The sequence below is a fragment of the Ornithorhynchus anatinus genome, chromosome X1 (genome assembly GCF_004115215.2).
Source record: "Ornithorhynchus anatinus isolate Pmale09 chromosome X1, mOrnAna1.pri.v4, whole genome shotgun sequence".
In the NCBI taxonomy this organism is placed as follows: Eukaryota; Metazoa; Chordata; class Mammalia; order Monotremata; family Ornithorhynchidae; genus Ornithorhynchus; species Ornithorhynchus anatinus.
In genome coordinates, this window is record NC_041749.1 from 105,669,283 (window position 1) to 105,738,675 (window position 69,393).

The following is a 69,393-nucleotide window of genomic DNA, read 5'->3' on the forward strand; positions in this document are numbered from 1 at the left end:
AAGTAACCACTAGAGGTTTTTAAGAAGGGGAGTGACATGCCCAGAGAGTTTCTGCAGGAAGATAAGCCTTTTGGTTTTTTTCTCTCGCTCCCTCTCTTCCACCTGACCCCTCGACGCCGTGTCGGCGAGGGGAGACGTCGCACTCATTTGTCCCCCCTCTTCCACCACCCCCTCCCGCCCTCCCCGGACCCTGACGCGTAACAATAACAATAATGATGATGATGGTATTTCTTAAGCGCTTACTATGTGCCAAGTCCTGCTCTAAGCACTGGGGTGATAATTATAATAATGATGGTATCTGTTAATAATGATAATGTTGGTATTTGTTAAGCGCTTACTATGTGCAGAGCACTGTTCTAAGCGCTGGGGGAGATATAGGGTCATCCCGTTGTCCCACGTGGCGCTCCCAGTCTTCATCCCCATTTTACAGATGAGGGAACTGAGGCACAGAGAAGTGAATGACTTGCCCACAATCACACAGCTGACACGCGATTCGAACCCATGACCTCTGACTCCCAAGCCCGGGCTCTTTCCACTGAGCCACGCTGCTTCTCTGCTGCTCTCAGCGCCGAGGTGATGATAATAATGATGATGATAGTATTGTTAAGCGCTTACTATGTGCCAAGTACTGCTCTAAGCGCTGGGATGATAATAATAATGATGGTATCTGTTAAGCGCTTACTATGTGCCAGTACTGCTCTAAGCGCTGGGGTGATAATAATAATGATGATGATGGTATTGTTAAGCGCTTACTATGTGCCAAGTACTGCTCTAAGCGCTGGGGTGCTGATAACAATAATAATAATAATAATTGTGGTATTTGTTAAGCGCTTACTATGTGCAAAGCACTCTTCTAAGCGCTGGGGGATACAAGGTGATCAGGTTGTCCCAAATGGGGCTCACAGTTTTAATCCCCATTTTACAGATGAGGGAACTGAGGCACAGAGAAGTTAAGTGACTTGCCCAAGGTCACACAGCTGACTAGCGGCGGAGCCGGGATGATGGTACTTGTTAAGCGCTTACTATGTGCCACGTACTGCTCTAAGTGCTGGGGTGATAATGATGATGATGGTATTGTTAAGCGCTTACTATGTGCCACGAACTGCTCTAAGCGTTAGGGTGATAATAATAATGATGATGATGGTATTTATTAAGCGCTTACTATGTGCCGAACACTGTTCTAAGCGCTGGGGTAGATACAGGGTTCTCAGGTTGTCCCACGTGGGGGCTCACTAGCTTCATCCCCATTTTGCAGATGAGGGACTGAGGCCCAGAGAAGACAAGTGACTTGCCCAAAGTCGAACAGCTGACAAGCAGTGGAGCCGGGAGTAGAACCGGCGACTTCTGACTCCCTTTTTCCTCGAAGCCACGCTGCTTCCCCACCGTGTTAACACCGTGTTCGCGAGGCGGGAGGGCCAGCAATCAATCAGTGGTATTTATTGAGCTCTTACTGTGTGCAGGGCACTGTACTAAGCGCTTGAGAGAACCCAGTACAACAATATCACAGACACATTCCTTACCCATATACAATAACATCTGGATGGCAACTTTTTTCATAATATAGCTTTTCTTCACCCATCGCGAAGTAAGTGTGGCTCACTGGAAAGAGCCCGGCTTGGGCGTCAGAGGTCTTGGGTTCTCTGCCACTTGTCAGCTGTGTGACTGTGGGCAAGTCACTTAACTTCTCTGTGCCTCAGTTCCCTCATCTGTAAAATGGGGATTAAAACTGTGAGCCCCACGTGGGACAACCTTTCATTCAATAGTATTTATTGAGCGCTTACTATGTGCAGAGCACTGTACTAAGCGCTTGGGATGAACAAGTCGGCAACAGATAGAGACAGTCCCTGCCGTTTGACGGGCTTACAGTCTAATCGGGGGAGATGGACAGACAAGAACAATGGCACTAAACAGCGTCAAGGGGAAGAACATCTCGTAAAAACAATGGCAACTAAATAGAATCAAGGCGATGTACAATTCATTAACAAAATAAATAGGGTAACGAAAATATATACAGTTGAGCGGACGGGTACAGTGCTGTGGGGATGGGAAGGGAGAGGTGGAGGAGCAGAGGGAAAAGGGGAAAATGAGGCTTTAGCTGCGGAGAGGTAAAGGGGGGATGGCAGAGGGAGTAGAGGGGGAAGAGGAGCTCAGTCTGGGAACGCCTCTTGGAGGAGGTGATTTTTAAGTAAGGTTTTGAAGAGGGAAAGAGAATCAGTTTGGCGGAGGTGAGGAGGGAGGGCGTTCCAGGACCGCGGGAGGACGTGACCCAGGGGTCGACGGCGGGATAGGCGAGACCGAGGGACGGCGAGGAGGTGGGCGGCAGAGGAGCGGAGCGTGCGGGGTGGGCGGTAGAAAGAGAGAAGGGAGGAGAGGTAGGAAGGGGCAAGGTGATGGAGAGCCTTGAAGCCTAGAGTGAGGAGTTTTTGTTTGGAGCGGAGGTCGATAGGCAACCACTGGAGTTGTTTAAGAAGGGGAGTGACAGGCCCAGATCGTTTCTGCAGGAAGATGAGCCGGGCAGCGGAGTGAAGAATAGACCGGAGCGGGGCGAGAGAGGAGGAAGGGAGGTCAGAGAGAAGGCTGACACAGTAGTCTAGCCGGGAAATAACGAGAGCCCGTAATAGTAAGGTAGCCGTTTGGGTGGAGAGGAAAGGGCGGATCTTGGCGATATCGTAGAGGTGAAACCGGCAGGTCTTGGTAACGGATAGGATGTGTGGGGTGAACGAGAGGGACGAGTCAAGGATGACACCGAGATTGCGGGCCTGCGGGACGGGAAGGATGGTCGTGCCATCCACGGTGATGGAGAAGTCTGGGAGCGGACCGGGCTTGGGAGGGAAGATGAGGAGCTCAGTCTTGCTCATGTTGAGTTTTAGGTGGCGGGCAGACATCCAGGTGGAGACGTCCCGGAGGCAGGAGGAGATGCGAGCCTGAAGGGAGGGGGAGAGGACAGGGGCGGAGATGTAGATCTGCGTGTCATCTGCGTAGAGATGGTAGTCAAAGCCGTGAGAGCAAATGAGTTCACCGAGGGAGTGAGTGTAAATGGAGAACAGAAGAGGGCCAAGAACTGACCCTTGAGGAACTCCAACAGTTAAAGGATGGGAGGGGGAGGAGGCTCCAGCGTAGGAGACCGAGAATGATCGGCCAGAGAGGTAAGAGGAGAACCAGGAGAGGACAGAGTCCGTGAAGCCAAGGTGAGATAAGGTACGGAGGAGGAGGGGATGGTCGACAGTGTCAAAGGCAGCAGAGAGGTCAAGGAGGATCAGAATGGAGTAGGAGCCATTGGATTTGGCAAGAAGGAGGTCATGGGTGACCTTAGAGAGAGCAGTCTCGGTAGAGTGGAGGGGACGGAAGCCAGATTGGAGGGGGTCTAGGAGAGAATGGGAGTTAAGGAATTCTAGGCATCGATTGTAGACGACTCGTTCTAAGATTTTGGAAAGGAAGGGTAGTAGGGAGATAGGACGATAACTGGAGGGGGAAGTGGGGTCAAACCTGATTCCCCTATGTCTACCCCAGCGCTTAGAACAGTGCTTGGCACATAGTAAGCGCTTAACAAATACCAACATTAAATTAAATTAAATCCCGGCTCCACCGCTTGCCAGGTGTGTGACTTTGGGCAAGTCATTTAACTTCTCTGGGCCTCAGTTACCTTATCTGTAAAATGGGGATTAAAACTGTGATTCCCACGTGGGACAACCTGATCACCTTGTATCCCCCCCAGTGCTTAGAACAGTGCCTTGCACATAGTAAGCGCTTAACAAATACCACCTTTATTATTATTAAGTGCCTGCGGGGCGACACCTTGCAGTTGTTTTCTCTCTTTTCCTCATTCATTCATTCAATTGTATTTATTAAGCACTTACTGTGTGCAGAGCCCTGTACTAAGCGCTTGGGAAACTAGATTACAACAATAAACAGTGACATTCCCTGCCCACAACCAGCTCACAGTCTAAAGGGGGGGGGAGGCAGACATCAATACAAATAAATAAAATGACAAATATATACAGAAGTGCTGTGGGGCCAGGGGTGGAGGGGGAGAGCAAGTCAGGGCAGTGCAGGAGGGAGAAAAGTGGGGCTTGCTTAGACCAGTGCTTGGCACATAGTAAGCGCTTAACAAATACCATAATTATTATCAACAGTGGTGCACTTTTCCTGGTCCTTTACCGCTTTCCTTCCCAAGACCCTGCTCCTTCAACGCCCTGCCCTCAGAGACTGGGCCTGCATGGCCAGAAGCTGCAGTTTTTCTTTCATTCAATCGTATTTATTGAGCGCTTCCCGTGTGCAGAGCACTGTACTAAGCGCTTGGAATGGACAATTCGGCAACAGAGACAATCCCTGCCCAACAACGGGCTCACTGTCTAAACGGGGGAGACAGACAACAAAACCCTCAGTGTCACGTCTCGGAGGCCACCGGTTGTGGACAGGGAATCTATCTCCCAAGTGCTCAGTACAGTGCTCTGCACCGAGTAATCGCTCAATAAAAATGATTCATTGATCACTGACTATTGATCAGTACTAATGCCTGTCCCCCTCTAGACTGTAAATTCGTGGTGGGCAGGGCAGGTGGGCAGTTTCATTGTACCCTCCCCAAGCGCTTAGTACGGTACTCTGCACTGAGTAAGCGCTCAATAAAAATGACTTATTGATTCGCTGTCCCCCTCTAGACTGTAAACTCGTTAATAGCTATAATAATGATGGTATTTGTTAAGTGCTTACTATGTGCCAACCACTCTTCCAAGCGCTGGAGTAGATACAGGGTCATCGGGTTGCCCCACGAGGTGCTTGCAGTCTCAATCCCCATTTTATAGGTGAGATGACTGAGGCACAGAGAAGTTAAGCGGCTTGCACAAGGTCACAGAGCAGACAAGTGGCACGATTAGAACCCACGCCCTCGGACTCCCAAGCCCGTGTTCCTGCCACTAAGCCACACTGCTTCTCGTGGCAGGCAGGGAACGTGTCTACCAACTCTATTTCATTCATTTGTGGGGCAGCGTGGCTTAGTGGAAAGAGCACAGGCTTGGGAGTCAGAGGTCATGGGTTCTAATCCCGGCTCCGCCGCTCTTCTGCTATGTGACCTTGGGTAAGTCACTTCACTTCACTGTGCCTCCGTTACCTCATCTGTAAAAATGGGGATTAAAAAATGTGAGCCTCACGTGGGACAATCTGATTACCCTCTATCTACCCCAGCGCTTAGAACAGTGCTCTGCAAATAGTAAGCGCTTAACAAATACCATAATTGTTATTATTATACCCTCTCCAGCGCTTAGTACAGTGCTCCCACGGCAAGCGTTCAATAAATACGATTGATTTATTGATCCGTTGTATTTTTTTTCTCTCCCTCCCATCCCCGGACCCTGCCCCCCTCACCTAAATTTGCGCAACCACTCAGTTTGATGTCTGTTTCCCGGCCTCTAGACCATCAGCTGGTTGTGGGCAGGGAAGGTCACTCTTTATTGTTGCATTGTACCTTCCCAAGTGCTTAGTACAATGCTCAGCACACAGCAAGCGCTTAGTAAATACGATTGAACCCCAACCAATACATGTACCCCCAACCGACATCGTGTGAGCGAGGCGGGAGACCCATGGCGAAGGTGGTGTTTTGCTCTGTCCTCTCTTCCCTGGCCTCCTGCCCCGGCGCCTTGTCCGCAAGATAATAATAATGATGATATTTGTTCAGCGCTATGTGCCAAGCACCGTTCTAAGCGCTGGGGTAGATACAGGGGCATCAGGTTGTCCCACGTGAGGCTCACAGTTAATCCCCGTTTTACAGATGAGGGAACTGAGGCCCAGAGAAGTGAAGTGACTTGCCCACAGTCACACAGCTGACAAGTGGCAGAGGCGGGATTCAAACCCATGACCTGTGACTCCCAAGCCCGGGCTCTTTCCACTGAGCCATGCTGCATCTCCTCCGGTCAACTGTAAACTCTTCAAGGGCCCAGATGGTGTCTACATTCCCAAACACAGAGCACGGAGCCCTGCGAAGTAATCACCCCTTAAGTGACCTTGGACAAGAATAAATGATGGTATTTGTTAAGCATTTACTATGTGCCGGGCACTGTACTAAGCGCCGGGGTGGATACAAACAATTCATTCATTAATTCAATCGTATTTATTGAGTGCTTACTGTGTGCGGAGCACTGTCCTAAGCACTTGGAAAGAACAATTCAGCAATAGAGACGATCCCTGCCCACAACAGGCTTACAGTCTTAGAAGACTTCAAGTTAGACACAGACTCTGTCCCATGTGGGGTTCACAGTCTCAATCCCCATTTTACAGGTGAGGTAACTGAGGCTCAGAAAAGTGAAATGACTTACCCAAGGTCACATAGCAGACAAGTGGCAGAGTCAGGATTAGAACTCATATCCTTCTGACTCCCCGGGCCACTATGCCATGCTGTTTCTCGAGACACTTCACTTCTCTGTGCCTCAGTTTCTGTAAAATGGGGACTAAATCCTGCTCCCTCTAACTTAGACTGTGAGCCCCATCCAGGACAGGGACTGTGTTCAACCTAATTACCTACCCCAGCGTTTAGCATAGTGCTTGGAACATAGTAAGCACTCAGTACAAGAATAATAATAATGGCACTTGTTAAACACTTATTATGTACCAAGCACTGGGATGGATACAAGTAAATTCATTCATTCATTTATTCGATCGTATTTATTGGGCACTTACTGTGTGCAGAGCACTGTACTGAACTCTTGGAATGTACAGTTCGGCAACAGATAGAGATAATCCCTGCCCAACAACGGGCCCACAGTCTAAACGGGGGAGACAGCTCATGTCCCACGTGGGGCTCAATAGTCTTATCCCCATTTTACAACTGAGGTAACAGAGGCACAGAGAAGTTTAGTGACCTCCCCGGGGTCACACAACAGGCAAGTGGCACGGGCAGGATTCCAACCCTGCCCTATTCTATTCTATTTATCTTGATTCCATTTATCTTATCCATTTATCTTTATTTATTGCTATTGTTTTTGTCTATCTCCCCCGATTAGGCTGTGAGCCCGTCAATGGGCAGGGATTGTCTCTATCTGTTGCCGAATTGTACATTCCAAGCGCTTAGTACAGTGCTCTGCACATAGTAAGCGCTCAATAAATAATATTGAATTAATGAACCCAGGTCCTCTGACTCCCAGGTCCGTGCTCTTTCCACTAGGCTTCGGTGTGGGTGGGGAATATTCCTATCAACTTTGTGATACTGCACTCTCTCCTAAGCGTTTAGGTCGGTGCTTTGCACAGAGTAAGGGCTCGATAAATTCATTCAGTTGTATTTATTGAGTGCTTACTGTGCACGGGGCACGGTAGTAAGCGCTTGGAAAGTACAATAATGATAATGCTGGTATTTGTTAAGCGCTTTGTTAAGCGCTTACTATGTGCCAAGTAGAACACTAAGAGCTGGGGGGGATACAAGGTGATCAGGTTGTCCCACATAGAGCTCACAGGCTTAATCCCCATTTTTCAGATGAGGTAACTGAGGCACCGAGAAGTGAAGTGACTTGCCCAAAGTGACTCTCTTTATTGCCATTGTTCTCGTCTGTCCATCTCCCCCGATTAGACTGTAAGCCCGTCAAACGGCAGGGACTGTCTCTATCTGTTGCCAACTTGTTCATCCCAAGGGCTTAGTACAGTGCTCTGCACATAGTAAGCGCTCAATAAATACTATTGAATGAATGAATGAGAAGCGGCGGGGCAGGATTAGAACCCATGACCCTCTGCCTCCCAAACCCGGGCTCTTGCCACTGAGCCACGCTGCTTCTCCAATACGACCGATGATGATGAAAGCCATGCTTTTTTTCTCTCTCCTGTCCCTGGCCCCTAAACCCTCAATAGCGTGGCTCAGTGGAAAGAGCCCGGGCTTGGGAATCAGAGGTCATGGGTTCGAGTCCCGCCTCTGCCGCTTGTCAGCTGGGTGACTGTGGGCAAGCCACTTCACTTCTCGGTGCCTCGGTTACCTCATCTGGAAAATGGGGATTAATAATGTAGGTATTTGTTAAGCGCTTACTATGTGCTGGGGGAGATACAGGGTCATCGGGCTGTCCCACGTGAAGCGCAGAGTTAATCCCATTTTACAGAAGGGGGAACTGGATGAAAACTGTGAGCCTCACGTGGGACAACCCGATGACCCTGTGTCTCCCCCAGTGCTTAGATCAGTGCTCTGCACATAGTAAGCCCTTAACAAATACCAACATGAATTACGAAGTGATGTGGCCCCGTTATGCCGTCCTCCCCTCATGCCTCGGCGGGCCCGACCACTCTGAGGCGTCGCGCTCGCGCGGGGCGGCAGCTGGGGGCGTGCCCTCTGACTGGCCGGAAGTGACGTTGGGCGGCATGCGCGCGCGCGCCGGGAGAATGGCAGGAGTATGGCGGTGGGTGGCAGCTACTTACGGTTGTGGGGGGTGGTGCGGCGCCAGCTGGTGCTGGGGCCTCTTCGGCCGAAAGCGCCCGCGGGGCCTCGATGGCTAAGCCCGCGGGCCGCTGCCGCTTCGCCCTGGACGCCGCGGGGCCGAGCCCCGCCTTGGGGGCCGGCTTTGGGCGGACCCGGGCCGTGTCGGGGGCTGTGGGAGGCGAGGGGTCGGGGTGGCGCGGCCCCACCGGGCGGAGAAGATGAGGCCGACGCGGGCGGCGAGGACTATGGCGGCGGCGGGGGTGGGGGCGGCGGTGGGGGAGAAGGGCCGACCATGACGGCGCTGACCCCCATGACGATCCCGGACGTCTTCCCGCACGTCCCGCTCATCGCCGTCGCTCGCAACCCCGTCTTCCCTCGCTTCATCAAGATCATCGAGGTAAATGGGGGGAGGGCAACAACGGGGAAAGGAACCCGCTTGCGGCCCAACCTGGCCCCTAGATCCTTGCCTCCCGCCGCCTCTCATGGCTGGCTCATCCACCCCCTCGCCCCCGATCTTTTTCTCCGGGCTCATCGCCACGTGGGGACCCTCTGACAACTTTATCGTCCGGGGCCCCTCTCCCCCCACCCGGTTTTTCTTCCTCGAATCCCCCTGTCCTCTCTCCTCCAAATCACGAGGATCGCCCCGGCCGACCCGAGCCAGGTAGGAGGGCCAAACACGGTCGGCTCGGATGCTGGCAGAGGGTTTTTAAGTTTCGGTCGAAAGCAGGTGAATCCAGTGGAGTCAATTGCAGGTTTGCCCGACCGGTAGATCATCCACGGGCGCCCCAAAGAATAATCTAGGGTTAGGTTTCATTCCCAAGATGAGCATTTTACAGGCCTTTGAACCACGTACATAGAGGGTAGGCAGCTATACTTCGGAAAGAGGAATAGAAAATAACGTCGGTCACGAATCATGTTTATTGAGCGATTACTGTGTGCGGAGCACTGGGGAGAGTACACTTTAACAGAGTTGGTGGACGCGTTCCCTGCTCACAGTGACCGGTGAAGATCGGTGTTAGGGCCGGCTTTGGTGAAAACACGTCTGTCGTCCCCTTTTTGAATCAGATTTAGCGTCTCCTTTAATACAGTCAAAATCAGGGCTGGATTAGAAAAAAGAAAGAAAACTTGAATCCCCCCTTTTCAGAGCAGGACTGAGTGAGTGCACTCTTTGAATCTGTTGGCTGGAGCTAGGTATTCATTAGCTACTGGGGGAATTGCAGGCGATTGCGTTTGCATCCGTGGGTCTTTAACGTTTGAGAGAACTATCCGAACTGCACCACTAGAGTGGATTAAACCCATCTGGATGGTAGGGAATTGGTAGATGATAATTCACTTCCCGATTAAACCTATCATCCTGGGTCTACACTAGGTCATGAGTGTCAGCGTTTAGCCTAGGGTTCTGAGCCAGTCGAAGAGTTAAGCGTGGAGACTTAACCGAGCCTTCCGTGGTTCGCCTAGGCCGTGCTGAGAAACGGCGGGCGTAGAGGGCAGAGCACTGTCCCGGGAGTCAGAAGGCCTTGGGTTCTAATCCCGGCTCCGCCACTTGTCCACTGTGTGACCTTGGGCGAGGCACTTCGCTTCTCTGTGCCTCAGCTCGTCTGTGAAATGGAGATTGAGACTGTGAGCCCCACGGGGGACGGGGACTGGGTCCAACCCGATTTGCTTGTATCCATCCCAGTGCTTAGTACAGTACCTGGCCCATAGTTAAGTGCTTAACAAATTCCATAATTATTACCACTACCACCCAGACTGGGCTCATTTGAGTCCATATACTGGGAGGGAGAACTATTTTAATCTCAAGACTTTTAGTAATCGAGGGGAAAAGTGGATGTGAGTATGGACTACTGTGACGTAATTTAACAATTCCGCTTTTCTTGAATGCTCTGATTCTCCTTACATGAGCTTCTCAACTGGCTTTTGAGTTTTGCTTTGCCGTTCCCACAAGTCAGGGCATAGCACAGGTGACAGGGTTGGTGAAGTTCAGAGCCGCATCCAGCAAATAACTGGAAAAGGGGTTGGGAGAGTCTGGCAGAAGTGTTCAGACCTTCAGGCCTTTGAACCACTCCAGTCCTTCAACCACTTCAATCCACTTCAATCCTTGAAGTTACCTAGTCCCTAGTTTTCTTAGATACAAAATTGAATGTCAACTATCATTTTAAAACCTGAGTTCAAACTGAACCCCTCCCCCTAAAATGTCTTCCCATGAAGCCCTCGAGGTCATCTGCATGCAATCCTCACTGGTCTCCCTGCCTCCCGCCTCTCCCTTCTCTGGTACACACTCTTCTGCTTGGATTTAGTATTTTTTTTTTCTTTTAATGGTACTTGTTAAGTATTTACCACATGCTAGGCACTGTACTGAGTGCTGGGGTAGATACAGACTAATCAGGTTGTCCCACGTGAGCTCCCAGACCAAGTTGGAGGGAGGAGAAGTTAATCCCCGCTTTACAGATGAAGTAACTGAGGCACAAGGAAGTTGTGACTTGCCCAGAGTCACACAGCAGACAAGTGGAGGAGGCAGAATTCAAGCCCAGGTCCTCTGGTTCCCAGGTTGTGCTCTTTTCCATTGGGGCACACTGTTTCTCTAAAGCATCTTTCTGCACACGTCTCCCTTCTCTTCAAAAACCTCCACTGGTTGCCCATTCCTTTCTACATCAGACAGAAACTATTGGCTGTAAGACAGTCATCCCTTTAAAGATTTTGCTCAAAGAGAGCTACTCCTTCCTTGATTGCAGTGCGCCACATTGGCCTGTCTGACATAGTCATTTCCTAGGTTTTGACGAAAATGCAGCTTTTTATGAGGTTTTGTTTCACAGCACCCTTCCTTCCTTTCCTATTCAGGAACCAGAAATGATTGGAATTTTCTTCTTCCGCGGCTGCATCAAAGTCCAAACATCTTGGACTGTCTTCTCTTCCTACCCTTTAATCTTGGTATGGGGAGGGTTGGTCTCTGGCCACCTGCCTCGTGAATGGTGTGCTGAATGAGAATTTGATGTTCCTGTGAGGGAGTCGTTTGCATAACTACTACAGGTGTTTTGGAACTATATTATCATTTTTTCCCAAGCGCTTAGTAGAGTGCTCTGCACATGGTATGCTCTCACTAAGTATCACCGATTGATAACTAGAAGGTCTTTCTCCGGGTTTTCACTGAGGCTATCGTCCTGCCAGGTAAAAAATCCAAAGCTGGTTGAGCTGCTGAGAAGGAAGGTTCGCCTCGCCCAGCCATACGCTGGCGTTTTTCTAAAGAAAAATGACAAGTAAGTGTCTCTTTCCTTCATTACTTCTTCCCTGACCCTTTTGAGAACAGAGTTTAGGGCTTTCGTCTCTGGATTTTATATTCACCGACAAATTTGAAGGAAATTTGTGGTTAGATTTCTCCTATCATTGAGCAGTGGAAAGAACTGGGGGAGGCTACAGACTGTCAGCTCTGCTTTTAGTCACAGAAGCCTTCTGGCCCCAGGGAGGGGACAGCACAGTCGAGCGAAGAGCTTTTCAATCATTGGTCTCTCCTGGATCTGTCAGCTAATAATTATGGTCATTTACGTGCTTACTATGTGCCAAGCACCGTACTGAGGACTGGGGGACCCCCAGGTTAATCAGGTCAGATCTAGTCCTTGTCCCACCCAGGGCTCACTTTTGAAGTAAGAGGGAGAACCGGTATTGAATTCCCATTTTACAGATGAGGAAACTGAGCAGTGAAGTGACCTCCCCGAGGTCACCTAGGAGGCAAGTGGTGGAGCCGAGATCGGAACCCAGGCCCATGCTGCTTCTCGGGGGGCCTCTGTTCTGGGGCATACAGGGAGGCAGTCGAGCTCTGACAAAGCACTGGCCCAAGAGGCAGGTCGCTGGGGCTCTGGTCCTTCTGCTCAGCTCCGGACTCACTGCCCAACTTCAGGCAAGACTCTCGCTCCTGGTACTTGGGTTCCTTCCCCAGGAGATGGAGATGTCAATGCCTGTCCTGGCCCTCCCCATCATTTCTGGGCTGATTAGGTGTGGGAAGAAACACCCACATGCCTCTGAAATGCGAGCTCTGGGTATAAATTTTCTAACTCGACTAGAAGCCAAAGTATCCCAGCTGTACTTCACCAGCCATAAATGGGTCCTGCCGGAAGGTAGCTGAGACGGCTTTGCCGACGACTTAGGCCAAGATCCTTCTTGAAGTAGTAGGCCCTCCCCACGAGGTACCAAGTGACATCTTTTGGTCAGCATATGAGTAACTGGATAAGAGGATAAACTCGGGACAGGGACCGGCTCTTTAACTTCGGCTGGGGTGCCGCTGTTTATGAGTCCCAGAGGTCTTGGAGCAGGTCGTCTGACTTGACCTACTCTTTAAGGGGCTGCTACAAGGAGTCAGTGGTGTTGCATGAGTGTAGTTTGTTCACGAGCCCCTTCGCCCGCTCGGATGCAAGATCTGAAAATGTTGTCCTGGAAATGTTTCTCTGCAGCAATGAGTCTGAGGTGGTCGAGAACCTGGATGAAGTCTACCGCACGGGAACGTTCGTTCAGATTCACGAAATGCAGGACCTCGGAGACAAGCTGCGCATGATAGTCATGGGACACAGGAGGTAGTTACGGCGGGCTTGGAGCTAGGGAACAGAAGGCCGGGCCCTGAGCATACCCGTCGCTGAGTCTTCCTGGCTTCTGAATAGCCTCTGGTCTCGTTCTCTTACCAGCTCGCTGCTGCTGCTGCCTCTGTGGGGCCTGTCGGAACTATTCCCCGCCCCCATGATATCCAGCTAATCTCCAGCTCCTTTCATATGAGCAGGGGCGCCAGCTTGGGGAGGAGTTGGTGTATTTCAGTCACCGGTTACCCTAGTTGGACTAGCAGGTCACTTTGCCTATAAGCCTTTGAAGCCTGCATGTAAAAACTTGATCTGGTGGCGGGGGGACAGAGTTGCCTGAGGTCTCGACGAGGGAATTCCGGGAAAGCAGCTAGAAATCGGTCTTCCAAAAAGCATGTTTGCAGAAATAAATGCTGTGGTGACTACTTGTCGCGTTGCCGGTGAGTCCCAGAGTTAGCCAGTTTGGCTAGCTTGACCTGCTCTTAAGGGGGCTGACGCAAGGAGCCGTGGCCCCCTTGCCTCAGGGTCACCACTTGGGTTGACAGTGTCCAGATCACCCTACCTCTGGCAACCAATCACCAGGTAGCCACCCGCAGCTAACACAGAACCAATGGTGGGGGGGGTTCGACCACCGTCCTCAAACAGCAGGGCCGACGTGCAGTTGTAGGACTGCTGCTCTTCTAGCTTCGGTGCAGTTGGGCCGGATGCTTAGACCCTCACTCCTCTCTGCCCCTGTGCTGCTCTTCAGAATCCACATAAACAAACAGCTGCTAGTGGAGCCCGAGCCGGAGCCAGAGCCGAAGCCGAAGCCGAGGAGGAAACCAAAGCCGGCCGTGAAGTCGGCTGAGGAAAGACAAGTCACCCAGACCCACAAGAAGGAAGAAACGGCGGAACTAGCTCTGGAGTCAGAGCCCTTCGCTTACTATCCAAATGAGGTGCTCATGGTGGAAGTAGAAAATGTCTCCCATGAAGACTTCCAGGTCACTGAGGAAGTAAAAGTAAGTGAGCAGCTGATTTGTTCCCTGAGGAGTTGCACACACAGAGGCCTGGGCCAGCCTAAGAGAAATAACGATAAATAATTCTGTTGTCGCCCTGAATTTGTATAGCACTTTTTGAGTTTCCCAAAATGCCTTTACTTTGCTTAGCTCATTTGACCTTTTCAGAGTCCCTGTGAGGGAGGATGGGGCAGGTTTTCTTATCCTCATTTTATGGGTGCCCTTGAGGCCCAGAGAGGTTGGGTGACTTGCCCAAGGCCACAGAGCAGACTTGTTATAGAGCCAGAACGAGAGTTCATGTTTCCTGACTCTCAGACTCATGCTCTTTCCACTAGACCAGGCCGGGAAGAAAAGCGGCGTGGCCTGGGTTCTTCTGATCGTGTCTCCAGCGTTTGCCTGCTGTGTGGCCTTGGATAAGTCATTTGACTTCACTGTGCCTCGGGGCGGGGGGGGGGGGGTGGTTTGTTTTTTTTAATGGTATTTGCTAAGCGCTTACTGTGGGTCAAACACCGTTCTAAGCACTGGGGTAGATACAAAGTAAATCAGGTCAGACGCAATCCCTGTTCCACATGGCGCTCACAGTCTATTTCCTCATTTGCATAATGGGGGTTAAATATCTGTTCTCTCTGCCCCATGTGGGATGGGGACTGTGTCCCACTTGCTTATCTTGTACGCACCCCAACGCTTAATACAGTGGCACATAGTAAGTGCTTAATAAATACCTCAGTCACTGTTGTTACGATTGGAGCACACTGCCTTTCTGACCTGCTCCCAAAAATAACACCTTGACCTGAGTGAAAGTGGGTCTTGGTACATAGTCGAGCTTGGAAATCCCAGATCTTTTGCGACAGGAAATTACCCCAGGATCCTGACACAGCCTTTATCTTGCCCCTCTAGACTGTAAGCTCATTGTGGGCAGGGAATGCCTCTGTTATATTGCACTCCCCCAAGCACTTAGTACAGCGTTCTGCACACAATAAGAACTCAATAAATACGATTGACTGTCTGACCGGCCATAATGTTGGAGCTGGGCTGTGGTCCCCACGTCCTCGACGGAGGAGGAAGTCCTAAGAAGTGTCATGCATAAACTCCCCCATAGTCACATTTATTGAGTGCCCACAAAGAGCTTAGACTTGAATGTCTGGTGCCTCTTTTTTTTTTTTTTTTTTTTTTTTTAAGCACACTGGCTTGGGCAGGGCATGTGTAGGGTGGGAATTCCCAGTTCAGCTGTACTAAAGGGCAGGTGCCCTGGGGCAGCTGAGCTATTCAGACCAGCATAATTCCATCCCTGATCTCAGGCTCTCCTGGCTTCCTAGTGTCTCCCTGGCCATAATCATTTTCCCCTTTGGGAAAATATTTGTATCAGGAAACACTCGGAGCCCAGCCGATGGAACAATAATAATAATTGTGGTATATGTTAACCACTTACTATATGCTGAGCACTGTACTAGATGCAAGTTAGTCAGGTTGTGCATGGTCCATGTCCGACTTGGAGCTCACCATCTAAGAGGGAGAACAGGCGTTAAATCTCCATTTTACAGATGAGGAAACTGAGACCCAGTGAAGTGAGTTTCCCAAGGTCACATAGGCAAGTTCATTCATTCATTCAATAGTATTTATTGAGTGCTTACTATGTGCAGAGCACTAATAAGTGCTTGGAATGTACAACTCGGCAACAGATAGAGACGATTCCTGCCCAATGACGGGCTTACAGTCTAATCGGGGGAGACAGACGGACAAAAACAAGACAACTTAATCACAATAAATAGAATTAAGTGGGGGCAAGTGACGGAGTTGCGAGTAGGACTCGGGTCCTCTGACTCTCAGGCTCTTTCTACTGGGTCACACCACTTCTGGTGCTGGGTTGGAAAGCTGAATGGCTGAGGTCGGGGTGGAGGTGAGAGTGGTGGGTTAATAATGGGAGTGATGATCTTTAGATGTAGGGCACTTGGCGGAGGAGATGGGTTCAGGACATGTGGGAAACTTTTACTTTGTTCTTCCCTTTGACAGGCCCTGACTGCAGAAATTGTGAAGACAATTCGGGACATCATTGCTTTAAATCCCCTTTACAGGTATGTTCACGTAGACCTTTTCACCCATGCGGGTTTCCGGTCAGGTCTCAGCCTAGTCAATGCCATCGACTTGCCGGATCCTGGGTGCTGCCGTCTGTTGAATTGGGTTTTTGAAAAGGATGTGTTGAGAGCCGGTTCTATTCTTACCCAGTCTTTCATGGATAGAAATCTGTGGCACGGAGAGCAATTCTCCTTGGCTTTCCCATGCTCTCTTCCCCTTTCAGCTGCCCTGCCACCTCTTGCCAACTTAAAAAACCTTGGGAGTCAAACCCCACTAGCGGCAAGTGGAAGCAGGAATTTGTAGGAGAGGTAAAGGTTGGCAGGGTTTTACATGGAAAGCCCCTCTTTGGGAGAAAGGAAGGCTTAAATCTTAGTCCTCCTAAACCCACCACTTCCATTCTCCAGCCTCACCAATCCCTAAAGAAAGGAATCCAGCCGCCTGGGAGGAAGTGGTAAGCTGCAGTAGCCATGCACCTGATGGGACAAATACGATGAAGACCTCCAGCCCGTCACACATCCATCCGGGGGTATGCAGAGATGAGGATTTAGGGGTGAGCCCTTAACTCTGCAGTCTAGAGCCCTGGCTCCTCTTTGTTGGACTGGAAGGTTTATCAATCGAGCAGTCGTATTTGAGTGCTCACTGTGGGCAGAGCACTGTACTAACTGTATGGGAGCGTACAATGTAACACCATTGATAGACACGTTCCCTGCCCACAACGAGCTTATGGTGTAGAGGGTTAAAGTTTGTTGGGCAAATGTGAGCCATTCTGAGACTCCACTGTGCCTGGCTTTTCACAGAGAGTCTGTGCTCCAGATGATGCAGGCAGGACAGAGAGTGGTTGACAACCCCATCTACTTGAGCGACATGGGTGCTGCGTTGACAGGAGCAGAATCTCATGAGCTACAGGATGTTCTGGAGGAAACAAACGTGAGTAGACTTTAAGTTCTTAGCGGGCGGGGATCGCGCCTACCAACTCTATTGTATTCTACTTTCCTAAGTGCTTAGTACAGTGCTGTGCACACAGTAAACACTCAATAAATATGAATGATTGAGTCGAACAGCAGCTGAAAAAAAACAGAGGTGCGCGCGCGCTTTCTCTTTCTCTCACATACACACATCTGCCACCTTCCCCCGGCCCCCATCATCCTCCAGCATTTTTTTTTTTAGCATATACCGCCTGCTGAGTACTGTACTGAGCATTTGGGAGAATCCAAAAGTAAGAAGACCTGGTTTTTGCCCTCAAAACTTAGTCCAGTTTCCTTTCTCAACAGTAACCCTGTCTTTATTAGCCCTAGCCCTCTCCTCACCCTCCCACCCCTGCCCAAAACCAGGTCTAGCCAAGCTCCCCTCAGCCTAATAATTCCCCCTCTTGTGTAACTTGAAATGGTTTGAGGGAACTCAAGCTAGTAAAATTTTGTGTCTCCACTTGCTAGTCCCAGCCACTTCTGTGGAGACTTTCATCGACTCAGAATGACCGTAGGCTCCTTTTTTTCTTGGAAAATACCCAGCCCAGTTTACACTCTCTCAGCAGGAGCATTGGAGGCATATACTTGCGCTGTCCCAGAAAGGAAAATCATGAGGCAGGGAGAAGCTCTAGGGCACCCTGCTACTACGTCTGTCTCCCCCTTTAGACTGTAAGCTCATTGTGGGCAGGGAATGTGTCTGTTATATTGTTTACAGTGGACTCCCCCAAGCGCTTAGTACAGTGCTCTGCCCACAGCAAGCGGTATCAGTCAACACGATTGAGTGACCGACAGGCCATCAGAGATCCCTTGTCCTGGCTCTCCAGCCAGTTGTGGCCTTCTCTGCCTGGGTGGCGGTGGAGGGGGTGTGTGTCCCTGGAATCCTCTCCAAGCCCCAGGCTTGGCCAGAACAGCAGGGCTACTAAGGGTGGGAGGGATTTTCTTTGAGTTGTCACTGCTTCTGAAAAGTTTCTGGTACTGTATGTTCTTGCTCCTCAGATTCCAAAGCGACTCTATAAGGCCCTGTCTCTCCTCAAGAAGGAGTTTGAACTGAGTAAGCTGCAGCAGCGCTTAGGACGGGAGGTAAGGCCTGATGTGGACACACAACCGGCGTACATTGTGTCAGAGGAACGCAAAAGAGCTATCGTTTGAGGGAAGGTGCAACCGATTTCCCACCCTACCTCTGAAATCTGCATCCAGGGTCAGGGCCCTCCTCCAAGGAATGTTCGGCAACTCTTTTTTAAAAATTTCAAACAATTAAAAAGTACCGATCGCTTCCTTTTAAGATGAGATGAAAAGTTGCCAGAGCAATGAAGTGGATCAGCATTCAAATTCATTCATTCAATAGTATTTATTGAGCGCTTACTATGTGCAGAGCACTGTACTAAGCGCTTGGGATGAACAAATCGGCAACAGATAGAGACAAATCAGCTGGCCATCGCTCCAGAATCGAAACCAGCTCCAGCATATGAAGAAACACTTTTGCTATTGGGTCACTGATAGAGGGTGAGAAAATACAGAACAGAAAAATCACGAAATGGAGTTGGAGTAACACAACTGCAACTGGGAAAACGCCCCCACAAAAAGGCAGAAGTAAATTTTGAACTGAGCGTGTATAATTACACCTTTCTTCCTCCTATTTCCACATTTGTAGCGTACACCCACACCATCTGGAAAAACCAGGGAGAGCCCCGTGCTCCCCTGGGATTCGAAAACCGTAAAGTCAGGAGGGTTGGATGAGAGGCTCTCTCTTTCTTTCCCAAGAGATACTTTGAGCTGGATAGCCCTCACGGTTATTTGTTAACTCTTGGCTTCTGTAGGTGGAGGAGAAAATCAAGCAGACACACCGCAAGTACCTCCTGCAAGAGCAGCTCAAGATCATTAAGAAAGAGCTGGGCCTGGAGAAGGAAGATAAAGAAGCCATTGAAGAGAAATTCCGAGAACGACTGAAAGACCTCACGGTGCCCAAGCATGTCATGGACGTGATTGACGAAGAACTGAGCAAACTGGGCTTGTTGGATAATCACTCCTCAGAATTCAAGTGAGTCCCTAGCGGCTCTAGGAAGCCGTTCCCTTCGGTGGGCCGGGCAGGGAGGAGGGAGGAAGGGCTTGCCCATCTTAGGGTTCATCCTTGGAGCCAGGACACTCGGATTCTTTCAGAGAGGTTTGGCTTTATTTAGTTTCTCCAGTCGCACCTGGGTATCAGACGGGGATGGACAAAATATGACCCACCGGACAGAGCTGCGTTTTTGTCCGCGGCAGCTCTCGTTTAGCTCCAAGTTATGGAATTAAGCACCTGCTGTTGCCATGCTCCAAGCTAAGCATCTAGGTAGATCAAGCACCATCCCTGACCACTGCTTACAGGGCTCACTGTCAAAGAGGTAGGAAGAGCAGGAAGCTGAGGTGACATCCATGGCCACACAACAGACCGGTAACAGAGCTGGGATCAGAACCCAGGTCTCGTGACTCCCAGTTCTACTCTCTTTCCATTAAGCCAGGCTGCCCTGGGTGCCCTCAGTAACCCGTATTGGGGGTGGCCTCCGTAGCCGTGGCATACGGAGGTTGCCGATTGCACCTTAGGCCGGCTCGGAGAGACGGACAGGCTACCGTGGGGGAAATGAGTCGTTTTTGCCACTTTCTGGGGGAGGAGTTTGCACATGGCCCTCAACGAGTTTGTCAAAATAGATGAGTGGCCTTTCAGCCAAAACGATTCCCCACCTCGGCTTCCGACCAGGTGAGCTTTCCCACACTGTAACTCTGAACCGGGTTTCCCCAAGCGCCAGCAAGTTTCGGGGGTCCTTTATTCACTCCCCTGGCACCCTCCAAGTTTCCTTCCAGCTGCTCCATTAATTTGGGCCACCTATCTTGGGACCCCAGACCGATTTGGGGCTCTGTGTCTGGGCTTCTCATTAAGTGACCAGCCCTGAGGTCCAACTACTGGCATCCAAGTTCCCAGGGAACTTTTTCAGAGCTTGGGCACTGCTGTTGCTTTCCCTAGGGTGGGTGTGAGCGTGGAGTCCTTGGCTGCTTTATAAAGATGTAGAAGGCCAGGCTGCTAGCCCTTGAGCAATTTCCTCTGTGCAAGGCCTAGTTCCCTTGTGTTGTAACATTCCCTAAATCCGAATCATCAGATTTGGGTCGTTTTGGTAAAGGAGACCTCCACCTTTCCTGATAAAATGTCAGTCTCGTGACTGTGGTTCAGTAAAGCCACCTGGTTTTATGAGCTCTCGAGGAGATACACCAGAAGATACACCCTGCACGTGCATATAGTGTTCTTGATTTTTACTGGGTGCTCTTGCAGGTTTTATTTGGGAGGGTAAATATGATGTAGGTGGCAATGGTTTGACAGCTATTTGAGGAGGTGGGAGACTCTCATTTCTTCATGCCTCCAAGACATCTCTACATGGATGTCCAGCCAGCACCTCAAGCTTAACGTGTTAAAAAGCAGCGGGGCCTAGTGGAAAGAACACAAGCCTGGGAGTCAGAGGCCCTGGATTCTAATCCCAGCTCCTCCACTTGCCTTGTGTGGTGTTGTGCAAATCACTTCACTTCTCTGTGCCTCAGTTCCCTCATCTGCTTAATGAGGGCTCAGTACCTGTTCTCCCTCCTGCTTAGACCGTGAGGCCCGTTTGGGACCTGATTATCCTGTATCTACCCCAGTGCTTGGAATATAATAAGCGCTTAACAGATACCACAACCGATTACAATTAATTAAAACTGAACTCATTCCCCATCCCTCCTTCCCTCCTTCCCCCCTTCTCCCAATCTTCTCCTCCCCCTGATTTTCCCATTTCAGTTACCACCACCACCACCATCCTCCCTATTTCTCAAGCCGGTAACCCTGGCATTATCCTTGATTCCTCCCTGTCACTCAGCCCCCATATTCAGTCCGTCATCAAATTCTGTCCTTCCTCCACAAACATGTTAGAATCCTCCCTTCCTCTCCATCAGAAATGCCATCATACTTGTCCAGGTTCTTGTCATATCCCAGCCTGACTACTGAATCAGTCTCCCCCCTTTCCAGTCCATACCTCACGCTGCTCCCAGATCATTTTTCTGAGAGATTGTTCTTTGTATATCTCCTCACTCCTCAAAACCTTCGCTGGTCCCCCATTCCTCTCTGCATCAAGGAGAAACTCCTGCCCATTGTCTGTAAGACACTGTCATCTCTCTCCCACCTAGCTATCCACTCTTCGCCTCCGCTGTATCCCCCCATCTTGCCCACTTCGCTCTTCTCATGGCAACCTACTCACTGTGTCTCTTTCTCACTTTTCCCACTACCATCCTGTTGCTCACACCCTCCCTTTCACCTGCAATTCCTTCCTCCTCGACCAGCCCTGCCGAAATCACATCTCCTCCAAGAAGCCTTCCCTGATTAATCTCTCATTTCCCCATCCAGCATCCCTGCAGCTCCCACTTCAACACTTCCTTGTCACCTGAGCATTGGATACTCATGCTGCCCATCCCACCATATCATTTATGTGGTCCTTTAGGACAGGGATCATAGCTACTAATGATATTGTACTTTCCCAAGCGCGTAGTACAGTGCTCTGCACACTGTAGGCTCTTGGTAAATGCTGTTGATTGACAGTCCCAGATCTGTGGGTCGGCGTGGGAGACGGTAATGAGTCTGATTTGGGAGGAATGGCAACAGGGCAAAGAGCTAGGAAGCTGAACAAGAGTGTAAAGAGTACGTGGGTAAAGTCTGGGTGATGAGAAAAGGCAAGCAGATTGGAGCGCATTGACTGATGTCCTGAAACCCAGGAATGGGGCTAGACCCAAGAGGGGGTGGTTCAGCAGACAAGGATGGTGATTTTTGAGGCGGATTTTGGACCAGCAGCGAAGGGAAAGATATAGAGACCGTGCCAAGGATGAAGTCTGGGATGACCAGCAGCTGGAATGGAGATTTGGCAATGGAGGTGTTTACCCCCATATAGAGGCATTTTAGGACCTGGAATTCGGTGAAGAGATTTTCATAAAAGAAATAAGTAGAGAGTGATTATTAAAGGTATGGGCTCACTCCCCTGTCACTCATCCCCGTCAGACCAGCTTGGTAGGCTAAGAAGTCAGTGCAGGGAGTTGGAGGGCCTTGCTAATTAGTCTTCACTTGCCTTGGTTTCCATTTAAGTCTCATTCACTGCGTTCTGGGGGGGGGGGTTTATGTGTGTTTGTGTGTCGTGGCTGTAGCGTGACCCGAAATTATCTGGACTGGTTGACCTCCGTGCCCTGGGGCAGATACAGTGATGAAAACCTGGAGCTAACCCGAGCCAAGGAGGTTCTGGAGGAAGATCACTATGGCATGGATGATGTCAAAAAGCGAATCTTGGTATTGCCCGTTCTGAAAATTACTTTTCACTCTCTCCCCCTCTTCCACAGGCATATTTCTCTCACTTCCATGTATTGTGCCATGTCTTCCCAGTTCCCAGGGTCTTGATTAATCAATAAATCAATTATTTAAGTGCCTATTGTGTGCAGAGCACTGTGCTAAGCACTTGGGGGTGGGGTACAGCAAAAGTAAAGGATATGATCCTTGCCCTCAAGGAGCAAGATTATTTACAGAATAATAATAATAATTGTACTTGTTAAACACTTACTATCTGCCAAACACTGTTCTAAGCCCTGGGGTAGGTACAAGTTAGGTCGGTCACGGTCCCTGTCCCACATGAGCCTCACACTCTTAATCCCCATTTTACAGATGAGGGAACTGAAGCCCAGAGAAGTTAAGTGACCTGCCCAAGGTCATACAGACATGTAGTGGAGCCGGGATTAGAACCCAGGTCCTTCTGACTCCCGGGCCCGTGCTCTATCCGCTAAGCCACACTGCTGGAGGGGAAAAGAAAATAGAAAAGTGGATAGGTGAATTAAGTGCTTCAATAATAGAGTACACAAATTGATATGTACAAAAGTGCTAAGCACAGTTGTGATGGTAAGCTCCTCGTGGGCAGGAAACGTGTCTTCCAAGTGCTCAGTACAGTGCTCTGCACCCAGTAAGCGCTCAGTAAATAGGATCGACTGGATAAAATTGATTGAATTGATGCTAACGTAACAGCCAGAAGGCCGTGACCCGGTCAGGAAAATATCAATCAGGAAATGCCTCTTGGAGGAGTTAGGGTTTCAGATGAGCCTGGAAGATGGGGTGAGCTGTGGTCTGCTGGATTTCAAGTGAGAGGGAGTTCCAAAGAGAAAGGACGTGAGCGAGGGGTCGGAGGTGGAAGACTTGTACGAGGCACCGTGGGAAGATGGACTGGGGCAGAGGGAAGAGTCAGCTGGGTTGTCATGGGAAAATAGAGCTGATAGATAAATGACAGAGCTCAGTGGTCAGGAACTTCTGGCCAAGGGAGAGAGGAGTGGCAAACTATTAGTGGCTTTTAGGGGGAGGAAGAGACATGTGCAAAAGGATGTTTTAGAAAAACGACCTGGGTAGCAGAATAAACTGAAGAGGGGAGAGACTGATGTGGTACCCTCCCCAAGATATGACGAGCGGCTGGGTGGAGATTTTTGGTGCTGAATCCAGACCGTTTTTCCTCCACATTTCCTGAATCCATCCCTTCTCCACCCACACGGAATGTGAAAGTGGAAAGAGAACAGAGAGTCAATCAAGCAGTGGTATTTATTGAGCGCTTACTGCTCGCAGAGCACTTGGGAGAATACAGTACAACCAAATCGGTAGAGTAATACTAAGGTTGTGGGTTTCTGAGGCTGGGAAAATGGTGGCACTGTCAACAGTGAAGGGAACGTTTGACAGAGGAGAGGATTTGGGAGGGAAGATAAAGAATTCATTTTAGTCAGGGTGAGCCTAAGGTGACGGTAGGATATTGGGGGAAGATGTCCTGGGGGCGGATTGCAAACCCGCCACATCTTGTTCCCGTGCCGTAGGAATTCATTGCTGTCAGCCAGCTCCGAGGATCCACCCAAGGAAAGATTCTCTGTTTCTATGGACCTCCCGGTGTGGGCAAGACCAGTATCGCCCGCTCGATTGCTAGAGCTTTAAACCGAGAATACTTCCGGTTCAGCGTGGGAGGCATGACTGACGTGGCAGAAATCAAGGGCCACAGGTAGGTCCGAGCCGGTTTCCTTCTCTCCAAAAGCTTGGCCCTCCAAAGAGACGGAGCCCGTAGGACTTTCTTGCAACTCTCTTCCTGATGTAGCCTGGGTGTCAAGAGACCTGGGTCGTCACTTCCCCGTGTGTCGGTAATCTCGGGCAAGCAGCGCGGCCTAGTGGATAGAGCACGGGCCTGGGAGTCAGAAGGAACTGGGTTCTAATTCCGACTCTGCCGCTTGTCTGCTGTGTGACCTTGGGCAGGTCACTTAACTTCTCTAGGCCTCGGTTATCTCATCTGTAAAATGGGGAGTAAGCCTTTGAACCCTACGTGGGACATGGACTGTGTCCAAACTGACTAGCTTGTATCTCCCCCTGCGCTTAGTACAGAGCCTGGCACATAGTAAGCGCTAAACAAATACCCAAAAGTCAGTCTCTCTGGGGTGATTTCCCCATCTGTAAATTGGAGATAATACTTCTCCCTCCCTCATTGGGATGTTGTAAAGGAAAAATTAGATCATTGATACGCAAGTACTTTGAAAAGACGAAAAGAAAAAAAGGCTACAAACGGAAGATATTTTCCGTAGTCTGCAAGCACTTAGTTGCCTTAATAACTGATCCCCTCTGAGCCACGAGGGGATGGGTGAAATATTCCCCCTCCAAAACTGAGCTTAGCAACTTGTCTAAAATGAGATCTTGGCTTGTGTTTCTAAAACGGGTGTTGGTGGGGAAGGCATTTCTCTGAGCAGAAACAGTTCAAGGAGGGCTGAGAGATGAGACTGTGGATGGGGTGAGGGCTAGGAGGCTCAAAAGGGAGGGATAGGAAGATGCAGTGAGACGTTCAACCGAGGTCCGGCGCTTACAAGGCCACCTGACGTAAAAACAACTTTTCCCTTTGATAAGAGAATTTGCTTTAAGCGATATCCAGTTGACAGACTCCCCACCCCCGGTGACCTTGATGAGACAAACGCAGAGATCGGATGGCTATTTTTGACTAAAAACAGCTCTGATTGGAACACTCAAGGACTAGAATCCCAGCTCCCCAGCTTTCATCTGAGGTTCCGCGATGAAGGAAGGCTTCTAGCCATCCCAGGCCATTTCCCCTGGGGAAGGCATCCTGTTCTGGAGACAGTGGTGACAGGCAAGGAGGGCTGAGGATGCCAGAGTTAGACGAGAGGCTAGCGGAAGGCATTCTTTGTGCAGCGAGGAGAAGTCTCGGGGACATACTGACAGGCCGGGGTCTCCCGCTCTCCCCTAGGAGGACCTACGTCGGAGCCATGCCGGGAAAGATCATCCAATGTCTGAAAAAGACCAAGACGGAAAATCCTCTGATCCTGATTGATGAGGTTGCGTAGCAGCCATTCCCCCCCTTCCCCGCCCCACCCCGTCCCTGCCCTCCCACCACCCCCATTTCCCCTCTCCCCCTCCCCCACCCGCCCTATTCCCTGAAAGCACTCTCCCTTCACAACTTACCCCCACCCCCGGCATGGTCAGCAGCCTCTAATCAAAGAAGTGCCCAGGCTGACTCCACATTTGTTGGACAGAGTGGCGGGGGGGAGTGGGGGGGTGCGTATTTTAGTCTTCCTCCGCTGTAGTGATTAATGCCAACGGGCCACGTCGCTGAGATCCTTAGCTCGGCGGGCCAAGGTCGAAGCTATCCCAAACGCAATCCTGTACCCTGAAGCCTTTCCTGAAAGTCAGGGCTTTCTTGTCTGGGTCGACTGGGGCAGTAGAAAGAAAACCCACCCTGTTTCTGTCCTTGGGGCCAGAGTCCAGTATTACCAGGTTTTGGGGGTCCTAAGGCCAAAAGCCTCATTTCCTGTGATGGTCCCTAGGCTCGGCAAGTCGAACGAGATAAGGGGAGGGTGTCCTTAGTGCCTCGAGAACTAAAAGGAGGGAGCAGAGCTTCGTGGTGGCCATCCGTGGCAAAGCCAAAGGCATCTATGGCCGGGCAGGAGGAAGTGTGGGGTGAACGTGTTGGGGACTGACCGCCGGTAGCGATGGCTTCGCTGTGAGGGGAAGGGAGAGGGCTCTGGAGGCCGGGCGGGGACGAAAGTGTTCTGTACCTCAGGGGCCGAGGGAGAAGGGCGGGCCGGTGAAGGGCTGCCTCCCTGTGCTGCATGCAGGTGGATAAGATTGGACGGGGTTACCAAGGAGACCCGTCCTCCGCCCTGCTCGAACTACTGGATCCGGAGCAGAACGCCAACTTCCTCGACCACTACCTTGACGTCTCTGTGGATCTGTCAAAGGTAGATCCCTTGCCCGGGCCAGGGGGCTGGGACGTTGGAGAGCGGCGGCAGTTCAGGGGAGGCTTACCCGGTCCCGTTCGCGTGGCCGGACCCGTGCGCGGGGCCTCCCGTTGGGTGTTGTGGGGATGGGGCCTGGAAAGGCGATTCTTTCTTTGCATCTCTGGCTCTTGGGAGAGCTCGAAGAAGTACTTTGGGACAGCCTAGAGGATGGAAGGCAGGAGGTACCGCGGATTCCTCCCTCCTGACCCAGACTGCTGAGTGTGGGGAGAGAGGAGGGAGGGCCGGGTGATGACACGACCCTGGGGACCTGAGAAGCAGCGTCATTCGGGTGAGAGCCATCTTCCCTCTCCACTGCGGCTGCAGGCTAGCCGGAGTCTGCAGATAGCACACGCCTGTGGCCGTCCCAATGCCCCCAGTCCAGAGCAGCAGAGAGCGGCATTTGCTCCCTGGGTCTGTAGGGGACAACAGGACTCCCTCAGGTCACCTGCTAAAACCTCGGGCCGGTATGGGTCCCATACACGACTCAAAACCTGGGCTCAAGGAAAAGGATCCCTGAGGTTTGCAAGTGGCAGGCAGGGCCGCGGGGCACCAGACGGGGCGTGGCGCGTGGGCGAATTGAAGGCCAGGAAGGCGCCGGGCTTCTGACATGTCCGGTTTCCATCAGGTGCTGTTCATCTGCACAGCCAATGTAACCGAGACCATCCCAGAGCCCCTGCGTGACAGGATGGAGATGATCAACGTGTCTGGCTATGTGGCCCAAGAGAAGCTCGCCATCGCGGAGGTGAGGGGAGCTGGCTGGACCGGCAAAGGAAGCGGCATCCTTGCTCCCAGAGGAAGCAGGAATGAGCTGCCCCTCCTCTGTGCAGAGCCAGACGCCCACGGAGGGCCTGGTTCTGTTCACTAGTCTCCCGTGGTGCTGTCCTGCCGAGCCCCGGCTTGTGTGGGACTCGCCCAGAGAAGGCCCACAAGGCTTTTATCCCTTGGGATTTCTGAGCCTTCCCCCTGCCTGCTGCAGGAGGGAACCCAGCCGAGGTGGAGCCCGGGACCCTCCCGGTCCAAGAGAACGAATGGCCAGCCAGCAGCCGCCATCCCTGCCCAACCCCCCGAGGCAGGAACTCATGGGTCTGATTTCCCCGCAGCGGTACCTGGTCCCTCAGGCCCGGGTCCTTTGCGGCTTGGACGAGAGCAAGACCAAGATCACGTCGGAAGTCCTGACTCTCCTCATCAAGCAGTACTGTCGGGAGAGCGGGGTCCGAAACCTCCAGAAGCAGGTGGAGAAGGTGAGTCGTGGTTCCCGGGCTCCCCTGCGCTGCCCTCTGCCCTCCACGCCCCCTGGCAACTTGTCGTCATCCCCTCGTTTCCTCCCCGGTCCCGCGCAGGTGTTGAGGAAATCTGCCTACAAGATCGTCAGTGGGGAAGTCGAATCGGTGGAAGTCACCCCTGAGAACCTGCAGGACTTTGTGGGGAAACCCATCTTCACCGTGGAGCGCATGTACGACATGACGCCACCGGGCGTGGTCATGGGGCTGGCCTGGACCGCCATGGGTAAGACGTGGGGAAGCACTGTGGCAAAACCAGCAGGATGGCACCCTGTCAGCAGCCGAGACTGGCGGGAGGTTTCCCTCCAGAGTTTTTCCGAAAGCTCCTGTGACGGTGGAGGGGTGAACTTTCCCTCACGTAATAATAGTAATAATAAAGGTGGTATCTGTTAAGCACTTACTTTGCGCAAAGCACCGTTCTAAGCGCCGGACGGCCATGGAGGGCCAACCGGAAGTAAAATAGGAGTCAGGGGCAAACTTAAGTTTGGCGCCCCCCTGCTTGTATTCACGAAAATTGGGGGGTGAAACGGCTAGACACTTGGGTCTGCTTTTCAAACTCTCTCTGGTCTGAGAAGTATAGTATGAAAGAAGCGGTCATTAGGCGGGATATGACGTTAGAGGAAGAAGCCATGGGTCTGTATCCAGCCGAAACTATTTTCTCCCAAGAAAAAGCGGCTTGCAGGAGAAGGCGATTGGGCAGGGGCGTACGTCGCCCGCTACGAGAGATGGCCTGAGGCAGAGCGGCCTGTAGGGAGGAGCTGTAGGCCCGTGGTTCCCGCCGGCCTGCCCTGTAACCTGGGTGGCTCTCTTTGGGCCTCAGTTTCCTCCTGGGTCAAATATGGGGTGGGGGCTAACCCCTGCCTTTCGCCAACTGTAGGATGTTCTTGAGGTCAAATGAGTTGACCGATTTAAGACCACCTTGGATAGGTGGCATCGTTACTGTGACAGAGATGAGTCGTTTCCCCCCACCCCGTACCCCAGTGTTTATGGGTTGCAGTGAGCTGACGGGTGGTGATAGGTGACAGAAGCCAAAGGTGAGTTGGGGTGGTGGGGGAGACTGTTCTAGGCTCCGGGGGTACAATCAGCTTTATTTGGGATGATGTGCGATATCTGTCCTTTTCCTAGCAGAGCTTGGCTGCCGGGGAAGGTTCTGAATGGCCTCTTTCTTACTAGGCCCAACGCTCTCTCCTGAGTGTGGGCTACGGGCAGAGAGATGGGACGGGTTCCCTAGCCAGCAGGCACCTAGCTTTGGGAGTTGGGTTCACTGAGTGCTAGGGGGTGGTGGCCAAGGGCTTTTCTGGCGCCTGTAGGCTCCGTAAGACTCACCAGCCCCATTTTCCCATCCTTCCCCTTTTCAGGAGGCTCCACGTTGTTTATTGAAACGTCCCCACGGCGACCGAGGGAGAAGGAGAGCAAAGACGGGAGCTTGGAAGTGACAGGCCAGCTCGGGGAGGTGATGAAGGAGAGCGCCAAAATAGCATACACGTTTGCCCGGGCATTCCTGATGCAGAAGATGCCCTCGAATGACTTCTTGATGACCTCCCACATTCACCTGCACGTGCCCGAGGTGAGGCTACCCTCTAGCTCTAGGGGCTAGACCTGAAAGCACTAAGTTTTAACAGTGAATCCACCACCCCCCCTACATCTTGGGTACCCACCCAGGGAGCACCCCAAAGTGCTCCCTTGGGTCTTTCTGAGGGGCTTGGTCCGAGGACCGCCACCTCAGATCCGACAATTACCCTCCCCCACTTCAAAGCCTTACTGAGCATCCATTTCCTCCAAGAGGCCTTCCCTGACTAAGCCCCCCTTGCTTCTCCCACTCCCACATCGCCCTGATTTGCTCCCCTTGTTTGTCCCCCACCCCCCTCCCCAGCCCCACAGCATTTCTGTAATTTATTAATATTAACGTCTCCCTTCCCCTTGTAGAACTTAAGCTCATTATGGGCAGGGAATGTGAATGTGTCGTGTTTATTATCCCCCCCACCCCCCAAGTGCTCAGTACAGTGCTCTGCACGTAATAAGCCCTCAGTAAATACAACTGAATGAATGGTGAACTGTGAAGTCCCACCAGCACTGAGTGCCGAAAAGCGCTGCCCTGTTCCTACCGGGGTCGGTGCTGGGAGCCCCACCCCAGGGTTTGGATCCTAAATAATCAAGTCCATCACCTCTGTTCCCCTCTCCAGGGGGCTACACCAAAGGACGGGCCCAGCGCCGGATGCACTATAGTCACCGCATTGCTCTCCCTGGCTCTGAATCAGTCGGCCCGGCAGAACGTGGCCATGACGGGAGAAGTGTCTCTTACTGGCAAGATCCTGCCCGTGGGAGGGATCAAGGAGAAAACCATTGCGGTGAGTGCTGCTTTCTCTCCAGGGGCTGGCGCCGCCGCTCTACGCTCTGCCCGCTGTGGGCTCTCGGCAGATGCCAGTTACCTGACTGGCTTCTCTGCCGTAGAGCCGTCAGACAGCCGACTGGCTACCGAGGCTCCTTAAGAGTGAGCGCGGGCGGCTCCAGCAGCACAGAGGCTCGCAGGAGACGGGCCGTATTGCCGCTCGGCCCGGCAGCGCTCTGGGATTCATTCGGTGGAGCCCGCCCGTTGTTAGTCTTGCCCTCGGGGGACACGGGGGTCGGTGGGAAGGAACACCAGAGGCACGGCGCCAGGAGTCATTACCTGCCTTGTTTCCATTTCCAGGCCAGAAGAGCCGGTGTCACTTGTGTGATCCTCCCAGCCGAGAACAAGAAGGATTACTACGATCTAGCGTCGTTCATCACAGAAGGACTGGAAGTGCACTTTGTGGAGCACTACAAAGAAATCTTTGACATCGTGTTTCCAGAGTTGGAGTTAGAGGCGGCTGAACGATGAGCGTCTGCCTCCTTGGCCATCTCTGCAGCCAGTGTCTCTCTGGGCTGGGGGGAGGGGGAAGAGGGGGAACTGTCCATATAGAAGCCAGGGATCAATATTGCTGCTAAGCATCCATCCCCCATCCCCGACCCCCACCCCTCCAAGCTGAGTGATGAAATTGAATAAGAGCTTTTTAAAGTGAACGATTTATGGTATATCAGGTTTGGAAAATTATTTAATGGATAGAAGTCGTGGGACAGTAGCGGGGGTTGTGTCCCTGCCCCCTGGGCAACGGTGGCCCCAGTACCATTGTGAGATTCCCACAGCCTCACCCGGAGCAGTCCCTTCTTTAGGCACCAGGAGCCGACTGGCTCCCCCGCTGTGTGCAAAAAGCAACTTAGAATGATACATTGTACGCAGTGTCGTATAATAGCTCTAGCAGTGTGATTAATACGTATGAGTGGCGCAGAGGCCACGTATGAGTGGCGCAGAGGCCACGTATGAGTGGCGCAGAGGCTACGTTTGGGTGAAGAAGGGCCTGTGATGCTTTCTTGGAGGGGTTGGGGCGGAGTTGGGGGGAGAGGGGTGTCCCTCGCACACCACATGGGAATCACCAATTGCTAATACAGCTTGCAATCAAACCCTGCCACGGTGGAGAATGGAGAAGTGACCCAAGTCCAAATTTAGGCACCTCAATAAACCCAGGACCTTCTCATACCCTGTTGGGGCAGTTCTGTTCAAAGTGTGCTTTCGTCACCTGCTGTGAATAAGAACGCTATGAAATTCGGACTGTGCTTTCCACTTTAGCCATCTGGGAGTTAGATACATAATGTTGGTATTTGTTAAGCGCTTACTCTGTGCAGAGCACTGTTCTAAGCACTGGGGTAGATATAGGGTCATCAGGTTGTCCCACATGAGGTGCAGTCTTAATCCCCATTTTACAGATGAGGTCACTGAGGCACAGAGAAGTGAAGTGACTTGCCGACAGTCCCCAAGCTGACAGGTGGCAGTCAGGATTTGAACCCATGACCCCTGGCTCCCAAGCCCATACTGCTGCTTCTCTACATTCAAGCAGAACACTATAATGCAAGTTCCTGTGAGTGAAGTTAAGGACGTTACCACATTATAGGACTATTTTGACTGCCTACAATTAAGTGCTTAAATAGGGTAGTGTTACAGGTACGGAAGTAATTTGCACAAGGGGGCTGAGGTGGTAGAGTGGTTAGCAATTAGGAAAATTGGTCAGGGAAGGCTTCCTGGAGGAGGTGTGATCTCATAAAACAACTGGAGCCTGGTGGATTTGAAGTATGGAAGGTAGTAAGGGGAAGAAAAAGGCTGTGTAGGTTAAAACAAGTGATGGGGGAAATAAGTAAAGTGGAGAGCTTTAGCACAAGAGTACTTTAAAGCAAATGATTAGGAATTTCTGCATGCTGCTAAGAGGAATGAATAACCAGTGACATTATGACAGGTGTGCAATGGCATTTTGGAAAAATAGACTGGTCAGTGAAGTATGACATCGCTTAGTACAGTGCTCTGCACATAGCACTCAATACTATTGAATGAGTGACCTGGTGAGGGAAAAAACTGGAGACGCATCTGGTAGGAGGCTGATAGTCACACCAGGCTACTAGCAGCTTGACCAGCATGGTAACCTCATGGGTGGAAATGTCAGGGAGGAAAATGCCCCTCTGATTTAGTGAGACTGAACCAGGAGCTAGATGTGCGAGTGAGAAGTGAGAATGTCAAAAGGGAAGGTTGGTAGATGATTTGGGAGGGAGGAGTTCAGAGGAATGGGTGAGCTTGAGCTACAAGCAGGTCACCTGAGGGTGTGGGAGCAGTGTGGTAGACTTGGAGTGGGCCACACAAAGCTAAGTTAAAAGTGTAGGAGTTGGCGACTGCCCTAAATAAGCGCATGTGAAGTGGAACAGCTCTAAGACATTTAGTTAAGGGTGAGGTGGAGAGTGCTTAGAGATCCAGGAGGCCCATCATTAAAACTAAGATTACTGTTTCCCTGAGAAGGCCAGTGCCAGGAGGAGCATTAAGGTAGTATCTGTTAGATTTGGCAGACTGCTGTGAGGAGTGTAAGTGCATAAAGCGTGCAAAGGATGAATACCGTCTGTTTTGAGAAATTAGGACAGGAATGGAAAAGTAAATCAATCACCTTCGACTGTACTGTGTGCAAAACACTGTACTAATTGCTTGGGAGTACAATATAACCGACATGTTCCCTTGCCCTCGAGCTTAAAGTCAGAGGCTCTAATCCCGGCTCCGCCACTCTTCTCTGTGCCTCAGTTCCCTCATCTGTAAAATGGGTTTAAGACTGTGAGCCCCACATGGGGCAACCTGATTACCCAGAACAATTACTTAGTACTTACTTAGAACAATGCCCGACACATAGTAAGCGCTTAGCAAGTACCATTATTAAGTATGAACTGAATTGAGGGGACAGAAGGCAGAAATCAACAAGGAAGCTGATGTAATAATTAAGCACTTCGGATTAAGGAGGTAGCAGTCTGAAGAGGAAAGGTTGGATTTTAGCGGATGTTGAACTGACGGGATCTGGCGAGATTGAATATGCAGGTAGAGGGGAGTTGGATTATACCCAGTTTACGGGCTTGGGAGACAGGGAGGATGTTGCTGTCTACGGTGATGGCAAAGTCACAGGGAGGGCAGGGTTTGGGTGGGAGGATAAATTCTGGTTTGGACACATCAAGTTGGAGGTGCTGGCAGGAGGAAATATGAGACTGAAAGCTAGGAAAAGACTCGCATTTGATTTTGATCAGTTGCCTAGACCACGCTACCACAGCGATGGCTGTGATTTGGGGAGTGGGGAGGAAAAACAGTAACTTCAGCCTAGAGTTCAGTGAGTACAATACTCGGCCTATGCAGTCATCTGTTTATCCCTCCCCCTCCTCCCCACTCTGTGCCTTCTGTTCTTCGCTACCTTGCCTCTGGCCTAGCAGTCCCCTAGGCTACCTGTGAAAACCTCAAATAGGTGTTATCCCATTCCCCCTCCCTCCACCTCTGCACAGCTACCAAGAGTGGAATGAAAACTCATTTGAGACTTCCATGACCGAAACATGGACTGGAATGTCTTCTGGGAGCAGTGTGGCCTAGGGGAAAGAGCACAGGCCCACTCCGCCACTTGCTTAACAGATCAACACTGCCCTCTCCAAACTGAACGAGAAGGCAAAAAAGCCACAGGAGGTCACCTCTGAAGAACATTTTATTCACTACTGGGGGTTTAGTCCTTCTTGGCAGCAGCTTTCCTCATGGCCGCCAAGACATTGCTGAGCTCTTCCCGCTTTCTCTTTGCCCGGATGTGAGTGCCAACCTGTAAGAGCCAAAGACCAGTCAGCAGAGGAGTTCCACAACCCCCTGCCCAGCCAGCCAGCAAGGCTCTCTGCAACACCTACCCTTTTCTTGATGAATTTCAGTGCTCGCTTATCCTTGGAAACCTTTAACAACTCCATCGCACGCCTCTCATAGGGAGCAAATCCGCACACCTCCCGGATCATGTCGCGGACAAACTTGGTGTGTTTGGTCAGACGCTGCGGGACAGGTATCACACAATGGGGGGGAAGAAAAACACAATTGCCATCTCAGTGGATTCCAAGTACTTTCACCTAGATTGTCATTTTAGCAATCCCTGGGAGGACTGCAGAGGTAGGATTTTTCTCCCACCTAATAGCTAAAGCAGATGAGGCCTAGCTACTTGCCCAGTGGTACCTACTGAACACCTAAAAAAGAGAATCAGACATGACCCCTGTCTTCAAAGGGCTTACAACCAAGCAGGGCACACGCCAAAATACGAAGAAAAGGGACACATACCTGAGTTACTGCTTCAGCAGGTTTCGTAAGATATGCACAAAAGTGCTACGAGAGGTTCTAAGACTTAGAATTTGGGGAAAGCCTCCTGGAGAAGTGATTTCATGAGGACTTTGAAAGTGGAGGCAGCTGAAGTGGAAGATAGACTGGAGAGACTAGACAGGTGAAGCAGTGAACTTAATGCAGTGGTCAAGCCACACTGACAAGCACCAAGAGCAGTACAGTGCTTATTCGGGTGGAAAGGACTAAACAAATCCTCAAAATATTGGAGGGACAGCCCACAGGATATAGTGAAACACTGAATGTGGGGGTTGAAAGAGAGGAGGTACAGATAACGCCACAGCTGTGGGCTTCAGAAATAGGAAGGGGGGTGGTGGTGTTGGAAAGGATGTCCAGTAATAAATGTTGGTATTTGTTAAGCGCTTACTATGTGCACAGCACTGTTCTAAGTGCTGGGGTAGACACAGGGGAATCAGGTTGTCCCACGTGGGGCTCAGTCTTAATCCCCATTTTACAGATGAGGTAACTGAGGCCCAGAGAAGTTAAGTGACTTGCCCACAGTCACACAGCTGACAAGTGGCAGAGACGGGATTCGAACCCATGACTTCTGACTCCAAAGCCCGGGCTCTTTCCACTGAGCCACGCTGCTTCTCCCGGACATCTGGGTAGAGTGGTCCTGGAGGCAGATGTGAGACTGCAGAAGGGATGGGGCTGTTAGGGTAGATTTGACAGTCGTTCACAAAGAGGTAGTAGCTAAAAGCTGAGGGACTGAATGAGCTCACCAAATGAGCGAGCGAGACGGGGACCCAGAAGAGAGCCTGGAGGGACACCCTCATTTAGGTGATGAGAAGCAGGGAAGAGCCAACGTGGGAGACTAAGAATTAGCCAAGGTAAGAAGAGAATGGGAGCGGGGTGGCATGTTAATAGCTGGAGGGTGTGGTGGGATCCACTACTCTACTAGTCCCCCTATCCCTAATCAAAAAAATGTCTGTTTTGCCCTGTGGACTACAAGCTCCTGGCAGGCAGGATTGCGTCTACATCAGTTCGGTTGTACTGTACTTTCTCAAGCGCTTAATATGGTGCTCTACACACAATAAGCACTCAAATGCCATTGATTTGAGCATAGAGAAAAAACATGAGCATGCTTGAAAGAAGGCATCACAGTGAGCAGTTAAAGATGAAGGTCAGGAATGGAAGAGTGTCAGAAAAAAGCTGGATTGTGGACCACCGCCTCCAGGAAACACTGCAAGGCAACAGTTGAGAAGTTAATCCTTAAGACAGGGCAGCACCTGTTGGCAAAAAGGTGACTGGTGAACTTGGAGACAGCAGTCTCGGTAAAGATGGAAATCAGATGGGAGATGGCCAAGAAGTTGAAGCAGAGGCAGTGGGTTTGGACAAACTCTTCAGAGCTGGGATTGGGATTGGATACAGGCCTTGACTCCCAGCCCAAGGAACACAAAGTTTCAACTAGGGGTGCTACTGTCACATACACAAAGACCATCCTTAGTTGTGTTTCCCCCATACCATTCTCCAGCATCTAGGTGCTCCGGAGCTACCTTGCTATTTCCATACCTAACTGCTGCCTTTCCTTCCCTCTCCTGAAACCAAGTGCCTGATAAACTCACAAGAAAATCAGAATCTCCCTCAGAAGCAAGAGCCAGTCAGAACTTTATGGTCTACCTCTATGCTCATCCTCTGCATTCATTATCACAGTCCTAAAATGGACTGACCATGAATTGCTTCTTAATGAAAAGACAATTCCATGCCACCAATCAAGCAATGACATTTGAGTTTACTGTGTGCAGAACACTGTACTAAGAGCTTCAGCGAGTAGGGTACAACAGAGTTGGTAGGCACATTCCTGGTATCTGATCTGATAGCATTTAGATACTTTCCCTCCACCACAACATCAGGTTGGCAGAATACTCTGAAAGCACCAGTGAATCAGGAGATCTGGGCTACTGTTTGTCCCTGTTCTGCCTAAAACTTGGTGTGTAATCTCAATAATCTTAACAATGCTATTTGTTAAATGCTTATTATGCACCAAGCACTGCTTTAAGCACTGGGATAGATACAAGGTAATGAGGTTGTCCCACATGGGGCTCGCAATCTTAATCCCCATTTTAGAGAGGAGGGAACTGAGGCACAGAAGTGGCTTGCCCAAGGTCACACTGCAGACAAGCAGCAGAGCTGGGATTAGAACCCATGTCCTCTGACTCTAGAGCCCGAGCTCCTGCCACTTGGCCACAAAGTCATTTAACCTCAGGGCCTATTTTCTCATGCCTAATACATGGGTAATGGTTCCTACCTCCTCAGAATGAGAATAAAATGAGAACAATGTGATCTCAGACTAACAAATGCTATCACCAGAGCAAAAGAAATCAGCTCAACTGTGTCCACTTTTCTGATCTAGCCCAGGCGTACAGAGGTTAGCAAGAACCTGATAAGAGTCCTTTCCCAGCCCTTTCAATGGGCTCCCGGGAGCAAAGAAACCAAATCATCAGTGAAGGTACCCACAGCTCCCCACCAAGTTGCACTGGGACTTAGTGAGGGAAGCACAAGGCCAAGTCGGAGTACGTGGGGTTTTGAGAATGTTTTTCGATGTGTAAAATGGGGCAGGGATGGGTCATAGGTCGTGAGCCCTGTGCTGGACAAAGGCCGTGTCCGACTTGATCATTTCGTACCTCAATTGTATTTATTGACCACCTTCCATGTGCAGAGCACTGTACTAAGCGCTTGGGAGAGTGCCACAGAACAGAACTGGTAGATGCGTTCCTGCCCACAAGGAGTTTGCAGTCGAGGGAGCGAAAGACATTAATATAAATAAATTACAGATGTGCACATAACTACGGGGCTGAGGGTGGCGAAAATAAAAGTGCAAGGGCAATACAGAAGGGAATGGAAGAGGAAGCGGGTGATTAGAGAGAGGCGGCCCCTTGGAGATGGACTTTGAAAGTGTTGCCTGTCGAATACGAAGGGTGAGGGAGTTCAGCCCAAGGGCAGGACGTTTAGTATAGTGCTTACCACATAGTGAGCGCTTAGTAAATACCCCGTTATTGGGGTTGGGAAAGTGCATGCGCCCAGGTGGCATGTGAGAAGCAGCGTGGTGCAGTGGAAAGAGCACGGGCTTTGGAGTCAGGGCTCATGAGTTCGAATTCCAGCTCTGCCACTTGTCAGCTGTGTGACTGTGGGCAAGTCACTTAACTTCTCTGTGCCTCAGTTCCCTCATCTGTAAAATGGGGATTAAGACTGTGAGCCCCACGTGGGACAAGGACAACCTGATTCCCCTGTGTTTACCCCGGCGCTTAGAACAGTGCTCTGCACATAGTAAGCGCTTAACAAATACCAACATTATTAGGTGTCCCTTCAAGCAGCATGTCAACTCACCAATCGCCCTACGCGGGGTATCTCCCCTCCCCGGGAGACCCCATCGCAGGGATCCTACTCTCCTACCGCCGCTTCATGCAAGGAAAACCACCTTCCCTCGTGCGGTAATTCTGCGTTCCCCGTTCCAAGATGGGAGACTTCCGGATCCCCTGCTGCCTCTCTCTCTCCCGTTCGTTTCCGCCCCCCATTCCCGGCTTCGGACTCACCCCACGGCGGCGGCAGTGCCTCGGCTTGGTAATGTTCTTCGTCACTTTATGGCCTTTGTTAAGGCCCACGGCCATGGGGTAGCGGATGGCCATATCTACGAGAAGTTCGGGGGAGAGAGATCCGTGAGGGCAAGCCGGGGTTCCTCCGCCCCCCCGAGTTGGGGAGAGAGACGACGGGCAAGGAATCTCCCTCTCCCCTCCGACTGCGTCCCATCCCCGCTCCGGATGGCCCCGGATGGCACCCGATTCGGTTTCCACGCGGCGCTGGGCCCCCGCTTACCTGCTCCTCTCACAATGGCACCGACGGAGGAAGGGCCGAAGGAGCGCGGAACTCTGGGATATCAAACCTCGGGCTGCGGGGCCGCCCGTTACGTCATATCCGGGCCGGCTCTCCCCGGCAGCGCCTTCCTATTGGTCGGCTAGGAGGCCGCTGTTCGCTCAGTCCCGCGGTGGTTCTCGTTGACCGCGGTAGGGTTCGTGTTCGGTCGTATTTCTTGAGCGCTGACTGTGTGCAGAGCGCTCGCAAGTCCAACGTGGCAACAGATAGAGACCATCCCTGCCCAACGACGGGCTGACAGTCTAGAAGGGGGGAGACGGACCACAAAACAAGTAGACAGGCATCAATAGAATCATTGATCTGTTCACATCATTAATAAAATAAATAGAAGTACAGACATACACCGTACTAGGCGCTTGAGAGGTCAGGGTGGGGAGGCCCGATTTCTGCCCTCAAGGGGTTTACGGTCTGATGGGGAGACGGGCACGGAAAAATTACAGAGAGGGGAAATGGGAGAGTGAGATGTACATAAGTGCTGTGAGTGTGGGGTGGCTATCAACATGCTTAGGGGATACTTCATTTATTAGTCGTATTTATTGAGCGTTTACTGGGTGCAAAGCACTCTACTAAGTGCTTGGGCGAGCACAAGACAACAACAAACTGACACATTCCCTGCCCACAATGAGCTCAGTCTGGAGGGGGAGAGAGACATTATTATACATAAATAAATTACAGATATATACATATGTGCTGTATACATATGTATATATGCATATGGGATACGGACCCAAATGCATAGGCGTTGCAGAAGGGAGAGTGAATAATAATAATAATAATGTTGGTATTTGTTAAGCGCTATGTGCAGAGCACTGTTCTAAGCGCTGGGGTAGACACAGGGGAATCAGGTTGTCCCTCGTGGGGCTCACAGTCTTAATCCCCATTTTACAGAGGAGGTAACTGAGGCACAGAAAAGTTAAGTGACTTGCCCACAGTCACACAGCTGACAAGTGGCAGAGCCGGGATTCGAACCCATGAGCGCTGACTCCAAAGCCCGTGCTTTTTCCACTGAGCCACGCTGCTTCTCTAGCCACACTGCTCCCCTCTTCTCCTCCCTTGCTCCGCAAAAGCCCACGCCCCTGCCCCACTCTACGGACACCTTTTCCACATTAGACTCGGTCTCACAGACACCCCCCTTCCCCCGCCAAACGAAATACAACCTCCTCCGATTCCACCCAGGTTCCCCCAAATATCATCCCTATTATTCCATAAGTCACTTCCAAGTCACCCCCACCTTGCTCAAAAAATCTCCCTTTAAGTATCACCCCCCACACACACACTCTATCCCCAGAACCTCTCCAAACATCACTCTGTCCCTCTACGCAGACACCCATCCAACCAGCTTTTCCAACTTGGACTCTCCCCCATCCATTTCCAGGTTTTTCCTCCAGCAGATCCCCCACATACCCCTCTCGTTGAAAAAATGTCACTAGACTGTAAACTCGTTGTGGGTAGAGAACATATATGTCAACTCCATTATACTGTACTCTCCCAAGCACTTAGTACAGTGCTCTGCACCCAGTAGGAGCTCAATACATTTGACTGATGGATGAGTTACTCAATCTCTCTGGATTTCAGCTTCCTCATCTGTAAAATGGGGATAAGGTTAGGGTGTGTCCGATCTAGTTACCTTGTATCCAACTCAGCATTCAGCACACTGTTCGCCACAGAGGGAACACTTCACAAAACGTTCAATCGATCAGTGGTATGTAGTGAGTGCTTACCGTGTGCATGGAAATAGGCGCTTGGGAGAGTACGATACGACAGGATTGGTAGACGCGTTTCCGGCCCATGACAGGGAGCGGGATTAGGGGCAATATCACTGTTAATACCACGATCACCCCCAGAATGGAGATCCTCTGATAGAAGGGGAAAGAGACATTACTACTGATGGTACTTGCCAAGCACTGAGCTCCTTATCTTCCCTCCCAAACCCTGTCCTCTTCCTGACTTCCCTGTCACCGTGGACAGTACAACCAACCTTCCTGTCTCTCAAGCCCACAACATTGGTGTCATCCTTGACTCAACTCTTTCATTCATCCCACACATCCAATCTGTCACCAATGCCTGCCAGTCTCACCTTTACAATATCGCCAAGATCCACCCTTTCTTCTCCAGCCAAATGGCTATCGTACTGATACAAGCTCTCATAATATCCCGGCTGGATTATTGCGTCAGCCTTCTCTCTGACCTCCCTTCCTCCTGTCTCTCCCCACTCCAGTCTATTCTTCATTCTGCTGCCCAGATCATCTTCCTGCAGAAACGCTCTGGGCATGTCACTCCCCTCCTCAAAAACCTCTAGTGGTTGCCCATCAACCTCCACACGAAACAAAAACTTCTCACTCTGGGCTTCGAGGCTCTCCATCCCCTTGCCCCCTCCTACCTCACCTCCCTTCTCTCTTTCTACTGCCCACCCCGCACACGCCACTCTTCTGCCACTCACCTCCTCACCATCCCCCGTTCACGCCTATCCCTCCGTCGACCCCTGGCCCAAGTCCTACTGCTGTCCTGGAACGCCCTCCCTCCTCACCTCCGCCAAACTCTCTTCCCCTCTTCAAAGCCCTATTGAGAGCTCACCTCCTCCAAGAGGCCTTCCAAGACTGAGCTTCCCCTTTTCCCTCTGCTCCCTCCCCCTTCCCCCTTCACCTCCCCTCAGCTAAGCCCTCTTCCCCTCTGCTTCTCCCCTTCGCCCTTCCCCTCCTCTCAGCACTGTGCTCATTTGTACATATTTTTATTACCCTATTTATTTTGTTAATGAGGTGTACATCCCCTTGATTCTATTTATCGTGATTATACTGTCTTGTTGTTGTTCGTCTCTCTCCCCCAATTAGATTGTAAACCCGTCATTGGGTGGGGATTGTCTCTATCTGTTGCCAAATTGTATATTCCAAGCGCTTAGTACAGTGCTCTGCACAGAGTAAGCGCTCAATAAATACTATTGAATGAATTGAATGGGGCACCGTAATATTCATTCATTCATTCAATAGTATTTATTGAGCGCTTACTCTGTGCAGAGCACTGTACTAAGCTCTTGGAATCTGCAATTTGGCAACAGAGAGAGACCATCCCTGCCCAATGATGGGCTCACAGTCTAGAAGGGGGAAACAGACAGCAGCGGGCACTGTGAGAGGGCAAAAATACGGGATCAGGGCCGGCTTTAACAGTCAGCAACCTCTTTACGGGAGGACCTTAAGCAAAGAGAGCGCTTAGAACAGTGCTTCGCAGACCGTAAGGGCTCAATCAATTCTCCTGAACGAAATACGATTGGAAGAGAACCTTTACCTTGCCTCTCTCTGTCATTCAACTCACATATTCAACCCGTCACCAAATCCCGTTGGTCTCACTTTCACAACATCACTAAAATCCACCCTTTCCTTTCCATACAAACTGCTACCACGTAAATACAATCACTCATCCTATCCCACCTGGAAAGAGGTCATGGGTTCTAATCCCGGCTCCGCCACCTGGCAGCTGTGGGGCTTTGGGTAAGTCACTTGACTCCTTGCCTCAGTTACCTCATCTGGAAAATGGGGATGAAAACTGTGAGCCTCAAGTGGGACAACCTGATGACCCTGTATCTCCCCCAGCGCTTAGAACAGTGCTCGGCACATAGTAAGCGCTTAACAAATACCAACATTATTATTATTATTCTTTTTTCCTCTTGCGGCGGTTTGAACGGAGGGATTTGGCTCCCAAAACCCTAGTACACTGCGCGCTGCCACCAGCAGGGGGCGAAACATGGCACCAAGGGGCCCAGTGCCGTTGAGGGATCGGGATCGGACGTTTTTCGAAGATGTGAGAATTTGGGGCCGTGGGTGCGAGGGAGGGGTTGAGTAGGTCTTGGAGTCATTCATTTAATCGTATTTATTGAGCGCTTACCGTGTGCACAGCACTGTACTCAGCGCTTGGGAGAGGACAACAAAAACTGACATTCCCTGCTCGCAACGGGCTTACAGGCTGGGGGGGAAGGGGGAAGACAGACAGCAATACAGGAAAATGACAGGTATGTACATAATAATAATGGCATTTCTTAAGCCCTTACTCTGTGCCAAGCACCGTTCTAAGCACTGGGGGAGACACAAGGTGATCAGGTGGTCCCCCGTGGGGCTCACAGTCTTCATCCCCATTTTACCAGTGAGGGAACTAAGAGAAGTCAAATGGCTCGCCCAAGGTCACACAGCAGACAAGCGGCAGGGCCGGGATTAGAACCCACGGCCTCTGACTCCCCAGCCCGGGCTCTTGCCGCTAAGCCATACTGCTTCTCTTAGGGGATGGGAGAGAAGGGGGGAAAAGGGAACACAGGGGAGGGGGGGGAGGCCTTAAGTGCTGTGGGCTGGGGGTGGGGGGGAAGAGCAAACGGAGCGAGTCAGGGTGACACGGAAGGGAGTGGGAGATGAGGAAAAGTGGGGCTTAGTCTGGGAAGGCCTCTTGGAGGAGATGGGCCTTCAGCAGGGCTTTGAAGAGGAGGAGAGTGTTTGTCTGGCAGATTTGAGGAGGGAGGGCGTTCCAGGCCAGAGGCAAGATGTGGGCTAGGGGGTGGCGGCGAGACAGGCGAGATGAAGGCCCAGTGAGAAGGTTGGCACTAGAGGAGCGAAGTGTGCAGGCTGGGTTGTAGAAGGAGGGAAGCCAGGTGAGGTAGGAGGGGGGCAAGGTGATGGACTGCTTTAAAGCCAATAGTGAGGAGTTTTTGTTTGAAATGGAGGTGGATGGGCAACCACTGGAATTTTTTTAGGAGGGGGGTGACATGTTCTGAATGTTTTTGTAGAGAAATGATCCAGGCAGCAGAGTGACGTATGGACTGGAGTGGGGAGAGGCAGGAGGCTGGGAGGTCAGCAAGGAGGTTGATGCAGTAAAATAATAATGTTGGTATTGTTAAGCGCTTACTGTGTGCCGAGCACTGTTCTAAGTGCTGGGGGAGATACAGGGTCATCAGGTTGTCCCACTTGAGGTTCACAGTAATCCCCATTTTACAGATGAGGTAACTGAGGCACCGAGAAATCAAGTGACTTGCCCGAAGTCACATAGCTGACAGGTGGCAGAGCAGGAATTAGAATCCATGACCTCTGTCCAGGTGGGATAGGATGAGTTATTGTATTAACGTGGTAGCTGTATGGATGGAAAGGAAAGGGTGGATTTTAGTGATGTTGTGAAAGTGAGACCAAAGGGATTTGGTGACGGATTGAATATGTGAGTTGAATGACAGAGACGAGTCAAGGTCACGGGCTTGTGAGACAGGAAGGATGGTGGTGCCATCTACAGGGATGACAATATCGTGGGGAGGACAGGGTCTGGGTGGGAAGATAAGGAGCTCTGTTTTGGACATGTCAAGTTTGAGGTGACAGGAGGACATCCAGGTAGAAATGTCTTGAAGGCAGGAGGAGATGCGAGCATGGAGCGAGGGAGAGAGATCGGGGAGGAGATGTAGATTTAGGGATCATCGGCATAGAGGGGGTAACTGAAGCCATGGGAGCGAATGAGTTCTCCAAGGGAGTGGATGAAGATGGAGAGTAGACGGGGACCCAGAATTGAACCCTGAGGGACCCCCACAGGTAGGGGGTGGGAGGCAGAGGAGGAGCCCGCGAAGGAGACTGAGAATGAACAGCCAGAGAGATAAAAGGAGAACCAGGAGAGGACAGAGTCAGGGAAGCCAAGGTTGGACAATGTTTCCAGAAGAAGGGAGTGATCCACAGTGTTGAAGGCAGCTGAGAGGTCAGAGGGCCAGGGGTACTAATCACGGCTCTGCTGCTTGTCTGCTGTGTGACCTTGGGCAAATCTATTCACTTCTCTGTGCCTCAGTTACCTCATCTGTAAAATTGGGATTAAATCCTTCTCCAACTTAGATTATGAGCCCCATGTGGGACAGGGACTGTGTCCAACATGACCAGCATTTAGAACAGTGATTGACAAAAAGTAAGCACTTAAATATCATAAAACAACACTGTTCTAAGCACTGGGGTAGGTACAAGTTAATTAGGGCAGACACCGTCCCTGTCCCACGTGGGCCTCACAGTATAAGTAGGAGGGAGAACTGGTATTGAATCCTCATTTTACAGTTGAGGAAATTGAAACACAGAGAAATTAAGTGATTTGCCCAAGGTCACACAGCAAGCGATTGGCAGAGCTGGGATTTAAACCCAGGTCCTCTGATTCCCAGGTCTGTTCTCTTTCCACTAGTCCATGCTGCTTGTGAGGAGGAATGGCCTGGGGCCAGGGTGGAGACCTCTGTCTCCTCCTCAGCCGCTCCCTGTGCCAATTTAGCCATCAATCAATGGCATTTATTTAGCACTTACTGTGTGCAGAGCACCGTACTAAGCGCTTGGGAGAGTACAATATAACAGAGTTGATGGGCACATTCCCTGCCCACAATGAGCTCACAGTCTAGAAGGACTTCAGCCCTTGGGGCCCAGGCAGGCTTCCCCACCCTTCCTCCAGAGACTTAAATCCAGTTCTGGGGCCCTTCTTGAAATGCCACAGCTCACCGTGCTTAATAATAATGTTGGTATTTGTTAAGCGCTTACTATGTGCAGAGCACTTTTCTAAGCACTGGGGTAGATACAGGGTCATCAGGTTGTCCCACGTGAGGCTCACAGTTAATCCCCATTTTACAGATGAGGTAACTGAGGCACAGAGAAGTTAAGTGACTTGCCCACAGTCACACAGCTTCTTACTGGCTCCTTGGCCTTGAATGGGGAAATCTCCCAAGCATTTAGAGCCGGGCTTTGCAAACAGTATACACCTACTAAGTACTATCGATGGATCGATCACTTGATCCCAGCTCTGCCACTTGGCAGCTGTGTAACTGTGGGCAAGTCACTTAACTTCTCTGTGCCTCAGTTACCTCATCTGTAAAATAGGGATTAACTGTGAGCCTCACGTGGGACAACCTAACCTGTATCTACCCCAGCACTTAGAACAGTGCTCTGCACATAGTCAGCGCTTAACAAATACCAACATTATTATTGAACCGAGGCTATTGATGGGATGTAGAGAATGCAATGTGCTGCTAGTGGGAGGAGCAGCTCTCTCCCTCTTACCTTTCTGCTCTCTTTAAAGCACTCAATCAGCTCGCCCCATCCTAATAGTAATAGCATCCTCTCTCTAGCCTGGAACTCCCTTCCCTTCCCTTCCATGTAGGACAGACTATCACCCTCTCCACCTTCAAGGCATTATTAAGGTCTCATCTCGTTCATTCAGTTGTATTTATTGAGTACATACTGTGAACAGAGCACTGTATTAAGCGCTTGGGAAAGTACAATACAACAGTAAACAGTGACATTCCCTACCCACAACAAGCTCACCAGTCGAGAGTGGGGGAGACAGACATCAATACAAATAACTAAAATTACAGGTATGTGCATAAGTGCTTTGGGGCCGGAAGGGGGGAAGGGCAAAGGGAGCAAGTCCGGGTGACACAGAAGGGAGTGGGAGATGAGGAAAAGTGGGGCTTGGTCTGGGGAGGCCTCTTGGAGGAGACGCGCCTTCGACAAGGCTTTGAAACAGGGCTGGGGGTGGGGAGGGGAGAGTGGTTGTCTGTCAGATTAGAGGAGGGAGGGTATTCCAGGCCAGAGGCAGGACGTGGGCTGGGGGTCCCGGTGAGATAGGCGAGATGGAGGCACAGTGAGAAGGTTAGCACTAGAGTAGCGGAGTGTGCGGGCTGGGTTATAGAAGGAGAGAAGCAAGATGAGGTAGGAGGGGAGCAAGGTGCTTGCAGGTATCTCCTCCCCCATTTGGACCTCTCCCAATTTTCCCCAGCTCCCTCTCCCTTCTGCGTCATCTGCGCACTTGGATCTGTGACCTTTGGCCATCTGATATTCACCCGAGCCCCAACCCCAGAGCATTTACGTTCATATCTTTAAATTATACATTATAAATTATTTGTTTATTCAAATTAATGTCTATCTCCCCCTCTAGACCGTAAATTCGTTATGGGCAGAGAACACGTCTGCTAATTCTGTTCAGTCAATCAATTGTATTTATCTCTTACTATGTGCAAAGCGCTGTACTAAGTGCTTGGGAGAGTACGACACAACCACGTGACAGACATTCCCAGACAGACAGACAGACAGACATGAGAAGCAGCGTGGCTCAGTGGAAAGAGCCTGGGCTTTGGAGTCAGAGGTGATGAGTTTGAATCCCAGCTCTGCCACTTGTCAGCTGTGTGACTGTGGGTAAGTCACTTAACTTCTCTGTGCCTCAGTTCCCTCATCTGTAAAATGGGGATGAAAACTGTGAGCCCCACATGGGACAACCTGATTCCCCTGTGTCTACCCCAGCGCTTAGAACAGTGCTCTGCACATAGTAAGCGCTTAACAAATACCAACATTATTATTATTATTCCCGGTCCACAACAAGCTTACTGTACTCCCCCAAGCACTCAGTACACTGCTCTACTTATAGCACAAGCTCAATAATTACCAATGATTGATTGATTGATTCTCCCACCACACCCCAGTTTACAGATGACCTTACCTGCTATCTGTACTTACCTGGTTTCTACTCCCCGGACTTCAATCCTTTGATGATGCCTTTCCCCCCTGCATAGAGCATTTGCCCCCACCCCACCGTCCAATCTGCCAAACCCTATCCCTCCCTTCCTTCAAACCCTCCTACTACCTCCTCCTCCATCAGCTACCTCAGCACTCAGGTGTACATCTGTTTTCCTAAAATTGAATTAGCTGCATCACAGCTGAACTTCACCATCAGCTGTGTCGTCTTTGAATATGATCAACTATGTATATTTTAATCATCTGTAGCTTATGCTCTTACTTTTAACTATTATATGTTTACCAACTTGTATCTGATTGTTTCTCCCATTAGACTGTAAACTCCTTAAAGACAGGCATTATATGTCTTTTACTTCTATTGTATATTCCTAAGCCCCTAGTGTAGGTTTCTGCAAGCAATTCATCATATTGATTGAGTTCTTACTCTGTGCAGAGCACTGTACTAAGTGCTTGGAAGAGTACGATAAGAGCTGGTAGGTTCAATTGAGCCCAGGCCCCGGAGTCAAAAGGACCTGGGTTCTAATGCTGACTACACCATTTGTCTGCTGTGTGACCTTGGGTGTCACTTAACCTCTCTGTGCCTCAGTTACCTTGTCTGTAAAATGGGCATTAAGAGTGTGAGCCCAGTGTGGGACATGGACTGTGTCCAACCTGATTATCTTGTATCTACCCCAGTGCTTCATACAATGCCTGGCACATACTAAATGCTGAGCAAGTACCAATTTTTTTTAAGTGGGGGAAAGAGTCATTAAGTTAAATTACAGGTAGAGGGAAGCAACAGAGTTTAAAGATCTGCACATCAGTGCTGGGGTGGGGTTGGGGGTGAAATACCTAAGTACTTACTGCTTAGTATAGTGCTGAACATATAGTAAGCACTCAATAAAATGCCATTAATTGATGAGGACTGAAGTGCGTAGGTGACTCAGTGGGTTGGGGGGGTTTTAGGGTGGGGAGATGAAAGATTAGTCAGGGAGGGCTTTCTGGAGGAGATATGATTTTAATAGGGCCTTGAAGTTGGGGAAAATAGTGGTCTGCCAGATGTGAAGGGGAACCCTGGGAGTCAGGGAGTCAGAAGGTCATGGGTTTTAATCTCCCTTCTGCCACTTGTCTGCTGTGTCACCTTGGACAAGTCCCTTCACTTCTATGGGCCTCAGTTATCTCATCTGTAAAACGGGGATTGAGACAGCGAGTCCCATATGCGACAGGGACTGCATCCAAACCGATTTGCTTGTATCCACCCCAGTGCTTAGTACGGTGCCTGGCACATAGTAAGCGCCTAACAAATACCATTATTATTATTATTATTATTATTAATATTCCAGACAGGAGGGAGGGTGTGAGCAAAATGTCACACTCTAGATGCCCAATTCAGTCTTCTGGAAGGGCTCTTCCTCCTCCCGGCAGCTGCCCTCCGCTCCAGAAGAGGCCCTAGGACCTGGGGAGGAGGTGAGTGGCCATTGGGAAGTGACCCATTAGGGGTCCAGTGCAGTGCTCTTAATATAATAGATCTACATAAATCCTGTTGAAGATAATGATCGTGATGATAACCACCTCCTACTCGAGTCCCCTGACCCCACTCCTCCAGGCAAGTGGGACTCTGCAGAATTGTTGTTATGGGGATGGTGGGAAGAGAAGGGGTGGTTGCAGGGGGCGGGGGCCTGGTATCCCGGCTCTGCCACTTGTCAGCTGTGTGACTGTGGGCAAGTCACTTAACTTCTCTGTGCCTCAGTTACCTCATCTGTAAAATGGGCATTTAGATTGTGAGCCTCACGTGGGACAACCTGATGACCCTGTATCTACCACCCCAGCGCTTAGAATAGTGCTCTGCACATAGTAAGCGCTTAACAAATACCAACATTGTTGTTGGTATCGGGTCCTGCTCCTTCCCACTCGCTAGTGTGACAGCAGTAGTTTGGAGTTCCATCGGCTGGGAGGGTCTGATAGTAAAAGGAGGAGCCTGGAACAGGGCTATTTCCCATCCAAACTGGGACCTCCGGGAATGGAAGAAGCTAAATGGTGTCTGGCTCACAATGTGTAGCTCCCACGTAGCCCAGTGGGGGTTGCCCTATCCTTCCTACTCTGCCCCCCGCCCCCCCACACCACTCCCCAGGAAGCTGACTCATTTCTTTTTTTAAGAAAATGGTATTTGTTAAGCACTTGCTATGTACCAGGCACTCTACTAAGCGCTGGGGTAGAAACGAGCTAATCAGGTTGAACACAGTCCATGCCCCACACGGAGCTCACAGTCTTAATCCCCATTTTACAGATGAGGTAACTGAGGCACAGAGAAGTAGCGTGGCCTAGTGGACAGAGCATGGGCCTGGGAGTCAGAAGGACCTCTGATATCGCGGATATCGCCAAGATCCGCCCTTTCCTCTCCACCCAAACGGCTATCTTACTATTACGGGCTCTCGTTATATCCCGGCTAGACTACTGTGTCAGCCTTCTCTCTGACCTCCCTTCCTCCTCTCTCGCCCCGCTCGCCCCGCTCCAGTCTATTCTTCACTCCGCTGCCCGGCTCATCTTCCTGCAGAAACGATCTGGGCATGTCACTCCCCTTCTTAAACAACTCCAGTGGTTGCCTATCGACCTCCGCTCCAAACAAAAACTCCTCACTCTAGGCTTCAAGGCTCTCCATCACCTTGCCCCTTCCTACCTCTCCTCCCTTCTCTCTTTCTACCGCCCACCCCGCACGCTCCGCTCCTCTGCCGCCCACCTCCTCGCCGTCCCTCGGTCTCGCCTATCCCGCCGTCGACCCCTGGGTCACGTCCTCCCGCGGTCCCGGAACGCCCTCCCTCCTCACCTCCGCCAAACTGATTCTCTTTCCCTCTTCAAAACCTTACTTAAAAATCACCTCCTCCAAGAGGCCTTCCCAGACTGAGCTCCTCTTCCCCCTCTACTCCCTCTGCCATCCCCCTTTACCTCTCCGCAGCTAAAGCCTCATTTTCCCCTTTTCCCTCTGCTCCTCCACCTCTCCCTTCCCATCCCCACAGCACTGTACCCGTCCGCTCAACTGTATATATTTTCGTTACCCTATTTATTTTGTTAATGACTTGTACATCGCCTTGATTCTATTTAGTTGCCATTGTTTTTATGAGATGTTCTTCCCCTTGACGCTGTTTAGTGCCATTGTTCTTGTCTGTCCGTCTCCCCCGATTAGACTGTAAGCCCGTCAAACGGCAGGGACTGTCTCTATCTGTTGCCGACTTGTTCATCCCAAGCGCTTAGTACAGTGCTCTGCACATAGTAAGCGCTCAATAAATACTATTGAATGAATGAATGAATGACCTGGGTTCTAATTCCGGCTCCAGCACTTGTCTGTTGTGTGACCTTAAGCAAGACACTTAACTTCTCTGTGCCTCAGTTACCTTACCTGTTAAGTGGGGACTGTGTCCAACCTGATTAGCCTTGGATCTACCCCAGCGCCGAGCAGAGTGCCTGGCACATAGTAAGCGCCTAAAAAATACCATGAAAACAAAAAACGAGAGAATTGACTTGCCCAAGGAGTTCTCCAGAAGGATGGCTTGGGGCCAGAGCTGTGCAAATCTAACTGTGCCAGTCTTCTGGGGAGTGGAGAGCTGGAGGACTTCACAGGTTCACCAACCCAGAAGGCGGCTGGGATTCTCTGGCCTGCCCTCACCGGCCTCCAAGCGGGGGGCCCCAGTGCAGGGCCAAGGGTAAAGTCAGGGTCCTCGTCCCTGGGGGAGGTGGCAGAATCATGTTGCCCTCCCCCTGCACATAAAACATCAGGAAAATGAGTCTCTTTCCCCATTTTCCTGCCTCCCGCTAGGGTCTGGGGCACCTCAATCCCCGCTCCTACCCCTGTTCTTCTAACCAGCCTAAGATCAGTTAGCCAAGCGTGTCAAAATGCCCGGGGGGGGGGGGGAGGCCTCTCAGCCTGAACTTGAACCTGGTTTGTCCTGCTGTCCAAGCTGTCCAAGTGTTGCCTAGTGGATGGAGCACAGGCCTGGGAGTCAAAAGGCCCTGAGTTCCAATCCCGGCTCTGCCCTGCTGGGTGACCTTGGGCAAATCACTTCACTTTTCTGTGGCTTGGTTACCTCATCTGTAAAATGGGGATTATGACTGTGAGCTCCATGTGGGACAGGGACTGTGTCCAACCCGACTGCCTTGTTTCTATTCCAGCGCTCAGTACAGTGCCTGGCACATAGTAGGTGCTTAACAAACACCACAGTTATTATTATTATTGTGATACTGTCCAACTCTAGAGGGCCGGGATCCATTTAGGAAAGCCCTTTCTGGACGGATAAGGGAAGGGTAGGGCTGGTCAGTGTTTTTATGGGGAGGGGCTGGCTGGGACTGGATGGTGGACAGCCAGAGAGCCCACACGCTGCTGCTCGTCCAGGGCGGAAGGGAGAACCGGGAAGTCGAGAGCTGGGAATCTGGGGAGGGGCGGGGGCTGGGGCCCTGCCAGCAGCAGTTGTTTTGTAACGCGTTGGTCAGCGCCAAAATTCAAAAACAGCTCCCTGATTCAAACCAAGAACACTGAACATTAGGCGGGGAGGAGGCAGGGCGGGGCCCAGCGGTCCCACCCCTGTGAGGGAGGGTAGGCAGGATGTGGGGGTGGGGGTGCGTGGGGGGGGGGGCGGGGTGTTGAGGACCCGCACTGCTTTCTGGAACTCGTAGTCTGTCTGGTCTGTCTCACTGCTGGCCTCAGTTCAGGCTGGCCTGGAGCCAAGAATCTCCAAATAGAGTCATTAAAAATCCTCGTCATCTAGAAAATTTTGAGAAGCTCCCTGTACCCCCCCATCCCACCCCCCAGCAGCCCTTGTGCCCAAAAGCACCATCTCGAAGGGACAGTTTCCTCATCCTGACATCCCTTCCTTCCAGGAGTTTGCAGAATTCTCTACACTCACGAAGATGCCTGCTTTTAAGTTTCCTCACAAACCCAGATGGCCAGGAAAATCCACGCAAAAGGGAAGTAAAGGGAGAGGCTGATTATACATTTCAGTATATTTCTTCAGGGCCCGCTGCCTCATTTTTCTTGGGGCCTACTGTCTCTGCTTTGATTTAGACCCTCTTCCACCAAAACCCTCTATTCCAAACACGCTGCTCCTGCTGCTCGGCCCAAATTGGTGCTGCCAAAGGAAACAGAGTCCAGCTTTTCCCATATTTCCCCCCCCAACCTCACCCATTCCATAGAGACACACCAACCTCTAGCGGGTCAGCTCACTGTGGGCAGGGAATGTGTCCACCAACTCTGTTAGCCTGTACTCTCCCAAATGCTTAGTACAGTGCTCTGCATACAGTAAGCGCTCAAAAAATATCATTGATTGAATGACCAACGGCTCCTCCCCTGTTTCCCCCTGAAAACCACAGAACAGTCAAAAATGGGAGGCGAGGGGGTATGAGGAGGAGGGGAGAGGCAATGCAAGGCTCTGTCAGTCCCTTGAGGGTAAAGACAGGGTTTTTTCCACCCCCTCTGTCCTCCCCGCAATATCTAGTATAGGGTCCATATAGACTCTTGACTGATTACAGAACAGAGAAAACTATGGAGATGGGAAGGGCGGAGAGAAAAAAGGGGATCCCAACTCTGCCGGAGAACTGGCTTTCCTAGTCTTTAGTAAGAAATATCTCCCTTTGACAGTTTGTCCAGGAACGCAACAAGGAATCCGATAACATGGGAGCTTCCTGATATGCAATATCACGTAATTTAAAAAAACGGATTCAATGGAAATTAATGGGTTAGAGAGTAGTTAATTCAATTATGTCATGACTGACATTTTTTGATACATTTTTTGATATTAGGCCACGCTGCTTCTCAGTTCCTCTACTATATACGACCACCACTACATGAGAAGCAGCATGGCTCAGTGGAAAGAGCCCGGACTTGGGAGTCAGAGATCATGGGTTCGAATCCTGGCTCTGCCACTTGTCAGCTGTGTGACTGTGGGCAAGTCACTTCACTTCTGGGCCTCAGTTCCCTCATCTGTAAAATGGGGATTAACTGTGAGCCTCACGTGAGACAACCTTTCATTCATTCATTCATTCATTCAATAGTATTTATTGAGCGCTTACTATGTGCAGAGCACTGTACTAAGCGCTTGGAATGAACAAGTCGGCAACAGATAGAGACAGTCCCTGCCGTTTGACGGGCTTACAGTCTAATCGGGGGAGACGGACAGACGAGAACAATGGCAATAAATAGAGTCGAGGGGAAGAACATCTCGTAAAAACAATGGCAACTAAATAGAATCAAGGCAATGTACAATTCATTAACAAAATAAATAGGGTAATGGAAATATATACAGTTGAGCAGATGAGTACGGTGCTGAGGGGATGGGAAGGGAGAGGGGGAGGAGCAGAGGGAAAGGGGGAAAAGAAACCTGATTACCGTGTATCTCCCCCAGCGCTTAGAACAGTGCTCTGCACATAGTAAGTGCTTAACAAATACCAACACTATTATTATTACTTGACTGTTTTACCCCCTTGCCACTCACTGTTATTTTATCGTATTAAATACTATGAAGTTGCATCATCACCATTTCCAGTGGTATTTCCTGAACACTTACTGTGTGCAGAGCACTGTACTAACTGCTGGGGAGACTACAAAACAGAGGTGGTAGATACGTTCCCTGCCCGCAACGAGCATAATAACAATAATAATAATAATGTTGGTATTTGTTAAGCGCTTACTATGTGCAGAGCACTGTTCTAAGCGCTGGGGGAGACACAGGGGAATCAGGTTGTCCCATGTGGGGCTCACAGTCTTAATCCCCATTTTACAGATGAGGGAACTGAGGCACAGAGAAGTTAAGTGACTCGCCCACAGTCACACAGCTGACAAGTGGCAGATCTGGGATTCGAACTCATGAGCCCTGACTCCAAAGCCCGTGCTCTTTCCACTGCGCCACGCTGCTTCTCTACATGCTTCTCTACATGCTTCTCTACATGCTTACGAGCATGTAAAACACGGTGCGATACATGGTGCAGTAAAGATGGAGTCAGAGGCTGAGATGGGCGGAGCATGTGTCTACTAATTTTGTCACCCCCTTCGGTCCTCTAATGCTAACCTTCTCACTGTACTTCAATCTTGTCTACATTGCCACCGACCTCTCGCCCACGTCCTGCCTCTGGCCCGGAGCACCCTCCCGCCTCGTATCTGACAATTACTCTCCCCACCTTCAAAACTGTAATGAAGGTACATCTCCTCTTAAAAGGCCTTCCCTGACTAAACCCTCCTTTCCTCTTCTCCCACTCCCTTCGGTGTCACCCTGACTTGCTCCCTTTATTCATCCTCCCTCAGCTCGATAGCACTTATGTACATATCTGGCATTTATGTATTTATATTAATGTCTATCCTCCCCTCTAGACTCAAACTCATTGTGGGCAGGGAAAATGTCTGTTTATTGATTTAGTGCAATTAGTACAGTGCTCTGCCCACAGTAAGCACTCAGTTAAATACGATTGACTAACCTGACTCTTGTAGTGTACTCTCCCAAGCGCTTAATACAAAGCTCTGCACACAGTAAGTGCTCAGTAAATACCAATGAATGAATATGCCTTGACTAATACTACGTGTTTGCACACAGCCATCTCTTCTTCTCCGAAACACTCTGGGCATGTCACCCCCCTCCTCCAAAATCTCCAGCGGTTGCCTATCAACCTTCGTATCAAGCAAAAACTCCTCACTATTGGCTTCAAAACTATTGTTTTGTTTTGTTGTCTTTCTCCCCCCATTTAGACTGTGAACCCATTGTTGGGCAGGAATTGTCTCTATCTGTTGCCGAATTATACATTCCAAGCACTTAGTACAGTGTTCTGCATGTAGTAAGCGCTCAATAAATACGATTGAATGAATTGAGTGAATGAATTCAAAGCTCTCCATCACACCTTGCCCCCTCCTTCACCTCCCTTCTCTCTTTCTACTGCCCACCCTGCACGCTCCGCTCCTCTGTCGCTCACCTCCTCACTGGGCCTTATTCTCGCCTGTCTCACCATCGACCCCTGCCCCACGTCCTACCTCTGGCCTGGGATACCCTCCCTCCTCACATCTGCCAAACTAGCACACATCCCCCCTTCAAAGCCCTACTGAAGGCTCACCTCCTCCAGGAGGCCTTCCCGGACTGAGCCCCCCCTTTTCCTCTGCTCCTCCTCCCCATCGCCCCTACTCCCTCCCTCTGCTCTACTCCCCTCCCCGCCCCACAGCACTTGTGTGTTTATGTACATATTATTCTATTTATTTTATTAATGATGTGTATATATCTATAATTCTGTTTATTTTGATGCTATTGATGCCTGTCTACTTGTTTTGTTGTCTGTCTCCCTCCTTCTAGACTGTGAGCCCGTTGTTGGGTAGGGATGGTCTCTATCTGCTGCCGAATTCAACTTTCCAAGTGCTTAATACAGTGCTCTGCACACAGTAAGCACTCAATAAATACGATTGAATGAAAGACTCCACTGGAACAAACATATGGGTCATGGTATACCAAAGGAGACTTGTATTTTGGGAAGGATTTAGAGAGTTCCCTAATTCTTCCATCAGGTTATATCCCACTTGTTTAGTGAAAACACGTTATAGCAGAACCGGCTATCCCAAGAATTATTTGGGAAACAATCTGTCTCCCCTTTTCTACAGAGTGGAAGCAGGAATCCGGTACCTCTCCCCTCTGGGATTGATCTGTGTAATTGCAGGCTGAAAATACTTCAGGCCCATTGGCTAGAGGGGCCAACAGGGTAGGAACATTAAACTTTTTGGAAAATATCCTGCAGAACAGGGCAGAGTGCTAAAGAGGAAGGCAAAACTCCAAACAGCAGTGCCCCAGAACTAGAGCGGCTTTTTTTTTTTCTTAACAAGCAATGTGGTCTACTGTCAGCTGTGTGACTGTGGGCAAGTCACTTAACTTCTCTGTGCCTCAGTTACCTCACCATGTGGGACAACTTGATTCCCCTGTGTCTACCCCAGTGCTTAGAACAGTGTTCTGCATATAGTAAGCGCTTAACAAATACCAACATTATCAGAAAGAGTATGGGTCCGGAGATGGGGGGCGGGGGAGGGAGGGCTGGGTTCTAATGTCAAGTAATTGTGGTATTTGTTAAATGCTTGCAATGTGCCAAGCACATAGAGAAGCAGCATTACCTAGTGGATAGCATGTGGGCCTGTGAGTCAGAAGGACCTGGCTTCTAATCTTGATTCTGCCACTTGCCTGCTGTGTGACCTTGGGCAAGCCACTTAACTTCTCTGTGCTTCGGTTACCTCATCTGGAAAATGGGGATTAAGACTGTGAGCCCCTGAGGGACATGGACTGTGTCCAACCTGACTGGTTTGTATATACCATCTCTACAGTGTCTGGCACACAGTAAGTACTTAACAAATACCCTAAAAAAAATCCACTGTGCTAAGTGCTGGGGGGTGGGGAGGAATACAAAATAATCACGTCAGACACAGGCCCTGTCCCACATGGGGCTCACAGTCTAAGGGGGAGAGAGAATCTGTATTGAATTAGACTGTGAGCCCGTTGTTGGGCAGGGATTGTCTCTATCTGTTGCCGAACTGGACATTCCAGGTGCTTAGTTCAGTGCTCTGCACATAGCAAACGCTCAATAAATATGACTGACTCAATGAATGAATGAATCTCCACTTTACAAATGAGGAAATGGGAGTGGGGCCGGCGCTCAGAAAAACTCAGTGACTTGCCCAAGGTTGGGCGAGTCACTTAACTGCTCTGTGCCCCAGTTTCCCTATCTGTACAATGGGCTAATAACCTTGTTTCTCCCTCCCTTGCAGGGCTGCTGAGAGGATAAAATAAGATTACTAATGAGCAAATGGCTTCAGCAAAATCAAAGTGCTATCCAAATTCAAGGTATTATGTTTTGAAGCACTTAAAATGCCTTATGGCTTGTTTGCACATTCAGCCTCTTATCCCTTTTAATAAAAACAATCAAGAACTTTGTATTCGCTTGGTGTTTTTCCTCAAAAGAGCTCAACTCGTTTTAAATGTTAAAGTAGGTCTTATCAGTAATGCCATATATGGACATTCAGGGCTGTGCTCAACCCTCTCTGGGTCGCCCCCCTTCTCCTCCCCCCCCCACCTTGTTTTTTCATAGCCAGTGTTGGTAACTAGGAAGAAGTGTTGACAGGGGTGGGGACTTTGGCTCTGAGTCGTGCAGGCTCCCCTTCCCCAGGAGAAGTCGTGTGGGGAAAATGCCAGATATGCCACACCCTCTCCAGCATCAAGGCCGGTTTTTCATTTTGAGGGTCCGGGGGTGGGGGGACAAGGGAGTACGGGACTTTAGGGAGATGGGAGATTGAGGGGGCACAGACGTCACGGGGCTACCAAATCGGAAAGCCACCATTTATGGAGTTCTCAGCCCTGATTGGAAATGCTCAGGTTTTGTCAGAGATCTGGGATGAGAGAAGGTGGGAGTCCAGCTCAAAAAGCCAGGAGGGCAAATATGGTCCCGCCCCCCCGTCAAATCATAGAGTGGGCACCTGGACTTTAATATGGTCAACTTTTAATTGTACACCCTTGGCCATTCATTCATTCAATAGTATTTATTGAGCGCTTACTATGTGCAAAGCACTGTACTAAGCGCTTGGAATGTACAAATCGGTAACAGATACAGTCCCTGTCCTTTGACAGGCTTACAGTCTAATCGGGAGACAGACAGACAAGAACAATGGCAATAAATAGAATCAAGGGGAAGAACATCTCATTAAAACAATAGCAAATAAATAGAATCAAGGTGATGTACATCTCATTAACAAAATAAATAAAAGGCCATCACTCCCTTAGGGTTGGGGTGATGAGACATCTACCATCCTTAATATTAATAATTAATAATAATGTCGGTATTTGTTAAGCGCTATGTGCAGAGCACTGTTCTAAGCGCTGGGGGAGATACAGGGTAATCAGGTTGTCCCACGTGGGGCTCACAGACTTCATCCCCATTTTACAGATGAGGTAACTGAGGCTCAGAGAAGTTAAGTGACTTGCCCACAGTTAGCTGCCAAGTGGCAGAGCCAGGATTCGAACCCATGACCTCTGACTCCCAAGCCCGGGCTCTTTCCACTGAGCCCCACTGCTTCCTTTTACTTTGTGCCCTGAAAAAAATCTTGGAACTGCCGTTTCCAACTCCATAGGGAAAATAGGGTCTAGTGGGCCTCCCCCTCAACTCCCTGGGTTTCCAGAATCATTCATTCAATCATATTTATTGAGTGCTTACTGTGTGCAGAGCACTGTACTAAGCGCTTGAGAAAGTACAACACAGCAACAGTGACATTCCCTGCCCCCAACAAGCTTAGGGTTAAGCAGTGTGGCTCAGTGGAAAGAGCCTGGGCTTGGGAGTCAGAAGTCGTGGGTTCTAATCCCATTTCCCCCGCTTGCCAGCTATGTGACTTTGGGCAAGTCACTTAACTTCTCTGTGCCTCATCTGTAAAACGGGGACAAAAACTGTGAGCCCCACGTGGGACAATCTGATCACCCCAGTGCTTAGAACAGTGCTTTGCACATAGTACACGCTTAACAAATACCACCATTATTATTATAATTATTAGAGAGGGGGAGACAGATATCGATAGAAATAAAGTTACAGATATAGACGTAGGTGCTGTGGGGCTGGGATGGGGGGGAAGAGCAAAGGGAGCAAGTCGGGGCAACGCAGAAGGGAGTGGGAGAGGAGGAAAAGTGGGACTTCGTCTGGGAAGGCCTTTGGGAGCAGGTGAGGGGTTTACCCTAAAGTTGTTTGCGGCTGGACACCCAACCTCACCCCTGGGGCCTCTAACAAAACCCAAGAACTTCTAAGCAGGGATGGGAAGACCTTAATCGAGGGATTGTTCAAACGGGTCGCCCCCTCTATCCTGCTTACCCCTCTTTCCCTCAAGACCCCCTTCCACTGCCCATTCTCACAAAGCGGCATCTCCTGGGCGCTAAGTCAAATGTGGTACCTACACTTTCCTGCCCCTCAAATGAAAAACAGCTTACGTGCGGCCTTTCGGAGGGCAGCGCGGCTTCACCTAAAGAACACGGGGCGGGTAATCGTCCTCAGCCCTGACAATAGCTTGCTTTTCGATTTTGGTCTTTCGGTGATTTCTCTTGGCCTCAGTCCGCTTATCCGTAAAGTGTGTGTGTGGAAATAATAATGATAATAATAACAACCACTCCACTTCCCAGAGAGAGAGTGAAGGGAAAATTAGATCATGAGGCGAAAGCGCTTTGGCACGGCGCAAACCTGGTTCTCCCGCCGCTAAAACACAAAAGGGAGCTTTAGCATCCCTCATCGTAGAGCGGTCTTCCTCGCCTGCCGCGGCAGTGGGAAAGGCCAGGAAGGCGGGCGGGGTAAACCGCCTGAGGCGGACGGGCGCCATTTTGTGGCTGGTGGCGGCGGGACTCCGTGTCCCGAGCTGCCTTGCGGCGCGGCGAGCAGGGCGAGTGAGGCGGGGGGGGATTTGGGATGGCGGGCCGGGGGCGGGCCGGAGCGGGCTCTGTGTGGTGGTTGGTGATTGGGGGGTTGGCGGCCATTTTGGCAATTTGCTCTCCCGCCCGATTGAATGAGCCGCCGTGCTGGGTCGGAGCGGGAGGCATCGCGCGCCACCTCGGCCATGGCTACTCCGCTGTCCGGCCGCTCGGCCGGCGGCCCTGGCACCCCGCTCTCCCCGACTCGCATCTCCCGGCTGCAGGAGAAGGAGGAGCTGCGCGAGCTGAACGACCGCCTGGCCCACTACATCGACCGGGTTCGCTCGCTGGAGCTGGAGAATGACCGGCTCTTGCTCAAGGTCTCCGAGAAGGAGGAGGTGACCACCCGCGAGGTACGGCCCCTCGGGGCGGCGGTGGGGAGTGGGCCGGGAGCCTTCCCGACGGCTCCCGCCCCTAAAGGAGAAGGAGAGCGGGAGAGGGGACCACGAGGTGGGAGAAATCCCCGGGGGAGGGAGGGGGCTCCGGGGCCGAAGAGCTCCCGGCGGGGGGTGATCCGGAGGGAACAGGCGTTGGGACGAGGTTGATGGAGGGGAGTGGGCGGCGGCCAGAGAGTCCGGCCGTCGGGGAGCCGGGAGGGAAGTCCCAGGGAGCGGGCCTTCCCCAGGGGAAGGAAGGAGGGTGCTGGCGGGACCCCGGTCAACACGTGGCCCACGGGCCCCGGCCACCGCCTCCTCGGCGGGGCTCAGGTGGCGCGGAGGAGAGGGGAGGCTGGCCCCGCCCCGTCGGCAGCTGCTGCCCCCTCTGCGGGCCCGAGGGGGTGGGAACCGAGAGACGGAGACTCTCCGCCCGAGGGGAAGAGCGGGCGCGCCGGCTCCAGCCCCCCGCTTTCGGCTCCCGGAACCGTGCGGACTCAATTTAATAATAATAATATTGGTGTTTGTTAAGCGTTTACTATGTGCCGAGCACTGTTCTAAGCGCTGGGGTAGACACGGGAATCAGCTTGTCCCACGTGGGGCTCACAGTCTTAATCCCCATTTTACAGATGAGGGAACTGAGGCCCAGTGAAGTGACTTGCCCACAGTCACACAGCTGACAAGTGGCAGAGCTGGGATTCGAACTCATGAGTCCTGACTCCAAAGCCCGTGCTCTTTCCACTGAGCCATGATGGCATTTGTTGAAGCGCTAACTCTGTGCCGAGCACTTCTGAGCGCTGGGGTAGAGACAAGGTCATCGGGTTGTCCCACGTGGGGCTGACAGTCTTCATCCCCATTTTGCAGAGGAGGTCACTGAGGCTCAGAGAAGTCAAGCGACTTGTGGCGGGGCCGGGATTCGAACCCATGACCTCTGACTCCCAAGTCCGGGCTCTTGCCTCTGGGCCACGCCGCTTCTCTCGTTCCGCCCATATCATTTCAGATCGGCCCCGCTGAAAGCCGAGCTTCTAACATGACTGGCATTTAGGAGTGATCGGCTTTAATTTTAATAATAATAACGATGGTATTGGTTAAGCGCTTACTCTGTGTCAAGCGCCGGGGTAGATGCAAGGTAGTCAGGTTGCCCCCCGAGGGGTTCTCGGTCTTAATCCCCATTTTATAGATGAGGGAACTGAGGCACAGAGAAGTGAAGGGACTTGGCCAGAGGCACACAGCTAACAAGCGGCGGGGCGGGGATTAGAACCCACGACCTCCGACTCCCAAGCCCGAGCTCTTGCCGCTAAACCGCGCTGCTTCGGTTTCCCCTGTTCTTCTGTGTGGTTCGCGTTTCCAAAGTGGATTTTGCCATTTATAAAGCTGTCTGTTTTAGAAGAAATACAGAACGTGTTCCGAAGCAAGGAGCTTGTTTTGTGACTGGTCTCTTTAGAGGAGCTGGTTTAAAAGAGAAATGGTTCTTGCAATAAAGGAGTTTATAAATTGAGAGAGATAGGCTTATTAGAAATTTTCTATTTGTCTAAAAAGAGGGAAGTGCCCAGATGATTGTTTTGCATCGCGCCGAAAGCTCTCCGATTAACTGCCCTCTTCCAGTCCTCCCTCCACCCCCCCCCCCCCATTCTCCAGCACTTACCTCACCCACCGAAACCGTCGCTATTCGCCGATAATGCCCTTTCCCACCAAACCGTGCCCCTTTCCTCCTACAAAATGCTGTTAAAGATTCACCTTCTCCCGAAACGTATGACCTCGTATAGTACCGTTACCGGGTTAGAGCCACAGTGCATTCAGCCCAGTGTTCAGTTCCCAGCTGTGGGAACAGGATGCTTTGGAACAACCCGGTGATGATTGTTCTCCTTGAAATCAGTCTCGATGTTTAGGGAGGTATCACCCAACTCTCCTAATATTTTCCCCTTTACACCCCTAACTTCTAGTCTGACCCAATCTGGCTCCATCATTCCAACAACCCAGATGGCATTTATGCAGGTGTTTTTATGGAGCAGATTAGTTAGGGTCATTTCTCTAGTAAAAAACATTTCTATTATTTTATTCATGTGTAGAGCAATTACTCTATGTCCCCATTTAAATGGTAACCTCCATGAGGGCGGTGTCCATTAAATTTTTATTTTTTAATGCTATCTAGGTGCTTACTTGTGGGCCAGGCACTGTACTGGGCTGGAGTAGATAGAAGCTAATTGGGTTAGTCGCTGTCCCACATGGGGCTCAAAGACTGGATCCCATTTTATAGATGCCACACCTGAGGCACAGAGAGGTTAATTGACTTGCCCCCGCTCACATAGACGAGTGGTGGAGTTGGGATTAGAACCCAGGTCCTGACTCTCAGGCCTGTGTCCCATCCACTGGGCCGCACTACTTCATCTTTCCGCGGCTCTTTTTCATTCTGACCTCCCAAAAGACCTAGTTCTCAGTAAGAGCTGATATTTGAATAGTTAGTTCAGTACTAAGGAATTTAGATTACATCTGCCTGAGAGAAATTGTTTGTGGAAGGGACTGTCAGAGAATTTGCTTGTTGCGACCCGTCTCAACAGCATCATTCGTTCATTTCCTTAACCCTTTGGTTTGTGTTTTTTTAAGAGTATTTTATAGCTTAATTTCATATTCCAACTAGTCTTAGCTTGCCAGAGCTAAGTTTACCTAACATTTAAGTTTGACTGAAGCTTGAGTTGGGACAGATCGGGAATCGAGTAGTCTTGAAGATCTACTAACCTGCCAACAAAGTTACTAATGGTGGGGAGCATCAGAGAAGTGAAAAATGAGAGGGCCAGATCTGGGCCATTATATCTCTAGCCTCCAACAAAATTATGACACCCCCAGCCCGATTTCTGCATCTTCTCATGAATATTTTAACAGGATGAATCAATCAGTCAGCGGTATTTACTGAGCGCTCACTCTGCGCAGAGCACTATACTAAGCGTTTGGGAGAGCACAGTGTAAGAGAGTTGGTATACGCGTTCCCTACCCACAAGGAGCTTCCCGTCTAGAGGGGGACACAGACGTTAAAATAAATGACGCCTATGGGCACAGGGGCCGCGGGGCTGAGGGTGGGGTGAATAAAGGGCATAAATCCCAGGGCAAGGGCGACCCAGAAAGGAGAGGGAGTGGAGACCTAGCCCAGTCTTCCGATTGTTCGAAGCTCCTCTAGATCAGGAACCTCAGAAAAGCGTGGTACGTGCCAAAATGCTCTGAGTTTTTTTCTACTGATCTGGGAATGTGTTCTGGCACACCCGTAACACTTGGTGATGGAACAGAGAAGGTAACTTTTAAGAAGTATCTAAGTCATCTCATGTGGTCTGCCTTGCTGCCGAACACTTGTAGTGCTTGGTTCAGGAATGACTGTAGAAAGCAAAGCCTTAAATGCGAGGGACTATTAAGTCTGCAGTTAGAACAGATACCCAATGAGGAACAGTAGGAAATTGACCACACTGACATTCTAGATTTGACCGCATCCTGGAGCAAATTTCTATATAATCTCTAGATCTAGCTTTTTTGGGTATTTGAGTACAAACTCATTTGTCAAAGGGGAAAAAGTGGTTAGTGGAGATTCCTCTCACATCAGTAGGCCTGGCTGAGGTCCACCTTTGTAGCAGGGAAGCAGTGTGGTCTCGTGGGCAGAGCCCGGGTCTAGGAGTCCGAGGGCCTGAGTTCTAATCCCAGCTCTGTAATTTGCCTGCCGTGGTACCCTGGGCAAGTCATTTATCATACTGTGCCTCAGTTTCCGCATCTGTAAAATGGGCAATCGGTACCTCTTCTCCCTCCTACCTAGACTGTGGGCCCCATATGGGCAGGGAGTAGACCTGGCCTGATGATTGCGTATCGACCCCAGCGCTTATTACAGTACTTGGCACGTGGTAAATGCTTAACGAATAACATCATCATCCCCATATTTTCATCAGACTCTTCCTGGAGTGGAAGAGCGATGGCATCTTCTGTTCACTTCCTGGGAGTACTGGGTACCCTCTCATATCCTTCTCCACATATTTTGATGCTTAACATCTAAAAAAAAAACTTTGAATGCTGTGGAAGAAAACTCTTCGAGCCAATTTAATTTCCAAATGTAATCCTTTTCTGAGGCACAGAGAGGTGGAGACATTTCCACGGGGAGTAAAGACAACCTTTTGCCTGTAGTTTGTGACCTTGGTTTCCTGAATCTCAGTGTTTCAAATCCTTAAACTCGCTTTATATTTTATATGGTGATTTACGGTGCAATAGGTCATTCCCTAAGGCCCCTGGCCCTTTAATTCTCACCTTTAGTTTGGCACAGAGAAAGTTTTTCTCTTTCTTTTGAGGTGATCCTGACACAGCGTATTCTTCCTGAAACAAGGCTAATTTATCCCTTCAGAGTGCGGTGGGGTACACGTGTTTGGATTTTCTAAAGAGCATTAGAGAGAGAAAAGACAGAAAGTGAGAAGTTTGCAGGCATGTGACAAAACATTTCCACTTCTTAAAATGATGGCAAATGACAGTGTTACGTACAACCTTTTCCTCATCCCGTAGATCAAATGGATCCAGGCACGGTCCTGTGAGAGGCGTTGGCTGTGGTTAGTGTTGCCCAGCTTGAATTGACCAGGTTTTCCTGGTGCCAGGGAGGCTAGGGAAGAGGGGACGGGAGGGGACGGTAGGTGTATATCGTCTTCACTGCCAGTTGTCCTACTCAGAATGGCTCTTTTTTAATGGGCCTGATGACTACAATGGGGTTAAGGTCAATGGTGGTTTGATCTTTTTCCCAGGACTTATTCATTCGATAGAATTTGAGTGCTAACTATGTGCAGAGCACTGTACTAAGCGCTTGGTATATACAATTCGGCAACAGAGACCATCCCTGCCCAATGACGGGTTTACAATCTAAACGGGGGAGACAGACAGCAAGGCAAAACAGAACAAAACAAAAACAAGATATCATCAAGATAAATAGAATCAAGGAAATTTACACCTCATTAACAAAATAAATAGGGTAATAAATAATATGCAAATGAGCACAGTGCTGAGGGGAGGAAGGGGAGGGAGAGGAGGGGGAGCAGAGGGAAAGGGGGGCTCAGTCTGGGAAGGCCTCCTGGAGGAGGTGAGCTCTCAGTAGGGCTTTGAAGAGGGGAAGAGAATTAGTTTGGCGGATGTGAGGAGGGAGGGCGTTCCAGGACAGCGGTAGGACGTGGGACTACAGCGAACAGTCTCAGTTGGTCCATTCTGTTCTCCCCAGTCCTTTGTGGTGCCCAGGAAAAGCTGGGATTCCCAGATGTTCAAGAGGGAAATGTGTGTGGAAGGAAGTTCCCGGAGGAGGTCAGGGCTTCTAGCCACGCCTAGCACATTATTCGGAGTTTTGCTGCTTACTAGTCATACCAGTAGGCTCTAGCTCGAAGGCGTGGATTATGGATCATTTTGCACTGAGAACTAATCATTTAATCACATTACAGCCCCTCCTTCCTTTATCTCCATTGTATCCTATGTAGCACCAGATGCCCTCCAGAAGCTTAATGAACTAAAAAAGACGGCATCTATTTGGAAGTCCATTCAGCAAGGGACCTCTAAATGGATCTCAATAAAATCTGCAGAGCCAGATGCCAATTATACCGCCGTTGGGTTTTGAGTGTGTGGGAGGTTTTCGGTTGCCTACTTAATCTCCAGTGGGGAGGGAGGAGCGTAGAACAACTCTTCTGGGCCTTTCGGCAACTAGGCCTGCATCCTGGGGGGACGCGTGATTCCAGGTCTTTGACAGTGGGGCGAGAGAGGGAGACTGGCGAGGTATCCGTTGAGCTACTTCCTGCTCCCGGCATAGCGTCGCAGTCTCTAACTCGTTACATCAGCTGAAGCGTGTCCAGGTAACTGTTTACGTGTCCAGGTAACTGTTTACGAGGTCTTCAGTTTGTTTGATTTCTTTCCTCAATGTAGGTGAGTGGAATCAAGACCCTTTATGAGTCCGAGTTGGCAGATGCCCGGCGAGTCCTCGACGAGACTGCCAGGGAGAGAGCCAGACTGCAGATTGAAATAGGCAAATTAAGAGCGGAGCTCGAAGAGGTCAATAAAAAGTAAGTGGTTTAAACTTGGTGTGATGTACGCCTGACTGACAATGAGCCTTCAGACCCTACTCTCTCCCTGAAAGGGATCATCCGATGTGCTTGGCTTTGAGGCTTGTTGGGAGTTTGCGTTCAGGTAGAACGTGTATCTTTCTTGTCCCAGCTGTCTGTGAAGAATTAAGCTACGTCCTGATTTGTGACTTACTTGACCTATCTTTTCTGGGGCCTTGAAGTTTCTTGTTTGGCCCTGCTCTCTGTAGTTGAAGGAAATTCAGGGTTCACGGGTTTCATTTAGGGCAGCAGACTAGACGCCCAGCTCTGAGTCAGGCAAGATTGTATAGTGATTGGTAGTATGGGCAGGAAGGCTCGTTTCCAAATACGGAGTCAGGCCCAGGGTCGGGACCTCCTCTCCTGGCCTTGTCCTGCAGCTAGTCTTTGGATTCCAGCCAGGTCAAATTAGGCCCGTGGGTCTGTGAGTTGGCAACGTCTGTAGGTTTTGGGTGGTCCTTGCCACGTCTAGAACATAGACGATCTCTCCCCCGTCTCCCCACCCCTCCTGCCAGCAAACACCTCCAGTTCGGGAACCAGATTCTTCCCAGTTTTGTTGGGGCGTACGGCTGCCCTGGGAGTTCAGATTTCAGTGTCACCTGTCGTGAGCTGTCATTTTTCCTCACAACCCCGGGTTGCTTCTGTTCTGCTTTTCCCATTCCATTCTGGTCGCAGGAGTGGGGAGCGGAGCTGCCTCTGGATCTAGTTTTGCTGGGCAGAAACCTTCCTAATGACCTGCCTTGGACCCTTTTGGGTACCCAGCTGGTATCACCTGTCAAGGCATAGATGGTTCACTAGACTACGTCTCCCGGGTCCCTGTGGAGGTGCCAGAGAGATGTACATTAGTGAATATAAAAAGCACGTGGGCTCATTAGACCAGTCCAGATTTTTGGACCTGTCTGCAACTCAATTTCAAGTGATCTGGCTAGCGCCAGTGTTACTTCTCCCCATAAAGACCGGGCCAGAGGAATACCTCGGCTCTTACTCTATATTTGGGAATTCTGGAGTCGACAAGTCTTGAGAGTCTGAAGTCTGCTGCCCAACCACCTGTCCCCATCCCACCGGGAAGTCTTGAAAGAGTGGCTCTGTTTCAATCAATCGGTGAGATCTATTGAACACGTACTGCATTCAGATCACTGTACTAAGCGCTTAGGAGAGTACAGTAGAGTTGTCAGACCCAGTCCTTGCCCTCAAGGTGCTTTTTGGAGCAGTTTCTTCCATTGGGCAAAGTGTAAAAGGATGCGACACTGACCGCAAAGGCTGCTGCTGTCCTAGTCTCGGTTTAGGTCCATCCCAGCAATGATCATATTGCTTGTTAAACTTGTCTGCAAAGCATCTGCCGGTACTCTAGTGGTCTTTGTTCTTCAGTGGAAGGATTTCTTGATGTCCGGCTCGAAACTGCAGAGACCAAGGTCACGCCCGAGGAGAAATGAACTGGAAGAAGGAAGTAGACAAATGAAGCCCTCTTTTTTTTTCCTCTCATCGTTATCGTTATCATTTTTATTAGTGTAACGAGTACTGCAGCGAAACTATCCGGGGAAAGCCGAGTTAATTTTCAAAGTGAAGTCAACCTGGCAACAAATGTGTGTTGGGTGCCCCCAACTGTGAAATTCTGTCAGAGATGCAGCTTGGTGTGGACTTTACATACATGAGCCAGAATTTTCCAAAGGGTGGAAGAACAGCTATCTTTTCGTTTTTCTTACCTGTTGAGCTTGCCGTTTGCTTCTCGTTTAGGTTCCTTGATCTCGAGTGAAGCAGGCATAGCAACTTAAGCGTTCTTTCTTTTATGAACACTTAGTACCTGACCTTCAGCCATTCAAAATCCACAGGAAGTTTTGTTGGGGGTTTTTTGGTTTTGGGGTGGGGGAGGTGGGGGTCCTTGATGACATTTTGAGCAAGAAGACCCGGGACTGGGTGTCCGACATGGTCGCTGTGGCCTGTAACCCAGACGTGACGTAGGCACTCCATGAGCATCTGCCGATTGCGCTTCTTCGGACCAATCTGGCCGGCCACCTCAGTTGGAGCTCACCATTGCAACGGCAGATTACCATCCCCGGTGCCTGCAGTGTGGTTGTTTGTGCTTGTGGCGCAGTCCGGTTTTCCTCTTCTTGCCCACGCACATTGTGGACTATCATTTGCACTTCGCCAGCTCCAACGGAGTGACTTGTGCCTGTGTAGTCTCTTCCAGAGAACTCCCGTCTTTTGCCATTTGGGCAGTTAATTCCCCTCACCCTTTGGAGAGAAGGTTCTGCCCTTCCTCCTCGGTTGGGGGAAGTGACCTCCCTCCTTTCTTCCCCTCTCCAAATCAACCTTTAGGGCTCTGGGGACATCTAGTGACCCTGAACCAGCTCAAGCACAATACCTTGGGGGGGGCTCTAGCTTGGTTTAAAGTGGAGCGCCTCTTCCTCCGACCACCTCCCCTAACGGCCAGACTCCCTGAATTCCAGCTACAAGAAGAAAGATGGAGAACTGTCCGTAGCCCAAGGTCGCGTGAAGGACCTAGAGTCCCTGTTCCACCGGAGCGAGGCTGAGCTCACCGCCGCTCTCAGTGACAAACGCAACCTGGAAAACGACGTGGCTGAGCTGCGGGCTCAGCTTGCTAAGGTACTCGCCGGGGATCCGGGGCTGGTGTCAGCGCCGTCCATTCACCGTTGAGGTCGGAGCGTTTATGCCCCTCAACCTGGCCTAAAGTTGAAGAAAGAAAGGAAGCCGAATCGTGTGTGTGTGTGTATCCATAGCTCTCATCTAGGTGTGTAAATTGACCTATACCAGGATAACAATCTGAGCAAATTGAGGGATAAAAACCACTGCCCAAATTCCGGGAGGTCAGCCCTCTCGCTCCCAGGACCCAGACATGCAGCCTACTGTCCCAAGGGAGCGTATGGTATTGGGCGGTAGAGGGGTTGGTTTGAGCCCCTAGGAATTGCATGGTTTTACTCTAAAATATCCATCAGGCAGAAGATGGGCACGCGGTGGCTAAGAAGCAGCTGGAAAAGGAGACGCTGATGCGGGTGGACCTGGAGAATCGTTGCCAGAGCTTACAAGAAGAGCTGGATTTCCGGAAGAACATATTTGAGGAGGTACTGAAGGCCAGGGTTTCTGTAGGCCCCAGCATTCTCACGCAGAGGAGACCCCCTCTGCCAGCAAGAGGGAAAATCTCACCCGGATGTTGCTGGAGCTGGGGTACCGTGACTGCCAGGCCTGTCGTGGCGTCACGGTTAGGAAGGTGCCAGGTCCTATTCCTGGTGACCGCACTCCAGAAACCCAGGGCCCGCTGCCCCTCATCTGCATTGGCCGGCCTCCTCAGTAGCTGGCATATGGCTGCTGCTCCTGGAGCTGTCCTCGAGAGAGTCCCGCCCCCACCCCCAGGGCCAAGCACGGAAACCCCAGGGCAAGAGACGTGGCCAGGGGTCCTAGCTGGAGTTAAAGGGCAGAAGTGTGGGCAGCAGGCTCCCAATGTCAGTGAATTGGAGAGGGAGACCTGCTTGAGGTCTCTCACCGTACCCTGCTGCTTGCTGCTGCTGCTGCTGAGAAATTGCCCCCGGGTAAGACTTCCAGGCATTCCTCCCCAGCGGTCGGTGGCTGGCGGTTTGAGGGCTTGAGGTGACTCCCTCTCCTCCTACACCTCCTTCTTGTGGCTTTTGCGTGAACGGAAGCCTCCTGCCTTGCGGTCTTTGACCCGAGCTCCCCGAGAACCAAGCGCCCTATTATTTACAGCGTGGCGGCTCTCCTTCTCTTTCCCCAGGAGGTGCGAGAGACCAGGAAGCGGCACGAGCGCCGCCTGGTTGAGGTCGATTCTAGTCGTCAGCAGGAATATGAATTCAAAATGTCCCAGGCCCTGGA

The 69,393-nt window shown here is 50.7% G+C and overlaps 3 protein-coding genes and 1 long non-coding RNA gene across 4 annotated transcripts in view; 2 read left to right on the plus strand and 2 right to left on the minus strand.

Moving 5' to 3' along the window:
• Nucleotides 1-8,361: 8,361 nt before the first annotated feature.
• LONP1 (lon peptidase 1, mitochondrial) lies at nt 8,362-31,148 on the plus strand. The gene is made up of 18 exons (XM_029050811.2): nt 8,362-8,780; nt 11,549-11,637; nt 12,826-12,945; nt 13,691-13,940; nt 15,948-16,009; nt 16,808-16,937; nt 17,972-18,055; nt 18,793-19,013; nt 22,160-22,298; nt 23,849-24,027; nt 25,270-25,357; nt 26,138-26,260; nt 26,925-27,041; nt 27,400-27,540; nt 27,640-27,805; nt 28,938-29,146; nt 29,763-29,927; nt 30,269-31,148. The coding sequence occupies exons 1-18, from the start codon at nt 8,676-8,678 to the stop codon at nt 30,437-30,439; spliced, it is 2,559 nt and encodes an 852-aa protein (XP_028906644.1). The 5' UTR covers nt 8,362-8,675; the 3' UTR covers nt 30,440-31,148.
• Nucleotides 24,988-30,390, minus strand: LOC114806460. Its single transcript, XR_003754498.2, has 2 exons — nt 30,248-30,390; nt 24,988-25,312 (listed from the first exon to the last, which is right to left on the minus strand). It is a non-coding gene; the product is annotated as an uncharacterized LOC114806460 (long non-coding RNA).
• A 2,478-nt stretch (nt 31,149-33,626) lies between the features above and the next one.
• RPL36 (ribosomal protein L36) lies at nt 33,627-38,220 on the minus strand. Its single transcript, XM_001506120.6, has 4 exons — nt 38,120-38,220; nt 37,840-37,934; nt 33,835-33,969; nt 33,627-33,752 (listed from the first exon to the last, which is right to left on the minus strand). Exons 2-4 carry the CDS (start codon nt 37,930-37,932, stop codon nt 33,663-33,665), a joined length of 318 nt encoding a protein of 105 aa, XP_001506170.1. The 5' UTR covers nt 37,933-37,934; nt 38,120-38,220; the 3' UTR covers nt 33,627-33,662.
• A 20,961-nt stretch (nt 38,221-59,181) lies between these two features.
• LMNB2 (lamin B2) overlaps nt 59,182-69,393 on the plus strand; it is a 20,009-nt gene continuing 9,797 nt past the window's right edge. The window contains exons 1-5 of the mRNA XM_029051029.2: nt 59,182-59,443; nt 65,378-65,514; nt 67,998-68,154; nt 68,505-68,630; nt 69,296-69,393. The exon at nt 69,296-69,393 is cut by the window's right edge and continues 73 nt beyond it. Of these exons, the coding sequence (XP_028906862.1) occupies nt 59,186-59,443; nt 65,378-65,514; nt 67,998-68,154; nt 68,505-68,630; nt 69,296-69,393 (776 nt within the window). The 5' untranslated portion in view covers nt 59,182-59,185. The remainder of the gene's footprint in view (nt 59,444-65,377; nt 65,515-67,997; nt 68,155-68,504; nt 68,631-69,295) is intronic.

What these genes read in the sequence shown, in the direction of transcription:
- LONP1 (XM_029050811.2), top strand. Translation starts at nt 8,676, where the DNA reads ATGACGGCGCTGACCCCCATGACGATCCCGGACGTCTTCCCGCACGTC. An exon ending in TCCAGAAGCAGGTGGAGAAG is followed by an intron (nt 27,541 to 27,639) that starts GTGAGTCGTGGT and finishes GGTCCCGCGCAG; the next exon opens with GTGTTGAGGAAATCTGCCTA. An exon ending in TTCACCTGCACGTGCCCGAG is followed by an intron (nt 29,147 to 29,762) that starts GTGAGGCTACCC and finishes TCCCCTCTCCAG; the next exon opens with GGGGCTACACCAAAGGACGG.
- RPL36 (XM_001506120.6), bottom strand. Translation starts at nt 37,932, where the DNA reads ATGGCCATCCGCTACCCCATGGCCGTGGGCCTTAACAAAGGCCATAAA. An exon ending in GGCACTGCCGCCGCCGTGGG is followed by an intron (nt 33,970 to 37,839) that starts GTGAGTCCGAAG and finishes CCTGTCCCGCAG; the next exon opens with CGTCTGACCAAACACACCAA. An exon ending in TGAAATTCATCAAGAAAAGG is followed by an intron (nt 33,753 to 33,834) that starts GTAGGTGTTGCA and finishes TGGCTCTTACAG; the next exon opens with GTTGGCACTCACATCCGGGC.